Source organism: Euleptes europaea, chromosome 5 (genome assembly GCF_029931775.1).
Source record: "Euleptes europaea isolate rEulEur1 chromosome 5, rEulEur1.hap1, whole genome shotgun sequence".
Taxonomy (NCBI): domain Eukaryota; kingdom Metazoa; phylum Chordata; class Lepidosauria; order Squamata; family Sphaerodactylidae; genus Euleptes; species Euleptes europaea.
Window position 1 is genome coordinate 97252512 of NC_079316.1, and position 72089 is coordinate 97324600.

The 72089-nt window shown below is 44.7% G+C and overlaps 2 pseudogenes; both read left to right on the top strand.

The window, feature by feature from the left end:
- The first annotated feature begins 25176 nt into the window (after positions 1 to 25176).
- LOC130478378 (uncharacterized protein K02A2.6-like) lies at positions 25177 to 49498 on the top strand (annotated as a pseudogene).
- Positions 49499 to 67728: 18230 nt separating this feature from the next.
- The window catches only part of LOC130477624 (ubiquitin-like protein ISG15), a 6649-nt pseudogene continuing 2288 nt past the window's right edge, over positions 67729 to 72089 (top strand).

Sequence of the window (72089 nt, forward strand, 5' to 3'; positions counted from 1 at the left end):
CCATGTGGGAGAAAGTTCTGAGAGGACTGGGACTGGCCCAAGGTCACCCAGCAGGCTTCATGTGGAGGAGTGGGGAATCGAACCTGGTTCTCCAGATTAGAGTCCGCCACTCTTAACTATTACACCACGCTGGCTCTCGATAATTGGTGGGAATCAAATATATGGAAGGAAAATTTAGACTCCAGCTGATAGTTTTACAGTTCTAAGAACTGCTTCAAACATGAATAAATTCCTTCACCAAACAAACATTTCCAAGGTAGTGCATGCAGAAATAGTACATTTTGCAGTATATATACATAGTGTGTACATTAAAGGAATATCTATACAATCACTGCTTCCCAAAGCGTGAACACATAGCAAAGGAATTTCTCTACCACAAGGCATATATTTATTTGAAGTGTTTATACGCCCACCTTTCTCCCAAACGTTGGAATCCATTAGGATCCACCTGATCTCTCTAGAAGGGATCAGCCTTGAAGGTAGGTGTTTTATGACAGTCTCAAAGGCCTTGCTTCCATTCCTCTTTGTAGTGGTGCAAATCAACAGACATTCTTTGTAAACTGGAGAAATTAAAGTGGGACCGTGTGTAAAGTGGAGTCATGCTTCTATTCTTGTAGAGGGCTTTTATGAATTTTAGGAAGTCAGCCGTTCACCACAATAATGGAGGTATCAGACTTAATTGCCGTTGTTTATCATTATCTATGATCCATTAAAAAAGCAGCCCCATTCTCAGACACAAGGGACTCAGCAAAGGAGGATTCTTGTTTTTCTAGAACCTATTCCGAGAGTTTACACTGAGTGCTTTTGCTTATTGCATTACTCTTTCGTGTCCACAGCCAAGTAGTGATTGAGAACAAATTAGTCCTCGGAAGACCGTTTATGGAGAAGCCACAAATGGCCCTTATTTCCCTGGGGGTGGAAATATTTTGTGTCAAAATGAAATGAAAAATCAATGTAAATATTGGTCTAAATTCCCTAGGGAAAGAGAACAATTGCGATGTATTCCTCCCCCTGTTTCTGAATTTTTGTTCGCTGAAGATAATAGCCATTTTTTCCTACCATTAAAATGATGTCCTGGATGAATTATGCCTTATCCCTGGGGATTACTAAGGATGACAGCATTTACACTATACTGAGGTATGCATTGCCAGAGCTCACAAGTCTGCCATTCTTCGCTAGAAAAAGCATGCACCACTTTGGAGTATGCAGCAGTTGGCTCCAGGTGAGCCCCCAGGGGCTGGGTTCCTCAGCTAGCTGCCACCAGACTACTAGAACCCTTCGAAGAAGCCATTATAGGGGAAGACAACAGGCATGGGAAATAATTTAGCACACTCCCTCTCCTACCATTTCTATGGGGACCTGCGTTGTGTGGCCACTGCCATTTTATACATTTGGCAGAATCAACAGAGGAAGCTTTACCAGGCTCACACCACTTCTTATTGCAGGGGAAGGGTTTGCACATTTGAATCCTCCCTTACAAAGAAATACATGATACTCAGAAAATGAACATTTCCGAAAGAAAGCAACAATCTGAGTGCTGGTTTGTGACATGATACTAGTATGAGTGCGGGAAATAAGATAGCGGAAAATTCAAACATGCAATCTACCCATAGTCCAAAGTACTACAGTCCAGGAAAAAGTATATGAGTTACCACTTGATTCCCCTGAATGTATATAAACTAACTCTTGTTTCTTTTTTTTTAGTGTCAGGGCTACTGAGTTTCCTAGATCTGGGAGCTATGATAGCATTGCCACCTACTTCCTGGCTGGGATGCTGTTAAACAATTACAAAAGGGAGGAACTCAACAGGTACAGTTTATCCATCTATCTGGTATATCTTTATCCAGTCCTTTCCCCAAGAAGCTCAGGGCAGTATGCATGGCTCTCCCTTCCCTGTTTTATCCTTACAAATTCTCATACTCCAAAGCAGCTGTATTCGCCAAGGGAACTGATCTCTGCAGTCTGGAGATCAGTTGTAATTCCAAGAAACCTCCCGTCCCCACTTGGAGGTTGGAAACCCTACTCAGTCTGGCCATAGGCCAGGCTGAGTAGGGTTTCCAACCTCTAGCTGGGGGCGGGAGGTTTCTTGGAATTACAACTGATCCCCAGACTACAGAGATCATCAGTTCCCTTGGCGAATACAGCTGCTTGGAAGTATGGACTGTATAGCGTTATACCCAGCTGAGGTCCCTCTTGTTCCCCAACCAACTGAGGTTCCACCCCCAAATCTCCAGGAATTACCTATCCTGGAGCTGGCAACCCTAAGGCTGATTAAGAGTGACTGGTAGGGCTGCCGACTTTGGGTTTGGAAATTTGTGGAGATTTGGAAATGGAACCTGGGGAGGATGGGGTTTGGGGATGGGAGGGACCTCAGTGTCATATAATGTCATAGAGTCTACCCTCAAAAGCAGCCATTTTCTCCAGGGGAACTGATCTCTGTAGTCTGGTGATCAGTTGTAATTAGGGTTGCCAGTTCTGGGCTGGGAAATACCTGGAGATTTTGCAGGTGGGTTTGGGGAAAAGGGACCTCTGCAGGGTATAATGCCATCGAGGCCACCCTCCAAAGCAGCCATTTTCCCCAGGGGAACTGATCTTGGTCATCTATTATAATAGTGGGAGATCTCCAGGAGCCACCTGGAAGTTGGCAAACCTAGTTGTAATTCCAAGAGATCTCCAGACCCCACCAAGAGTTTGGCAACCCTAGACTACAGTCACCCCAATCAGCTTCATGGCAGAGGAGGGAGGATTTGAACTTGGATGACCCAGATCCTAGCCCAGCAGTCTAACCACTACATCACACTGATTCTCAAATCTTCCTGGTAAGGAGAGGCTTCACATGTTGAATCTCTGCCTTCGTTACAAGCACAGGAGCCTAAAAAGAATGGGCGGTGGCAGGATGGTTCTGTTTGGCATGGTACTGAATCAAACAGCCTTTACCACTTAAAGTACGGTGTGCCTTTCTTATTCTTTCTCCCTTGTACTGGGTGATATTTGTTTTGTGAGTTTGGGAATGGAGAATTATTGTTATTTAATTTTCTGTGTATCATTTTAAGTGTATCACATAATCATAAAATAAAAGTAATACAGGTACTTCTATGTAAGTCCAACCTATAAGAAGGTGAGAATGAAAGAAGTGTTGTTTCAGAAAGACGAGTCGAGGCCTCGTGAACTGGTTAGAAGTATTTTCAAACTGTGCAGGAAACTGGTGCTTAAAGGCATCTTTACACATTCTGCTTTTAAGGAGCAGACCAGAAGAGTTATTCAAACTGTAAATGCAACAAGCAGGTGTTAGAAAGCCTTTACAACTGTCAGCAAAAGTGACTCTTGGTGGTCCATTGTTGCTTATACACTCCTTAGCAAACCATACAGTTTCTATAATCTGCGAACTGGCATTTTTTTGTTGGCTGCCTCTGTGCCGGAGGCCAGCTAAAAAGGTTCAGGACTGGTGTGCGTATGGACAGGTGTCTATGACAGGCGACCTTGTTCCCAAAGACATCAATTGGTCCAAACAAGGGCAGCACATCTGAATGCTCCGTTTCTAAACTACCTCCCCAGTCCCCTTCCCCCTGCACATCTCCAGGGTGGAAGTGGTCGACAGTTCTCATCTTACTCTTCTGGAGTTTTGTCAGTTCTGATGCTGTTTATCAGATCATCTCATTCCCGACAACCCGGGGATGTAAAGCAGAGAAATAAAGATTTTCTTCTTTGCCCCCTTCTCATGCTTTTCTCAACTGTTTTTTTTTTTTTAATGTTCTGTCTATTTTTAATCTGGCCTTTCTTTTTATCTTGAAAGGGGCTTTAAGTCCCCTTTTGAACATTTCTCCCAATGAGAGATATCTCACCAGGTATTTCTTCCTTTGGTGTATATAGTCCTGAAATGTCTGCTTTATGTCAAAAGCAGAGAGCAAGTGTGTGTACTTTTGCTTCTATGAATGGCAGGAGAACCTAAATGCCAGTTATTGAGGAGAGATTGATGTCTATCAGATTCAGCACATTACTGGTCAGAGAAAAAGAGTCTGGCATATTCCTGTGCTTTTAACAGAATCTGATCTACAGAAATCAGCAGGTGAAGCTGTGTGTGGGACACAGCCAAACATCATTACTGGCTAATTGTTGCCCATCAAAGTATCATTAAAGGGACAGCTTTAAGGGCTGGTTCAAAAACTGGCAAGTCTCTCAGTGAGCTTGTGGCTAGTGAGAAGGACCAATGTCAGGGCTCAGCAGCCTCAGGTTGTGGCTGAGGTCCCTGTATCCTGGAAATGCTAACCCCCCAAAACTGGTATGTTTCCTTCAAAAAAACGTCCTTGAGCATTTTGTGGGGAGGGGCTGTGGCTGAGTGGCAGAGCATCTGCTTGGCATGCAGAAGGTCCCACGTTCAATCCCCAGCATCTCCAGTTAAATGGACCAGGCAAGTAGGTGATGTGAAAGACTTCTGCCTGAGACCCTGGAGAGCCTCTGCCAGTCTGAGTAGACAATGCTGACTTTGATGGACCAAGGGTCTGATTCAGTATAAGGCAGCTTCATGTGTTCATGAGAATTGACTTACAACATTTCTAAATACTGAAAGAAACATCCCAGCTTATAATATTGTCGAAGGCTTTCACGGTCAGAGTTCATTGGTTCTTGTAGGTTATCTGGGCTGTGTAACCGTGGTCCTTCAGTGTTACTCCTCTGAAGATGCCTGCCACAGCTGCTGGCAAAACGTCAGGAAAGAAAATACCAAGACCACGGTTACACAGCCCGGATAACCTACAAGAACCAACCCAAATTATAGTTGCTGCTCCCCACCATATTTACACTTATCTGCCTACTCAGATGGGAAGGCAGTGATGAAGACCACCATTTGCATGCCTACTTGCTCTCTTTGGGTGGCAGTAAGTGTTGGACTTGATTCCTCCTCCCATCCAGAGGGAGAGGATAGGAGCATGAGGATGCAGCATCTGCCAATACACCTTGCCAATATCTCCAAAGTGGTACTCATTGATGAGCTTCCTGACACTTATTTGGTTATTTGACAAAGTATCTCTTCTTTAAGGTAAAGAGCCAGACTTGGCTTTCCTCTGCCTCCCTGAGTATAAGATGCTTTAGAAGAATCCAGGAGGCGTCATATTTGTATCTGCAGAGAAAACCCTTCAGAAACAGCCGCTTCCATTCTAGGAGGATGCAACTCAAGATTTCGTGATTGGCCCAGTACTAGGGTTGCCACTGGGTTGCCCCCTGGGTTGCCCCCCGGCCACTGGACGGGTGTATGTGTGGGGGTAGAGATGCCAGCTCCTGATTGGAGAATTCCTTGGAGATTTCGGAGTGAAACCTAAGGAGGACAGGGTCCTGAGTGTGGTACAATGCCATAGAGTCCACCCTCCAAAGCTTCCATTTTCTCAAGGGGAATTGATCTCTGTAGTCTGAAGATGAGCTGTAATTTCGGGGGATCCCCAGGTCCCACCTGGAGGCTGGCATTTTTCATGGCAGCCATTTTGTAATGATAGAATGCCCACTCCTTGGCTTCAAAATTATACAGGCTCAACAAGATTGGGGATAACAGGACCAGGGACTATGGTAGCAGGGAGAATTGGGGGGGGGGTATGATCACTGGAGTGGGGGGAACCGAGGGCATTTTGCCCAAAACCTGGTGTGTTACGCTGAACCTTTCCTTGTATGATGATGGAGCCATGGGCAAAGCTTCACCAGCAGACCTCTGCTGTCATAAGACCATTGAAGAGTCTGTGGGCTTTTCTGCACTCTGTTTTTGCTGCAGCTCTGCTTCTTTAACTGCATTGGTTTTCCACTGCCCTTACAAACATTATTGTTTGCTGGTCATGGTTCTCCTTGTTTTTCTGGCAAATACCGTAATATTGTGTGTGAGGGAGGTGGGAATCTAATGCAGTTAAGAAGTTGAGCTGCAGCAAAAAAAAAAAAAAAAAAAGGCTAATCTCCATAAAATCAGTAGCAACGCGATTGTATAAACTCATATTTCACCTTGTGCTCTGTTCCTTTTGACGGCATGCATTCTTTCTCCCTGAATAAAAATGCTGGAGATCAATTTCTCACTGTTTAGAATGCTAATGCTCAGAGTTTGCACCGGATGCAAAAATGTCTTATTTACATTTAGAACCTTGAACAAATATATGTACAAAACTGCTAATCTTTTCAAATTAAAACAGCCTTGACCAAACATGGATAAATAATTCATTAGGCCACTTGAGCTAAAGATAGTTTCAAAGAGATAAACTAATGCAAGTGTAATAATTTCCTTGTTCTCCCCGCCCCCCAAGAATATTTGCTGGACTTGACAGCACTTAACATACACACATACTTCACTTTTAACATGATGGTAGCAGATGATGCAGATCCCGTGCCTAAAGTCATGGATCTGCTGCTGACACATCTATTTTGGCCTTTTCTGGAAAGACAAGAAGTGATGCATTGTTAACTCTTTAGGGATGGATTCTCATCCAGGCCCATTCAACACAAGTGATGCTCAGCAACTGTGCATCTTGTAGTTTAACATGAGAAGCACCCCTTGCTACAAAACATGGTGGTTCTTAAACTCTGGTCCAAAAACCACAAGTGGTCCTCTGAGCATGGACAGAGTATCTTATTTTCTGCCAGGAAGCAGCTTTTTTAAAAACACCAAAGGGCTCTCAGACCCAAAAAAATCTGCAAGCACAGCTACATGCATGGAACATTGCTTTCTCAGCTCACCCTTTCTGCTGCACACCTCTAAGCCCTCTCCAAGTTGTTCCTGAGGGTTGATAATCCGTTGCAAATAGCATGGAAGAAGTAGTCTATGGAAATCATCCCCTTAATAGTGAAACTGCCCTTTCCTTGCATTAGAGCATGTTTTGATGGGCATGTTGCCTTTGAACTTGTACAGAGTGCCTTTCTTGATAAGATGACTTTAAAACATCTTTTTATACCAAACATACTTGGTATAATTATACCAAACTTGCTTGGGGGGGGGGGGGCACTCTGTATCCTTGTGTAAAAGCACCTGTCCAGGATGATGATCCTACCCTGGCCAGTAAAATTGTGGCCAGTGCCTGCCTTTCTGATTAATAATAGGTTGCAGAGGATGGACAAAAGAATGTTATGGGCCTGGTGCTACCCACTAACAGTGCCTAGAAATGCAAATCAAATTCAAATAAAAATCTGACCCAAATTCCAAGTGCTTCCCGTGAAAGCCCTACATGGCATGGAACCAGAGTCCTGTGTTCTCTCATATGTATTTGCCTGCCTTCTGAGTTTATCTTAGAAGCCCTTTTCTGTGTGCTCTCACATACTGAAGCTAGGTGAGTGAGCACCAGACATGGGTCTGGCCTTCTAGCCCCAGTCCACTCCTATTTTCAAAGCATTAGCATATCTTTCCTGCTCACGTGGCTTTATGGCTATTTGGCAATTGAAGGCAAACTGTATGTGTGGCCAGAATCAGTGGTGGAAAGTTCCATCAAGTTGTGGTCAACCTATGACAACCCTATAGGGTTTTCAAGGCAAGAGACATTCAGAGGTGGTTTTGCCACTGCCTGCCTCTGCATAGTGACCCTGGACTTCCTTGGTGGTCTTCCATCCAAATTCTAACTAGGGCTGACCCTACTTAGCTTCTGAGATCTGGGCAGGGACATAAAACAACCCCGGAGTAATTGGGCCACCCTACACCCATTGCCATGATCCCCATAGCCCTGGTTAAAGTTGAGAGGACATTGTGGCACTACTAGAACCACAGGGGCTGCTTGACTCAGCTTGTTCCTGGAAGCCAGTAGCCTGTAGGGAAGTGTTGTGAGTCCAGCACATGTTGTGAGACCAGCAACTGAAAATGTACTAAGCCCTAAGCCCTAATGAATCTTGGCTCAGGTTAAACCTAGCTGATATAGCGGGGGGACTGGCCTTCAGCTCTTCAAGGAATCAACAGGACAGAAATAGCAGCAGGCATAAATGTTCATCTGTTATGACTGTTTGCTGGTGAGACTGGCTCCTTCGTCAGCACCTTGTAAAAATTATTTTCCTGATCTAAAGACTTCTTTGTGACTTGTACTGCAGTATCTGAAACTGCAGCGTTTTGCTGGCTCTATTTGCTATTCAAGTCACCGGAGGGAGCTAAGTAAACACATACATCAATTATAGCAGAAAACTGACCTTAGTAGCAAAAGACAACAGGCAAGAAACTCTGAACTAAGCTGTAAGCAAGAAGTGGAGCACAGCTTGGGGAAGCCATGGCGCTGCGGCCTTAAAGACATTCATCTTTGCAAAGATAAAATGATTACAAGAGCTGATGCTCGGGACTTTTTAAAAACTGGAACCGGAAAACCCTTTTACTGCAGAGGACTTATGAGATAATTGATCATATTTTTATGTGGGTACTTCATTCATACTCCTCGGGATTTAATGGTCTGAGGATTACAGCCTTGGGATCCCTGTCCAGGTATAATTGTATGCACCAACACATGCAAAACATTACACAAGGGTAATCCATATTGCCATGGAAATGAGTACATGCTGCCCCATATCAGGTCACATGAATTAGGGAGGTCATATCACAAGACTCACATTGAAGGCATGGGGTACGTAGGGAACCACAAGCCAGCCATTTTTGGGTCTTTAGCATTCAAAGAGCTATCCTGTATTCCTCCATCAGTTGTTTCCACACACAAAAACAAACAAAAAACCCCGCATTTCCCTGTATGACAAAATAAGGGCTTTAGTTACACACACACAAAATAGTATTTTTTTAAAGGATAGAAAAATTCAATTCAGAGAGGGAGTTTAAATGGAGGAGGAGGCTGGAACTGAAAGGGGGTTGGTTGCTGGGTGCCTGACTGGTGGAAGTTTGAAAACTCTAAAGCTAGGGATGTAAAGCAGGGCAAAGAAAGAGCTGAAGAGAAGAGAGTAAGTGGAAACTGTTAAGAAAATAGTTCCTGGAAAGGCCTGGCTATCAAAGCACCCAAGGAAAGCATACATGGTGCATACAGTGGTAATGAAAATAGAAAAGTTACTGTATTTGAGCATGGTATATACGGGTAGGAGGAGTTAGAATCAATGTTTCTTTTTTTCTTATTTTTCTTGGCTTAGTATACTTTTGAAATTTGTTCTGTTATTTAAATCTGAAATCTGTCCTAGGTCTAGCGCTCAGCTATATTAGATGCCACACTATAATAATGTCTTCCAAAGTATACTTGAGGGTACCTTTAGGGCAAGGAACAGAAACCTCAAGTGGTGGCAGTAACCCAAACAGACTGTCACAGACAGTTCCGCAAATGTTCTCGGCTTCTTTTATGCCGTCATTCTAAACATTAACAGCCCATTCCTGAAAATGTGGCATGCAGAGTTGGCAGGGAAGAGGATTTGGCAGCGCCTCTTCCTAAGCTGAATCACGCGCGCCACAAAAAAAAAGCCGTTTTACGCCCCCAGAACGCCCCCCTGCGCCGGAGGGGGGAGGCGCGGTCCCACGGTGCTCTGCCGTCGGCGGGACTGGCCTCGCCGCCAGCATAAGTGCGTTTAAACACGTGATTAGACGCACTTACGCTGGCGGAGAGGTCATGCCTCCTCCTAAGACGTTTCGGCCCAATTTTCAGGAATGGGCTGTAAGTGTTCTTCCAATTGTTTGTAATGTCCCTTGATGTATAAATTGAGCCAAGCTATTAAACAATTAATGGTTAAATACATAGAAACTAAAAGGAAGTAAGAGAATCTGACACTGACCAAAAAGTCCTTTCCTTTAAATATAATATTTCCAAACTACCTGAAGTTTTCATGTATCTCCTAATTTACAACCACTGGTTAAACATTGGCTCTTCATTCTGAATCCTCAGCAAAACAAAATTATTAACAGAAATGCCATCGGGCGCCAGGCGTACAGCCAGGCATCAGGTTGCTTTTCCTGTCAAAGTTCACATGTGGTAATATAAGTAAAAAAAATGTGATCTTGTCCCTCAGCTTAAAAGAAACCAGTCAAACCATCATAGTTGGAGTAGAACCAATTCACATAAGGTATTCTAAGTGTATGGCTTTCACATGCAATCTGCATTCATGGTTCTTGCTGTAGGAAAGGAATCTGTGTGTAAAAGGAGCTTCTGTCTTGTTGGATCAGGGTGTACGAGCCTAAAGGAGCAATCCTAAGCAGAGCTACACAGAAGAAAGTCCCATTTTATTCAGTGAGGCTTACTGTCAGGAAATTGTTCTTAGGATTGTAACCTTATACGTTTAGGGATCCTGTTTATAAACAAGACCTTAGTAGTGGGGACGTAGGCCCTAGATTGGGGGTAAGCATGGTATAAATGTGTCTCTGTGGAATGCAGAGATGACAACCGGTGGATACAATTTCTCCGATTTTTCCATCATGGTGTAGTGGTTAATAAGGGTGATTTGGAGCAGTGGACTCTGATCTGGAGAACCGAGTTTGATTCCCCACGCCTCCACATGAGCAGTGGACACTAATCTGGTGAACTGGATTTGCTTCTCCACTCCTACCCATGAAGCCAGCTGGGTGACCTTGCGCTAGTCACACTCTCTCAGCCCCACCCACCTCACAGGGTGTCTGTTGTGGGGAGGGGAAGGGAAGGTGATTGTAAGCCGGTTTGAGTCTCCCTTAAATGGTAGAGAAACTCAGCATATATACAATACAATTACCTTTATTGGCATATGATGTAAAACAACAGATCGTCTGTCAGCATACATACCAATTCTTCTTCTTCTCTGTGCCCTCTTCTCTCCTGCAGTGTGTGGAATATCCCTTGGTTTACGTAGGTGATGAAATCGGGATGATGAAATTGTTGGGTAGTCTGTTAGAACATAAATGGAGGAGAACTCATAGTAAATGCAACCAAACATGGGTGAGAGTGCGTTATTGTGGTTATCCTGTGGCAGCGATGGTGGTAAAGCAAGCTCTGCTACTATTTGCATCCATGCAATGCCATCTGGTGGAGCTTTATTGGGCTGTGAGTGGATAAGGAGGGTCAGCCTCCTCCCCTGAAAACCTAGACGTTGCGCAGGCCTGCTGTGACCCTTTCATTGTGCATTTTGCAGATAAAACGTCTTGCATCTGCTGTAACTTAGGTCCCTTTCAGATGGGTTCTTTAACCCACTTGGCTTCTGAAGGCAAACAGATTTTGAAGGTCCTATACACTTTAAGGGGGGAAATGTTATCCTTCCACATTTCATGAATCTTTAATCCAGATTCTCCCAAACCTGTTTGCTCTGCTGTTTTGTTGTTGTTGTGTTTTATCCTTAAGGGTGTGAAACCTTCCTTTCAGAAGCCAAAGCAAGTTAAAGAGCCCATATGAAAGGGACCTTAGATGCCATGGTTGATTCAGCTAATAACAGTGCCGACTGGTCCTAGCTGCATGGATGAATTTCAGTTGGTGAGTCCTGAGTCAGGAAGGGCTGGTGTGGCTGAAGTTAATTGCTCTACTGTTGGCTGCTGAGGGGTAGGGCTGAGAGTATTTAAGAAGGCTCCTCTTGCCAGAGGCACGAGCCGAAGACTGATTGCCTGGGGGCCATGTAAGCAGCTGACAAGTTTCTACATTTTATATCTGTTGAGTGTTTTTTGCTTCTCAAGCAGGGAGTATTGAGAGACCGTTTGGAAGAGCAGGAAAGTCACTGAACAACTTCAGCAATGGATCACAGTAGTGAGGCTAGTGAGGGAGCTGAGGCAGTAACATGCAATGTCTGTGGCATGTTTGTATTCTTACCTAAGGGTAACAATAATTACACTTGCAGCAAGTGTAAATTGGTAGCCCTGCTGGAGGAGACTTGAGGCACGCTTGTCCTCACTCCATTTTATAAAGGAGTGTGAAGAGTTCATGGACAGAACACACGAAGCCCTCTTTAGGGGGAAACAGGAGGAAGAGGGTAAGGAATCTTAACAAATGGAGGCACAAGCAACACACGAGGAGGGTGTATGGAAGAATGTGACCCACAGGAGCAGGAAAATCAGGATTCATTCTGATCCTCTGTTGCTCAGCAATAGGTTCCAGGATCTCCCCATAGATACTGATTCTGGACCACAGGAACAAGGGCTACCCTTCCCCAAAGCTTGAAATAAATTTCTCAGGCTTCTGCGCATGAGAGGACTCGATCTTCCGCTCCCCAATTTAGGAAGAGACGTGTTATGGTAATTGGGGATTCCCTACTGAGAGGGGTAGAGACTAAAGTGTGCCGACCGGACTTGTCGTCTCGAGAGATCTGCTGCCTACCAGGTGCACACATTCAGGATCTGACAGAAAGGGTAGGAAGACTCATCAAGCCCACAGAATATTACCCTTTCTTGCTCATTCATGTGGGAACAAATGATATTGCCCGACACAGCCCAGAACGTATTAAAAGAGACTATACAGTTCTGGGTAAGAAGGTGAAGGACCTTGGGGCGCAGATTGTTTTCTCATCAGTTCTTCCTGTCGAAGGCCGTGGCTTAGTAAGGGAAAGAAAAATACTACCAATTAATGACTGGCTGAGCAGATGATGTTGTAAAGAAAGGTTTGGATTTTGGGGCAATGGCTTATGCTTTTGAGTTGAAGCTCTTCTATTGGGAGATGGTTTGCACCCCCTGAGGGTAGGAAAAAATGTTTTTGGTGAGAGCCTCGCAAACCTGATGAGGGCTTTAAACTAAATCCTATGGGGTAGTGTCATGGGTCAGCCTGCTGAAGCATCTGCCAGAGATCAGTCTGCTGAGGCTTCCTTGGGAGTAGAAGTTCTGGAAACTGCTGCCAGTGATGGGGAGGAACCACAGCAGGCAGAGCAGGCACAGGCAGTTGAGGGTGCTCCATGCCTACAACCACCCAGGGAAGAAGATTCACCTGGCCCCAGCAGTAGTCCCCCACCACAGCTGCAGCAGCAACGCCAAAGGGGCAGAACTCTCCTCCAGCATAGGAGAAGTGCTAGATTAAAGGCACTTCAGAGAGCCCTGCCAGCTGATGACAATGAAGATGATGAGCACCCTCCAGCAAGGGCTGCTGAGTCAGAGGAATCAGCGACAGCTGGGTCCTCTTCACCTTATTTAAGCAAGCATTAGCAGCAAGGCTGATGTGGGAACAACTTGTGTTTTAACTCCATATTACCTGTGAGTTACCTGCTTGGACCTCTGTGTGTATCTTGGGCTTTGGACTGGACTTTGACTATTCTTTGGCACTGTTTACCTGCTTCTTACCCTTGGCTTATTTAGGAACTTGGACTGTACTGGGACCCTGCTCTTGGATTACGTGTTGGCTATTTGTACCTGGACTCTCTTGATACCTCGGTTGTGAACTCAGACTGCTATTGACTACGCTCCTCTGCCTCTGGCCCTGGGACCTGACAGGGAGCAAGACAAGAACTTAAAACCTAGCATGATGACAATAACTGGAGATGAGAACAATAAAGATTTGCGAGGAGTGCCATGTATGCGAGGAAACATAAACTTGCGGGTAAGTTCAGAAACAAAAATATTGGGGCACATAAACCATGTATTCCAGTGTCTGTACACTAATGTGCAGAGTATGGGGGAAAAAGAGGGAGAACTTGAAGCCCTAATACAGGAAGGGGATTTTGACCTAATAGGCATTACTGAAACTTGGTGGGATATCACTCACGATTGGAATGTTAAAATTGAGGGGTACAACTTGTTCAGAAGGGATAGACAGATAAGGAAGGGGAGAGGAATAGCATTGTATGTCAAAGATGTGTACACTTGTGAAGAAGTACATGAATCTGAGCATGGAAGTTAAGCTGAGAGTCTATGGGTAAAAATAAAAGGAGTAAGAAATAATTGTGATATTATGATGGGGGTCTGCTATCGACCACCAAACCAAGCAAAGGACTTGGATGAGACACTCCTAGAACATATTACAAAGTTCTCAAAGAGATGGGACATGGTGGTCATGGGAGATTTTAATTACCCGGATATCTGTTGGAAGTCCAATCTTAATATTCCAGTCGTGAATGATATCCCACCAAGTTTCAGTAATGCCTATTAGGTCAAAATCCCCTTCCTGTATTAGGGCTTCAAGTTCTTCCTGCTTGTTTCCCATACTCTGCACATTAGTGTACAGATATTGGAATACATGGTTTATGTGCCCTGAGGTTTTCATCTCTGAACTTATCCTCAAGTTTATTCTTCCTCGCAAACATGACACTCCCCGCAAATCTTTATTGATTTATATGATTCAGTGCATTTTTGCTTAAAAACAATTTGCTGCTAATGTGATACAATAGTCCTGAAGATAGTTCTATTCTTTTAAAAAAGTTTTTTAAAATCTTTTTTAAAAGTTTTTTAAAAATCTTTTTTAGATCTGTACAGAGAAATATGCCAGCCTTTGGTGACCGTCTTTAAAAATATCAAGGTTAAGGTTGCTACCTCTTCTCCTGGTCCTGTTCTTTGGCTTTTAACAACAGTGAAGGTTTCCCTATCCATTTATTTCTATGCCAGGAAACATTTCACCTGTTCAATTTTAATCTGCTGGGTTGCTGTCAGCCACAGGAGCACAAACAGTAAGAGAGATGCCAGACACTACTTCATTCAGTTTTTGTGGTGTAGCTCTTAGAGCTTTAGCACTGGAAATACCATTTTGAAAGGAAACAAGTTAGTGGGTCAGTAGATGGCACTCTTCCATCTGGCTTGCTGCTGACCTAAGGTCTCCAAAAAGTCTCATTGAAGAGAATGGCTCTTTAAAATATTATCCCTTATACAAGATAGAGCAGATTGGCCTTATTTCAGAATATCACAGTTTAACAGAGCACAATACTGTCCAGTGTTCCGTATGACTTTTTTTGACATGGTCTTCCCAAAAATACTCAATAATTTGTTTTCAATGTCATAAACGCTGCAAGATTAGTGTTTGCTAGATATTGGAAAAGACACATAACTGGAGCGGTTGAAGAAAGGAAAGGAAAGTTTAAAGCTGAGTAAACTAACTTGTATGTTGCATGGTAAAAAGTTAATTTGATAAACAGAAAGTTATTCTGGCTGGTATGGTGAACTGAACTTAATAACATCTACATGATTTGTTTATAGAATTGAAGATTTGTTGGCTGACCAATTCTTTTTACTGAATAACATTTCTTTTTTTAAAGAAAAATTTGACACAGTGAACCCATAAGAATGCTGAAGAGAAATTTCGTTGCGGTTTTTGGAGTATCCACACAACATCATCCTCTATCTGTGTTCCTCCCAACACCTTCTGAAGTTACCAAGACATCTACCTTGGATTGAATGTTACTGTATATGTACCTATACACTTGTGTGTTATATGTATGATTTTCATACTTATTACATTTTTCTTACATTGTTACAGCAGTACCCGGAGGTTGGCAGCCCTATCTATGAAGCAGTAATGATAGAAGCAAAAAAAAAAAAAAAAAACCCACCACACATTATTTCTCTATAGCCATTGCATCAGTCAGTTCACAACCATTCCAATTTCTTAAGGTATCTCGACGTCTGCTGATTCCTTAATCTGAATTTTTACTGCCTCCGGAACAGGCAATTAGCTGTGATGCCTTTGCAAAGTTTTGCGGATAAAATAACACAAATATGCTCTGATCCGGATGCTGGCTATAATATAGGCCAGGCAGAATAAATGCCTAATGTATCATCTAGTCTGCATATGGATTACTTTGATCCAGTTATTAAAAGGATCCTGGGATCTGTGAAGGCCGCCACTTTTGCACTGGACTTTTGCTCATCTTGGCTGCTAAAATCATGTAAGGACCACAATAATGGCCCCTTGATAACTATCATAACTCAGTCACTAACTCAGGGTGCCTACCCTTGGCCGCTCAGAGGTGGTTATCTGTCCACTGTTTTAAAAAAGAGTGGTGGTTTGGAGCAGTGAACTCTGATCTGGAGAACCGGGTTTGATTCCCCACTCCTCCACATGAGTGGTGGAGGCTAATCTGGTGGACTGGATTTGTTTCCCCACTCCTACACATGAAGCCAGCTGGGTGACCTTGGGCAAGTCACGCACTCTCAGCCCCATCTACCTCACAGGGTGTCTGTTGTGGGGAGGGGAAGGGAAGGTGATTGTAAGCCAGCTTGATTCTCCCTTAAGTGGTAGACAGTCAGCATATAAAAACCAACTCTTCTCCTCCTCCTTCTTCTCCTCCTTCTCCTCCTTCTCTTCCTCCTCCTCCTCCTATGCTTTACCCCGACAGCATCACTCATCTGATCAGGGCCTGCTGCAGGTGCCACCCTGCAAATGGGCAAAATCAACAACTGTCCGTACATGTGCATTCTCTGTTGTGTGACCCTCCCCTTGTGGAATGCCCTGCCTGAGGAGGCTAGGAAGGCGCGCACTCCCCTGGCTTTCCACAAACTATGCAAAACTGAATTAGGAGGGCTTTTTTACACAGGCAACAGGGCAGTACTGTAATGAAATGGTTCAAAAATATGCTTTGGGAAAAGGATAGGGACTGTGGACCATATTACTGTGTATGGTAAGTATGTACACTCCTACTGTGTAATTTCTGCATTTTTAACATGTCATGTATAAATGGTTATGCTTTGTTTCAGATCTCTGCAATCAAACCCTATTACACTGTATACTGGATGTCTCATACTGTTGGTCATATTGACTTACACTATGTAATCTGCCCTCAGTCACAGATAGAAACGCAGACTGTAAATGATGTAAATAAAATTAATAAATGAGAGGAAAGAATGGATAATTGCCTGGAGTGGACATTCTGCTGCCACTACGAATGCCTGGAGTGAATTCAGAGTGGCAGTGAGTCTACGACAGGAAATTGCCCCCATGTGGAGATGACTTTGAAAGAACTACCTGATTTTTTTTTAAAAAAAAAATCTTCTCCAAAAATGAATAATTCCCCTCTCCTGGCCTATTTATACACAATCAATTCCTTTCACCGGTTGGTTTCTCTGCCCAAAGCTAGCAATTTTGAGCACATGTGCTCCAAAGATTCACACCCATGAATCGAAAAAGAAAACCAACGTTGTGGCTTGATAATCTTTAAAATCTTGGTGTGATCCTAAAATGGAAGGGGGAAGGATCAGAACATTTGCAGTGAAATGCAAACAATGATGGGATTTTCTCTCGTGGCATTAGCACAAGATAAGAAGCATCTCATCTGGAGGCCAAAGCATTCGCTTGGGGCGAGCTACGTGTCCAGAAACATGTTCCCTTCCACACTGGCAAGTATCAAAGCCACAGCAAATGCTTCCCGGTATCCTTTAAGTTGGAAAGCTGCTTTGCCATTTATAACGCTGCCCGGCACTCCCCTGCAGCTTCTGATTGGGTGGTATTTTAGACTCTGAAGGAAAGATTTCTAGGTTAATAACTGCAGGGCTGCTGTATTATACTACCTGGCCGAACACCATGGACAAGGTAAGCCACATGGCAACTCTGCGAGTTAGCATCCTTTCTCGGGGAGCCATTAACCAACTGAGATATAGTTCGTTAACACAATCCCCCTCAATGGCAGGGCTAAAGCATAAATTCCCTGGGCCCAGTAGAAGCTCACATGCTCCTCCACGCACACAAGGACTGACACAATCATAAGCTGCTCTATTTTGTGCCTGGAATTATGCAAACAGAAGACGTCTGAGAAACAGGCATGCAGCTGGGATGGACCCGAATAAAGTCTACCATCCTCCCATGCTTGCACCCTGCACAACAAATAGAGATTTATCAGCCCCTGCCCCAAGTCTTTTCTTCCTCCAAAGAACTCAGAGCAATGCCCGTGATCCCTCCGTTTTATCCTCACAACAACCCTCTGAGGTAGGTTAACCCGAGACAGCATGCTTCGTCTGAGTAAGGTTGCCAATTCTGGCTTGGGAAATTCCTGGAGATTTGGGGACCGTGCCTGGAGAAGGCAGAGTTTGTAGAGGGCAAGGAGCTCAGTTGGAGAAGGAAGGAAGGACTTTCTCTACCACTTAAGGGAGGCTCCAACCAGCTTACAATCAACTTCCCTTCCCCTCCCCACAACAGACCCCCTGTGAGGTAGGTGGGGCTGAGAGAACTATGACTGGCCCAAGGTAACCCAGCAGGCTGCATGTGGAGGAGCGGGGAAACAAACCTGGTTCACCAGATTACAGTTTGCCGGTCTTAACCACTACACCATGCTTTGATGCCATATGGCTCACCCTCTGAAGCTGCCGTTTCTTGCAGGGAAACTGAAAGATTAAAGAGTGATAGTACATTTTATTGTTACGGCCACTGGCCAGCACAAAAGAGTGATAGTTAACAGGGCAAAGATTTCCAGGAATTTCTCTGAACTCTGAACTCCAGGCATATAGAATTTAGGGACGGTATTCTTGATAGTCCAGTGGTACTACTATCTTGTCTGTTCCAAGCCTAGAATTGTAAACAGGTTCTGTGGATAAGTACAAATGAAGCTCAAGCTCATTTCTGCTGCTTATCTGCCTCTTATACTATTTAATTCCTGCCTGGATCCTGGCCTTCCTCTTCCCTTCTTTCCTGCTATGATACAATGCCATATCCCTTTCAGCTCTGAATGAAGGCTGGTTCATGCACAGAGAGCTGATGACCGGAATATCAAGTGACGACTTGGCTAGATGAATGAGCCCTGCCCCGTTCACAGAACATGGTGATCATGCATGCTTTCGGTATGTACAGCTGGTATATTCCCAGCATGTGTGATTGTAATGCCTGAAACGGACTGCTCATATACTCTTCTGTGTGGATCAGGCCTACTCTGCATAACAAATGACGCAAATGTAAGTAGATGCGCGTATATTTTTCTCAATAGCATGCATGTAGAAAAAAGGCTTGTATTGGGAGGAGGGTAGAGAAAGCAGATTATGAGGCATGATGCTTTCTCAATCATGTACAAACTGTTATGGGGAACGAAATCACCATCAGAATGCACATTTGTAAGATCAGCAGCTACAAATCCAGACATAACTGCTCTCTGGTGTCACCAAGAATATTCTACCATATATCCGTGGTTAGGGGCACTTGGATCACTGTAGCAATGCCCATGGATTATTACAATACAAAAAGATATTGTTAAAAGCAAGCCAAAATAGCAACAGATGTATAAAGGAAAGAATTATAAAACAGCTTGGTTTAATGGGAGCATTTGACCAGATAAATTCCTTTTTGGATAGAAAGGAATCCCTGCTATTTTACCTTCCCATTCCTTTTATCATACAGATCATTTCAAGGAAATTATGCTATTTTCCAGATTTTCTTTGTAGTTTCTCCTTTGCCATCCTCATCCTATACACAGAAGTAAATCCAGTTGTGTTCAGCAGGGCATAGGCCTTTTACATACGGGTTGTTTCCACTGGATAAGCTGCTCTCTTGATCCACAGTATTTGCTGTCGCATTCTCAAATCACTCTGCAAAGGGGCTTCCCCGCCCCCGAATAAATTCCCGTGGTACTTGGGATTACTTGGGAGTAAATTTCTGCATCACCAAGGAAAATGTGGAGAATCTGAACTAATGGGGGAGTGGGGACCAATATTGTCGTCTTTACATGGCTTACAACCCCCTTTTTTTAATTAGGCATGCGCTCTAGCAGTAAATCGCATGCATGCACTTTAGCGATAGATTGTTAGCAAAAAAGGCTCGTACATTGGCGTATGCATGATTCCCTCCCCCCTGCAAATACTGCTTTGCAATTGGCTGTAATAATAATTTATTAATACAGTCAAATCAGACCAGTAAATCAGACCCTTGACTGTATTAATGCAGTCAAACCAGACCCCTGTTGAGGACCACTGCACTTTTAGAGAGTGAACCAATACTTTTCTCCACGCATTGATGTTGGGTGGTGTGACTTTCATTCCTCCCAATTTTCGTTTTCTTCATTTTTGGTAAGTTTTTTTATTATCTTTGCTAGTGTTTAGTGTTAAAGATGTATAGGTCAAGGTGTGCTTATAAGCTTGGTCCATAGTTAGCATGGATTATATTTTTATGTGTATATTTCTACTGGGTTCGTCAATCAGCAATTAGTGCTTCAGTTCCCATATTCACAGAGATATTACTGTTTTCTAGCGTAATTGTTTTTATATTTTGCTTATTCAGTTGAGTTTTTTGAAAGTGGCAGACCTGGGCACTTTACGCACACACACTGTTCAATAGTAAGCAGAGTTACACCCTTCTGAGCTCATTGTCTTGGATGGACTCAAAAGGGTGTAATTTTGCTTTGGATTGCTCTGTAATTAATTTGTGGAATGCGCTGCTGCAGGATGCAGTGATGACTGCTAGTTTAATTGGCATTAAAGAGGGACCAGACAAATTATATGTTCAATAGTCCTATGTCTATGTACTCACTCATATGCTTAGTCCTTTTATCCCTTAGAAGCTCCTTGATCAATTGATCTTGAGCAGCATATATCTAGTGTTGGAGGGATATAAGGATTGAAACAAATCTTGCCACTGACAATGTAGCCTTGGGGTCCCTATCGGTTAGTAAATAAGGCATTATGTCAGTCACAGAGGCATTGGATTTGTATATTAAAAGGGGGGAAATATAGTGCGATCGAAGTTCCTCGTAAAAGCGGCATTCCAAAAGGGCATGGGCTAATGAGTCAATAGAGCCAGAAGAGCAAGGGCAGATCCTGTCTGAGTATGGTATATTCAGAATTCTGCCCTGCATTACCATAGAAGGGTTAGCATTCAATCTAGCCAAGCAAAAAGCTCTACAGAGATGAGGAGTTGTCAGATAATATGTATAGGCAGGCAGACCACGTGGAGGGGGTATTCCGAAGAACTGGGATGAACAGACGCGACGAGCACGAAAAGTAGTGCTGTTATAATCGAGCTCTTTAATGCGCTTTTTAATTTTGGTAAAAGCTTCAGTTTTCCCAAGACCTAATAACATATCCTCCAAGAAGCCCAACAACGACAGTGAAATCCATGGAATTGCTCCACAAGACCCTTCTTTGAGGCCTCATGCTCAACTGCCTTTAGGTCTGCAGTGCTAGATGCTTGAAACTTCTGCCAATAGTTTTAGAACACAGTGATTGAAATAATGCATGCTAAAGGATCAAGGATACTTTTTTGTTTTGTATATTAAGTACAAGTTAAATTAAGTGCATAAGCCTCTCCCATAAAACCATAAAACTTAGCAGCAAAGGCCCCTTCAAGTCTCTGCCCTGGGCCTGTTTCTTTTCTCACTAGCATCGGATCCCTATGGGGGGAGATCTGGGTTTGCGGACCCATGGGGGGGAACGGGGGGGCAGGAGACTGGGGTCCCGGCTTACAGGCTGCCTCGGCTGTTCTGGGGAGGCGGGGGCAATGGCGGGCAAGAGGTGGCTCCTCCCCTTCTGCCTCTGGGGGATCTGACTCCAGCAGGTCCAGGGAAGGACGAGGACGGCAACCCAGGAAGAGGTGTCGGATGTCCGGATCCACAAGGAGGGGAGGGCGGTGGAGCAGTGTTGAGCCGGACAGGGGGGTGTCCTCCGGTGAGTCATCTGATGGGGGATCTCATTGACAGTCACCTTTCGGGGGAGTGGCCCTCCGCCCGCAGGGATGGGGGGGGCGGCGGCACCTCGGGTGGGGGCAAATGAAGCCTCCATCGTGGGGGGACTTGCCAGCACACCAGTGAAGTTGGACACGCTGCGGCGGTGGCTGGCAGAGTACCCGAATAAGGGCGCGGCACAGTTCCTGGGGGAAGGTTTTGCTGAGGGTTTCCACATCCCATTTCAAGGCCACAGGGTAGCCATGCACTCGGGCAATCTGAAAGCCAAAGAATTGCCGGAAGTGGTTGCGGACAAAATACGTAAGGAGGTTCTGGCAGGTCGGGTGGTGGGCCCCTTTGACAGTCCTCCTTTGAACAACCTCCGGGTTTCTCCTCTGGGCGTGGTCCCGAAGAAGGCCCCCGGGGAATACCGACTCATACATCATTTGTCAATGAGGCCATCCCGCGGGAGTTTTGTTTGGTTCATTATGCCTCCTTTGACCAGGCAGTCAGGCTGGCCCAAGCGGGGAGCCAAGGGGCACTCATGGCCAAATGTGATATCAAGTCCGCCGGGCAGGGCTTTCTGTGCTCGCCTGGCCAGGGCCATCACCACCGGGTCTCGTCCTCATCACTGGGTGTGGATTACCAAGGGCATGAGAGCAGATTTAAAGGTGTGGGAGGCGTTTCTGAGCACGTTCAATGGCACGTTCCCTTTGGCAGGAGCGATGGGAACTCGGGGGTGCTTTGCAGGTGCAGTCGGACGCAGCCGGTGGGCTGGGGCTTGGTGTTTATTTCGACGAGCAGTGGTGTGCACAGCGGTGGCCCCCACAATGGGCGGCACTGGGCATCTCCTGGGACCTCACGTTCCTTGAGTTTTTCCCCATACTGGTAGCTGTTACCCTGTGGTCAGGGCAGTTTCAGGACAAGCGGGTGGGGTTCTGGTGCGACAACGAAGCCATGGTGAAGATCATTAATAAGCATTCATCTCGTTCTGAACAGTCCACAGGTTCGTTTTGACCTGCCCAGTTTCAAACATTTCCTTTTCAGCTAGACCTGTGTCCAGCGTGGATAACAAATTGGTGGATGCGCTGTCTTGCTTCCAGGTGGAAAGGTTCCGCACCCTGGCCCCAAGGGCGAAGCTGGGCCTGGGCAGGTTTCCAGAGGAGCTGTGGTCCCTTGGTGCAGAACCATAATGGAAGGGGTGTGTAACTCCGTCGCGCCATCTACCTTTCAGTCCTACACGGCGGCGGCCAACTCCTTCCTTGCCTTCTCGGCCAGGGAAGGGGATCCTGGAGGCCTCAGAAGAAATGGTCCTGCGATACTTAGCAGACCTGAGGGAGCACGGGTTGGCACCCAGGACCATGTTGGGTCACATGCCGGCCATTTCCTTTTTTAGTAAAGCGCATGGCTTCGCTGACCCTTGTGATTCCTTCATTGCACATAGAGCAGTGGAGGGTTGGAGACAGGTGAACCCGTGGCCGGCGGATAAGAGGAGACCTATTACCCTAGACATATTGTTGGGTCTGATTGCGATATTGCAGCAGGTCTGCTGGTCCCCTTTCGAGGCCATCCTGTTTGAGGCAGCATTTACCCTGGCCTTCTATGGAGCCCTTCGGGTGGGGGAACTGGTGGTGGGGTCCGCCAGGGATGGATCCGGCCGTGCACTGCAGTCTCAAGGTGTGACAGTCCGGAAACGGGAGGTGCTCATCAGGGTTGCGTGTTCCAAGACCGATCAGGCGGGTAAGGGGTGCATTCTGAGGCTTGGCAGCGCTCCTCGCAGGGTGCCTTGCCCGGTCAGGGCCACAAAAGCCTTTGTGGTGGTCAGACCAGCTGGGGACGCGATCTTTTTGAGGCATGTCGACGGTGTTCCGCTTACAAGGTACCAATTCACGGGTGTTATGCCCATGGGGTTGGCCAGGTTGGGGCTTACCCCAGGGGACTTTGCATGCCATTCATTCAGGATAGGGGCAGCCTCCACGGTGGCAGCAAGCGACCGATCGGAAGACAGGATTAAGGCAATTGGTCGTTGGTGATCCGCTGCATATAAAGCGTATGTCCGCCCGTTGGGGGACGCCCTCTAGCGCTGTGTTGGCGAACCTATGGCACGGGTGCCACTTCCGGCACGCGTAGCCCTCTCTGCTGGCACACGTGGTTCCTCCAAGCCGCTGGCCTTTCCGGCTCTGCCCTGCCCCGGATGGGGGAGGCTGTAGCCCAGGGGTGGGGAATCTCCGACATCATTGGCGGTGGCCCCCGGACCCTCCCACAGAAGCCGCCGCCATTGCAGCCGCTGGCGGGCCGGACTGGGTGGGGGCAGCTGTCAGCGGGGCAGGATTTTTTTTCTTTTTTCTTTTCCCCTTCTTGTCCCCCTTCCCTTCTTCCGCCTTCGCAGCTGGTGCCTGATTGGGGAAGGCTTCTGGGCCCTTGTCCATTCCCCCCTCTCCCCCCTTCTCCCCTTGCATGCCTTCCTGCGCGCCGCCCAGCTGGCTGGTGGGCCTGAGCCACACCACCGCATTGTTGGCCTTCCTTGGGCTGCTCTGCCTCTCCTGCCCCTTCACCCTTCCTCTCCCAGCTCCTTCTCCCTCACCCAGGACCTGCCCCAGCCCTCCATGGGTGTGTAGGTGCGGGGTAGGACACCGAGCCTTCGCGGGAAGGGTCTCCCGGCGCCCCGTGCGCTGCGGACTGTTCTGCGTGCACGCCCCCCACTTCTCTGCTGAGGGAGGAGGTGGGGGCCGTGTGTGTGTGTGTGTGTGTGTGAGAGAGAGAGAGAGAGAGAGAGAGAGAGAAAGCAGGAAGGCTTTTCTGTCTCTGGCCACTCAAGCATGGGAGGTTTTGCCTTGGATTTGCCGCTCTGTAGATGCACATTTCCCCCATCCAAATTCTCAAAACTCATCAGTAAGTCCCCATGCAGAGTTTTGAGAATCCAGATGGGGGAAATGTGCATCTGGAGAGTGACAAATCCAAGGCAAAACCTCCCATGCATAAATGGCCTCTTTCTTTCTCTGTTTCCCTCCGTCCTTTTCTTTCCCTACTTTTCTTTCTCTCCCTCGCTCCATTTCTTTCTCCCTTTCTCTCGATTTCTCTCTTTCTTTCTCTCTTTCTTTCTTTCTCTCTTTCTTTCTTTCTTCCTTTCTCTCTCTCCCTCCCCTTTCCCCCTCCCTTCCCTTTCTCCCTCCCTTTCCTTCCTTCCTTCCTTCCTTCTTTCCTTCCTTCTTTCCCTCCAGCGGCTTCTTCGGCGCCCTCTGGGTCTGTGCGGGCGGAGGGGCGTGCAGTCTATTCCACCTTTGAAGTGCCCACAAGCTATCCTCCAAACACCTTTCCATTTGTCTTGATATGTAGAGAGAAAACACTAAGGAACTAGTTTCCAATCTCCAGGTACTAGCTGGAGATCTCCTATTACAAGTGATCTCCAACCAATAGAGATCAGTTCCCCTGGAAAAAATTGCCACTTTGGCAATTGGACTCTATGGCACTGAAGTCCTTCCCCAAACCCCACCCTCCTCAGGCGCCACCCCAAAAACCTCCCACTCATGGCAAGGAGGAACTTGGCAACCCTAGCCTCTCCCTCTGGGCCCCCTCTGGGGGTGGTATTCAGGTTAAATTGCCGCATTGGCACTCGGCGATAAATAAGTGGGTTTGGGGTTGCAGTTTGGGCACTCGGTCTCTAAAAGGTTCGCCATCACTGCTCTAGCGCATCACCGGAAGCAAGTATGGATTTGTGGGCACAGCATTGTGCATTGGGCGGGGATCTATGCTACGGGTGCCGGTTGGGGAAGACACCTGGGGCTGGAAGAGCGGTTGGAGATCTCCTGGTTCGGCATTTGTGGCATGCGCTGGAAGTCATTGGTGCCGCAGGTGTGGCACCTCGTGTGGCAACATGGGACACCGGACATCTTGGTAATCCAGCTGGGTGAGAACGACCTGGTCAGACGGAGGGGCCGTGATCTGTGTGAGGCGGAGGCTGCAGACCTGCGGACCCTGGCCGTGCGTCTGCCCAGGACGACCTTGGTGTGGTCGGACATGCTGGAGCAGAGGTGCTGGTGGGGTGCGCAGTCCCCTAAAAAGGTGGACCGGGCCAGGGGGAAGGTCACAGTGGTTGTGGGTAAGGCGGTGACGGCTTTGGGAGGAGCCATGATCCACCACCAGGACCTGTCTCATTGGATGGGAGCCTTATTCCGCCCGGACGGGGTGCACCTGTCATCATAGGACATGGACATATGGCTACAGGACATACGACATTGGCTCTGCGGGTGGTTACAGCATTAGGCATTGGCGGGAGATGCACAGAGAGGTGGGGTAGGCATCTCCGGTCGCCTCTTGTGGCGGTTTGGACATGGCGCCGGATCCAGTTTGGGGGAGGACGGCCTGCGTGCCCCGCTTCCCACTCTGGGGACCCTAATAAGGGGTTTTGGGGGTAGGCCAGGATTGGGTAAGCCTGGCTTGGGGGCTGCGGTTTGGCCTCCTCCCAAGTGGCAGTGGACCACACAGTTGGCTTCCATCCACATGGGGACCCGGCATACTGCCATCTCAGGCTGTGCCCAGCAGACGGGTTGGGCGCATGGTGCTATCAGCTGATGGATGGGTCAGCTGATCCCTGGATCCTGCCCTTCATGCTTGCCAATGCCTAATGCTGTAATCAATAAAGTTGTGGCCTTTTCACTCCAGCTACGGTGTACTAGTCATTCTTGGATAGGACCATGCGGGTCAGTCACCGGGTATGGGTGTTACCTGGGGTGGTGGGTGCCCCCCCTTTCCCCCCATAGGGCTGGGGCCGCAATAGGGTTTCTCCTATCTCCCCTCTGCGTTAGACAGTGTTTCAGAGAGAAATGGCCTTCTGAAGTTTTATTTGCGCTTGACAAAGCTAATTTGGGACTTGTTCCCAGTTTAGTGGTTTCAGGTGAAAAATAAAACTTGAAAGCAGCCCTTCTGCTTCTGAGGTAAGTGTGGCAGGCAGTTAACTGGGCCAGAGCAACATCACAGCTCTTTTCTTTGAAGTTTATTCTTCAACTAAATGATGTTCTTTGTGGGTGGCCAAGCCTAAAATGCCACCATGTGCTTCTCTCGTACCTGACTGTTACAAGGGATTAAACGGTTGTCGATGTTCAAAGCACTCTGACGTTTTCAGTTCTGTCCTTGAGTCCTGGGACTCCTGAGAGCTTAAAGTATTGATTTATCCATCACATTTTGAATCCTTCCTTCTCTCAAAGGAAGCAGCACACATGGGGTTTTCCCCATCCCACGAGGGATGGATTATTTCTGTTGAAGCAGGGCCATAGCTGGGGCAGAGGGGAGCAAAGGGGGCAAGCAGCGGCACGCAGACAGGGGTGGCAGGCACTTCTCATAGTGTAAGGCAGGTCAACCGTTTACTTGAGAACAAGTGGTGCACATTTATGTCTGTGGCTGAGGTGAGCTCCGGGGTACTGCAGGGGGCAATCACAGACCACTGGCAGCAATGGGAGGGAGATGCAGACGGCTTCTTTGGGCAACAGCTAGGGTTGCCAGGTCCCTCTTTGCCACCGGCGGGAGGTTTTTGGGGCGGGGCCTGAGGAGGGTGGGGTTTGGGGAGGGGAGGGATTTCGATGCCATAGAGTCCAATTGCCAAAGCGGCCATTTTCTCCAGGTGAACTGATCTCTATCGGCTGGAAATCAGTTGTAATAGCAGGAGATCTCCAGCTAATACCTGGAGGTTGGCAACCCTACTACTAGGAGAGGATGATGGCTCCAAGGGGGCCGGTTTTGCGCGGTTTATGACTGTTATTTATGCTGCTCTGGGGCAACCTAGTGAGACTGAGCCATTATTCCCTGCTTGGGCAGCTGCAGTTCTCTTTCGGGTCTGGGTGGGAAGTGTATGGTTCCTTTTCCCCTCCCCCAGGCAGAGAGGGCGGCAGGTGGCAAGTCTGGCAAGAGCTATGTGGGGCTCCCAGTTTCACAAACAGTCTACTCCATGATGAAAGCAGGTCTGGCTGTTGCTAGTAGGATGAGGCTGGGTTTGACTGGGCCCACTTTGGTCTGATCCTGCATGGCAAATTGATCGCAGAAAAGGTATATTGATAGATATTAGCCATGAAAAGTCAATTGACGTTTCTTGTTCAGAGGTACTGGGTCTCTGCTGAGTATCAAGCACCAGGGGAGAGATGTTTGAATACTTTGCCTGTACGTTTGACACTTGGTGCCTGCTCACTGTTGGAAAAGCCTCCAAGCAAACCATGAATGCAACACTTTTGTCTCCTTGGTATTCAGGGGTAGATTACCTCTAAACCTGAAGGTTCTGTTTAGCTCTCCTGGCTAGTAACCACTGGTGTAATGTGGTTAGAAGACTGTTGCTGCTTTGATTGCTGTTGAGTACAGGACAAGAAGGACCTTTGGTCTGATCTGGCAGAGCCGATTACATGATTATGTTGGAAGAGGAGATTTCTGGCAGTAACTGTTGCTAAATAGGACCTCAGTGTTCAGAGGCAGCCCATCTCTGGACACCCATTGCAGGGGTGGGGAGAAGCCACTGGGGAAAGAAAGCACCCTGGATCTATGTCCCTCCCTCTCCGGAGGGAGGGAGCTGTTCCTGTTGGCAGCAGAGGATAGGACTTGCAATAATGGGTCTAAATTATGGGCAGAAAGGTACTGGCTGGATGTTAGGATTTTTTTTTTTTTACAGTAATAGTTGTTCAGCAGTGGAATCAGCTACCTAGGGAGGTGTTGAGCTTCCCCTCACTGAACACTTGTCAGGGATGCTGTAGGCTGATCCTGCTTTGAGACTCGATGGCCAGTATGGCCCCTTCCAATTCTATTATTCTAGGTCCATTTTATTAATCATGTCTTTCTGCCTCTCATTTGCCCCCTTCCTCTTTCCCTGCTGACGACGACTCCCATACCCAGCATCAGGCTTCCTGCTTTGCAAAACATTCACATGGTGGGTGTATTTTTTGAATTTTTTTTGTTTTGTCTTTTTGGCTCTCTTCCTTTCTGCAATGATGAAATAGCAGATGTGGAGCACTAACATAAGATTTAACAGTGGTAAGGGATTCCCATCAGAAAATATAAACTGGGTGTAGCGGTGCTAGCATAAATAGCCTAAAAATATATCAAATTCTTGCAATGTATGCTAATTAAACTTAGTCTCCTGCCCGGAGTATGGCAAGTGTCTCACTGAGAATTGAAAGTACAGCAGATACTGTGAGCTCTAAGCTGATCCAGGCAGCCGGCCAAGGCCAGCCGACCCTTAAGGTAAACACAGATAGCAAACGGAAAAGTTCGGTCCCTTTAAAACTTGGCTTCAGTGGGGGTAACAGAACTCCATTATAAGCATCTTTATGTGATTTTCTCACCATATTATAATTAATGGGCTTGACATTGAAGATCTGTGCACATCTATATCAGAAATCCTTGCCCATGGCCATGTACAGAAACCTTGTGAGGTATGAAAGGTTAAAATGATGTTATGAGAAAGTTTTAAAGGTTTAAAGTTGTTTTGGGAAAGTTTGGAGACCCTTGAGAAGATGTCATAAAAAGATTGTGATGTATAACCACAAATTAAGGTTTCCCATGATAAAAGGTATATAAGGGGTTAGAAATTATTCCATAGTTGGGAGTTCTTTAGCAGACTATGCTGTCCGTCTGTCTAAACAATCTTTCCCATCAGCATGGCACATCCAGAGGTTATGTGAACTTGCTATTTCTACTGTAACTTTTACTGAACAGATCTGCTTAAACATTGTGATATTCTTTTAGGTTTTTTCCTACAATGTAACTGTCATATATTTGTAACTGATGTGTTTTTTATGTTCTACTGAAGTTTCTAAATTAAAAAAGAATTTCTTAATTCAAAGCTTGTATCACTACTTATGGGGTAACTGGTTAAGCAAGATATCGTATTTTCTAGTAAAATACAACATCTAGAAACCTAGTTACTTTTCACAGTACTGACCGCTTCATGTGGAAGTTATGGGGGGGGGGGCCTTTTGGACTGTATTTTCAGAATGCTATCAAGAGAGGTGGGCCAAAAAGTGAGGCACTGGGGTTTCGGTGGGTGGATCCCCATGTATGTATTTACTTACTTCATTTATACCCCATGTTTCTATCCAACAAATCCCAAAGCAGCTTGCAATATCTCCATTTTCTCCTCACAACAGCCCTGTGAGAATGTGTGAGACTGGCCCAAGGTCACCTAGCAAGCTTCCATTGCGAAGTGGACATTAAACCTGGGTCTCCCAGATCCGAATCCAACACTCTAACCAGTAAAGGATGCTAGCTCTCTATTTCCCTAGTGTGGAATCTTGCTGCTTATGCTTAATTCTAAATGTTTGGTGGCAGGCGGCATCTATGTATATGGATAATAATATTGCTGCTAATACATAATGGAAAAATATATTTCTAAGCATGGATAGAATGCTTTCAGAATATCCCTTTATATGTTTCATTAATGAGGGACACGGCTGCAGACTGGAGGTGTTCCTGCTAGTTTGACATAACTGAAGAAGGAGCAAAGGGCCTGTAAGGATGAGACCAAATAGTAGCTACCAAAGATTATTGGTTTACTTCTGTCAATACAAGCTAGCCAGGTATCAATTAGAACAGAAATCAATTCTCTGTCACATATGCTAAATGAATTTGTCCTCACATACGCTATGCAAAATCCTCCTCTGTGAATTTCGGTGTCAAAGAACCTAATATTTGCAGAATATTTGCTACATTGGTAATTGACATCCTGTGATTTCATTGACTGATGTTTGACAATATTTGATAGTTGACATTCAACGTTTTGCACTATTTGACAGCTGAGATCTTGTATTTGGTGCTTGCCAAAATAAATGACAGATGCAAACAGGTCCAGGGGCCCTCACTTTTGGCAGTTAAGTTTCATGCTTTAAAACTGTAAGTTTGACTTCTGACTTTTAAAATTGTATATTCAGCATTTGAGTGACAAAACTGGGAATGGTGATGAATTGTGTATATTTGCAAATGTTATATATATTGATTATATATGTATATATAAAGAAAAATATGTACATAATATATGAGGGGCATCATTTTGTATTTTTGCCTCCCTTTAAAAAAACTATAGAGCCAGCCTTGTTTGAGTGCATTCAAATGGAGATCTACTAAAGCCGCCAACACTGTTTCTGTCCCATAACCTGGTCTGATGCTAGATTGAAAAGGGTCTAGGGCAGATTAATAAATAATAATAACCAACAACAATAATAATTTATTACATTTCTACCCCTCCCCAGCCAAAGGCCGGGAAGGCCCGTAGTTGTTCTACTACTGTTCTCTTGATCATCTTGCCCAGGAAGGGTAGGTTGGAAACCAGGCAATAATTGGCAATATCATTATTCTCTTCTGATGGTTTTTACAGAAGGGGATGAATGTTTTAATGACCTGGGAAATGATCCCTGGGTTAGTGATTGATTTATGATGTATTTCAGGGCTTCACTGATGTGGTCCTTACTAGGGCTGTGCATCATTTTTTCAGTATTTTTCAGGTTCAGGTTTAATAAACCTGGAAATTTTTGAAAGCTGAAAAAAAGCCAAATCCTTATATCGGCTTTTTTCAGATAATTAAAATTTTTCAGGTTTATTAAAACCAAGCCTGAAAAATACACCACGCAGAGCTGAACGTTGGGCTCAGTTGAGCCCAGCGTTCAGTTCTGTGCCACGCTTGCTTACCTCCAAAGTCCACATGGACTTCAGAGGTGACAGCGGTGAGGACTCAGCCAGCAGGTAAATGAAGGGAAGGAAGGGGGAAAATGGTGGTGGGGCCGAAGCATTTGGCATTACTCGGGATCTGCTTTTTCGGCTCCCTTTAATTGAAGCCATTTTTCCCCCCAGTTAAATAACACCCAAAATACCAATTGGGGGTGGGGGGTGTTGGTTCAGCTTTAGCTGAATGCACATCCCTAGTCCTTACATGCTTTCAAAAAACCAAGAAGGGAATGGATCCAGTGTACAAGTGGTACTCTTCAAAGATCCTGAGATCCATCTCGGTTAATGGATTAAAATAATCCATAAATTGACCTGATGATGTATTGGGTGTTTTTTCAAGTGTCACCACTGTATTGCAACCAGCATCCAAATCAGAATGTGTTTGAGAGATTTTGCTAACGTCACAAGTGATCATTTGTTCCTGTGGATTCAGAGGTCGTGACTTCAGGGTCAGCAAGCGCCGAGCTATTTAGAACAGCTGAGCTGGGTGCGAAATTGCTGATGTAGTGATATAATTGAAGGAGGATTTCTTTGCCGCTTTCATGGTTGCCTCATAGGTCTTCCAATAAACTCTATAGACCTCTCTGTGAGATTCAGTAAATGTTTTCCACCATCGTCATTGTAGGCATCTTCCAGCCTTCTTCAAGTCACTCAACTCAGTAGCAAACTAAGAGGCTGTATTCTGCCGAGAGGGTGGCGGGTGGTCAATGAGCAAGTTACTATCTCTTAGTCTCACAGGGTTGGTTTGAGGATATAACTGAGAAGGGAGAATGATGTATGACACCCTGAGCTCCTAGGAAAAAGGAAGGGTATAAATATAGACAGATTTCAAAATTTGTATATATATATATTTATTTGTTTGTTTATTTATATATATATTGTCTGCCTAGTTTGAAGGATAAGTGGAATACACATGAAGCTGCCTTATACTGAATCAGACCCTTGGTCCATCAAAGTCAGTACTGTCTACTCAGATGCAGCAGCTCTCCAGGATCTCAGGCAGAGGTCTTTCACATAACCTACTTGCCTAGGAGATACCGGGGATTGAACCTGGGACCTTCTGCATGCCAAGCAGATGCTCTACCACTGAGCCACAACCCCTCCCCTAATATCTAATATATTAGATATTAAATATTTTGGCCATTGTGTTTTATTGTGGACCTGCTTAAGACCTATTGGTCATTTGAGTAGAATGATTAAAGAAAAAATATATAGACATCACAGGAGCAAACAACCTCTGAACGTCTCTTGCCTTGAAAACTTGCCATAAGTCAGCTGTGACTTGATAGCACTTTACCCACACATATACAAGCATTGTATTCAATAGTCTGAACTAGGGCTGTTGAATTTTAAAAAATTCGGTATAGTTCGGATTCGGCTGAATTCGGCCCGTTTAGATTCGGGATATGCCGAAGTCCGAACTCCCCCACTTCGGGTCTGTGTAATTCGGCGGGAATTCAAAGTTCGGGAAAAAAATTCGGCCGAATAAAGCCATTAAAAACACAACCTCGCCTTTCTGCGGCTCTGGGGGGGCATTTTTGGGGGTAGAGGTCCCAAACTTTCAGAGGAGCTTCAAAGGACCCTTCTTGCCAGACCCCCCAAGTTTTGTAAAGATTGGTTCGGGGGGGCTGAGATATGGGCCCCGAAAGGGGTCCCCCCCACCCTTAATGTGCATCTCTGAGCAGAGCTTGCCGCCCACGCACAAAGCTCCCAGCCCCGACAAACAGCTGATGAGAGCAAGGGCGGGGCAGGTGCTAAGAACTTTGCAAAGCAACACAACTGCAAAGCAACACCTTTGCAAACATGCAAAGGGCGGGGCAGGTGTGAAGAATTTTGCAAAACAATACAACTGCAAAGCAACACAAGCACGCAATGCAACACCTTTGCAACAGTGCAAAGCAACACCTGACACCTGGGAGTTTGCAAACCATGGAAAGGGACAGAAGCAGCTAGCTATGCATAATGAGCAGGAGGGGGTGGAATTTCTCCTTTTGCATTGGACTTGGGACCAGGCAGATGCATTCTTTAAGTCACCATTTGAAAACCAGTTTTGAGCAAGCATCAAAATAACCTAACTGATCTTATGAATGAGGGAAAACCTGAAGACATAAAAATGAAGCCCCCCCCCCCTCAAACCAGGGAGAGAGAGACTGGAGGGGGAACACACACCCCAGGCAGAACCGGCAAAAGCCCCCTTTGGCTTCCCCCCCCCACAGAAACTGCTCCCTCCCCACACACACACAGACTCTGCTTTCCCCCCCCACACACACACACAGAAAAGAAAAATTACAGATTAAAGCCCCCAAAGGGGTCTTACTGTGGCTGTCTTCTGTTCCATCAGGAGGGGCTGGGAGGCTGGGTAATCCAATATGATTCCATTTGTATCCAATATGAGATCCATATTTATGCATCTCTCGAGGGTGATCCATTCATCCCAATAGGGAAAAGGGGAAAGCCCATATCTCGGGGGGCCCTGACACAATGTTTACAAAACTTGGGTTTTAAGAAGCCTTGTCTGAAGCTCCGCTGAAAGTTTGGGGTCGGCACACCCAAAAATGCACCCCCTGCAGCCACGGAAATAGAAAAGGGGGGAGCCGATATTTCTGCCCCCACTGAACCCATCTTTACAAAACTTGGGTGGTCTCTTAAGAAGGATTGTCTGAATATCCCCTGAAAGTTTGGGGTCTGTACCCCAAAAAATGCACCCCCTGCAGCCACGGAAAGGAGCGAATGTGCACAAGCACCCCCGCACACACACAAGGATTTCCCTCTCTCTCTTTTTCCCCGGCGGGGCCGCACATCAGCTGATTCCTCCAGTACTCAATCCTGACTGATTGGCTAGAAGAAGACCCAGCTTGGCCACCGATTGGCCGGGGGAGGAGAATGCTGCTTACTGAAGGTTATGCTGCTTACTGACGGCCCCGAATTGGCCGGATTTATTCGTGAACTCCCGAACTCGCTGAATTCGGCTCCCCAGTTGCCCGCCACTTTTGAGTTCGGTTCGTCCCGAACTAAAAACCACCGAATCAAGGGAAATTCGGCTGATTTTCAGTTCGGGCCGAACCGAATAAACAGCCCTAGTCTGAACAAAGAAAAGGCAGAATACTAGACAGCTTTCCAAGGAAGGGCCATCTCTACTGATACTAACATAGAAAAAAAAACACCTTAATTTAAGGTGTTTGCTGAAACTTGACAGATCCTTGTGTCTTGGAGCATGCTGGACTTGTTACCCTCAAAAATCACATGAGCGTGCAAACTTTCACGTACCTTAGCAGCAAATCCCTTTACAAGGTTGCATTTTTCTTGCATCACCTCCCCCATGAGTGCATTCTGTCCAAACAGAACTGTTTGTCTTCTGTATCATCCCCTTTATCTCACCTCCTTATCACCTAACAAAGGGCAATTTCTGCAAGAGGCAGTAGCGTGAGGTTTGTGCTCAGGGTGTGCCTTGATGCGGAGGTACATAAAAAAGATTCATTCTTATACTAGGTTTCAGGGCAAAATCAGATATTACCCTGAACTTTAGGTTGCTATAAAAAAAAGCTATAGAATGTTTTCCTTCCTCTCTCCCATGATGTAATGCATGATGTAGTTTCCTGCTCCCTTCCTTCAACAGTGGGAAGCAGAGAAACACCCAATGTGACAACATCCTGTAACATATATCATTACCTTACAAATACAACATGAACCCGATGGCACTTTAAGAGTAATAAATATTATTCCAGCATAAGCTTTGGTGAGTCAAGTCCCATTTCTTCAGGCATACAGGAGTGTCCAGTCATTTTACAAACACTTTTATAACCAAAGTTACAAAAGGGCCTATAAAATGATTATGCACTCCTATGTATCTGATGAAGTAAACTCTGACTAAAAAAGTAGATGCTGGAATAAATTTTGTTAGTCTTTAAACTGGGTCAAGCCAAGCTTGAACTCTCCCTAGAACCTAAAATGACCAAACTGAGGTCAAGTTATAAGAAGACAAGAGTCACTGGAAAAGACAAGACTACTAGGAAAAGTTGAAGGCAATAGGAAAAGAGGAAACCCCAACATGAGAGGGATGGATTCAGTAGAGGAAGCCACAGCCCTCAGTCTGCAAGACCTGAGCAAGGCTGTTAACAATGGAATATTTTGGAGGATATTCATTCACAGGGTTGCCATAAGTCAGAAGTGACTTGATGGCACTTAACACACACATACAAGGTGCCACCAGATTTATGTTTTATTTTTTTGTAAGACAGAGGACCACTATTTTAGTAGGAAATGCTATTTAGTAGGTAAAGTCTAGTTCAGGTGGGACCTGGAGACCCCCCAGAATTATACCTCATCTCCAGACTACAGAGATCAGTACTCTTGGAGAAAACAGATGCTTTGGAGGGTGGACTCTATGACATTGTACCACACTGAAGTCCCTGTTCTTCCCAGGCTCCATCCCCAAATCTCCAGGGGTTTCATAACCTGGATCTGGCAACCGTACCCTCCATCCGCTGCCAGCAACCAGGGTGGGGGGGGGGAGAGAGACCTGGCAACCCTATGACAAGCATTTTGAACTAATAATTTACATGTTGTTAGGAGAGCCACCATTTCTCTTTCTTTTACCCACCCATGCATACTTGTTGTCCTGAATGGCAGCAGCTAGCATAGCCAAATGGCAGTTTGAGGACCAATACCAAGCTGTTCCAGGTTCAGTGCCAGTAGCAAATTCCAAAACCCACATCAAAGTCCATTCCAAGGTCAAGACCACAAAAGTATCAGGCAAGACCAGCCTCTACCAAGAACCCATGATGGTCCTAACACATTCTCCCCATACTGGCCTGGATGCCAGTGCCTGTTAAATAGGCCTATGGTGAACCAGCTGTTGCTTGTTCCTCTGACTCAGCATTTCCTGCTGGGTGAAGCTCATTAGCCTCATCACTGTCAGCAGGGAGTGCTCTTTGTGGCCTGCAATCTAGCACTCCTTCTACCCTCATGTAGGAGTGCTCTGAACCTTTAAGCACCTCTGCTGCAGCAGTTTTGGGAGGCTCTCTGGTGGCACTGCCTGCAGCTGGCCCTTTGAAACAGGTGAGTCCCCTGCTCAGGGCAGTTGTAGGCATGGGGGGAACTCATCTGTCTGTGACTGCTCAGCCTGCTGCTGTTCCTCCCTTCCACTGCCTGCTGCTTCAAGGTCCTCCTCATCTGAGGAAGCCTTAGCAGGCTGCCCCATGACACTTGTTCCCTCCTTATTTTGGGAATGACTCAAACTAAGTTGGACAAAATAACAGAAAATGGGAAAGAAAGCACAATAGCCACAGAAGAGGTAAAAGGCAGCTCATTACAGACACACTAGCAAAAGGTCCCATCATTTTTATGGGTGGGGCACGAGTGGAGAAAGGTTGCCAGTATCCGTTCAATGTATTTTGTCACCCCAAGCAAGGTACACTCACTGCCCTGGCAGCACCGCTAACCAGGTCCAAGATGAACCCTTGCAGCAATGTCACAGGGGCTCCTCCTGGACCTGGCTGATGGTGGAACAGATCCAGGAGGTGATGCCTGTTGTCTCCTTCCTACACTGCCAAAGGTGAGGTATGAACTGAACCCCAATGAGACATCAAAGCTGCCTTCCCTGAAGTGTCCCTTGCAGTTACTTGGGTGGCTTAACCAGAGAACCAGCTTTGTGCAGCTGTGCCACCCATGGCAAATTAGCAATGTGTGAAAATCACTTTTATTACAGGGTGAAAACAGAATCATCATGGTAGCTAGTGGTTATACTGTTGCAGTGGCAGAATTGGGGTGGGGTCTGTTTAAATGGGCAATAATGGGTTTAAATGGGTTTAAATTATGGCTGGAATGTTATGGATATTAGGAAACATATTTTTACCATAAGAGTTGTTCAGTAGTGGAATTGGCTGCCTAGGGCGCTGGTGAGCTCCCCCTCTTTGGCAGTCTTCAAGCAGCGGCTGGACAAACACTTGTCAGGGATGCTCTGGGCTGATCCTGCACTGAGCAGGAGGTTGGACTTGATGGCCTGTCTGACCCTTTCCAGGTCTATGATTCTATGATCCTGTCATAAGCTATAATGTTGCCTATATTTATTTTGGGAGGAATTTAACTTTTTTTAAAAAATTGGATATATATGTGGTATAATGTATATAGTATAACGGGGTGGGGGGAGTTAGTGCAATTTTTCTTTTTGTTGCCACTTCAGCTGTTGAATCAATGGGTATTTTAGTAGAAGATCAGCACCTAGGAAATTGGGTACCTGCCTTAACATGACATTCTTAGATGAGCTACGTTCATTTGGACCAACATTTCACAATGTTCTTGACTCCGTCCACTTGCCCATTTCACTCCTACCACTTTAGTATGACTTTTAAAAAATGTGGATGCCATTGTGAGCCGGTCCATGTATTCATCCCTTGCTAACAAGCTCATTTTTTCCTGCTGTACATAACTTCCAGGTGTTTCACAATCCCAACAAGATGTCCAAGTCCTTTTGCCTTCTGGTTGGAGAAAAAAGCCTGATGGTTTCTTATGAGGAAAGACTTAGGCATCAATATTTCTTTTCAAAGCGACAAAAACGATATGCCAGAGGGCTTTGCTTTCTTCTTCAGAAAAAAAAGTCTTGTATCACTCACTCATCACTTCATCGATAAAAGCTTCATGAATGAGCAGGACTAGCCAAGCTAAGGTCAAGAAGTGATTCCAGCGGCAACTGTCATTGTGACAGATTAACGTACTGAAATCTTCTCTTGGATCTGAGTGAAACTACGTGCTGCCAAAACTGGCGTGACAAAAACCATTCCCAAGGCTGTCAAATAGCCTAAGCACAACTCTGTGCTATGAGATAATTCGCTGCTTGCTTGTGTCTATTCTATACCACAGGTGACTGTAGAATTCTATTGACGATGAATTGAGGATTAGTTTTCCCTTGCCAGGGAGAGGCTGAGGCTCAGTAGAAGCACACATGCGTTACGATCTCTAATACCTTCAGGGTTTTGTTTTTAAAAGGAAATTTGGGAGAGCCACTGCCAGTCAGAGTAACCAATACGGAAATAGAAGGATCAATGACTCATCTAGAGCCAGTATAATAAAGTAGTTAGAGAGAATCAGATTCAGATCTCTCCCCACCCATCAAGCTTGCCATGGGCTGGTCTCTCTCTCTCTCTCTCTCTCTCTCTCTCACACACACACACACACACAGAGCTTAACCTATCTCACAAGATAGTTGTAAAGAAAAAATGAAAGGCAGAAGAATTACTATATTTACCTGAAAGAAAGATGACTCTGAAAGTTTGACGATCCACCTAAAAAAACTGGTATGCACAAGCTTCTTATTATTGTACAAATTTGCAACTTGTACACAAATGTAAAATGACTCCCCCCTCTTTCTTTCTTTTTTTTTTTTTTTGACAGCACACCTGGGGGAGAAATCTAGTCTAGTCTTCCGTTTGGGTAAATGCAGTATGTGTATGACCTCAAGCTCCTTGGAGGAAGAGTGGGATACAAAAACAACAGAGTCAGGCAGTAAGGCAGGTTCGTACACTACCTCTGGTCAAAAATTCAACAGCAAACTGCTTGTGCAATACTAAGATGTTGTTTGGGCTGCAGCAGCATGCTTCATTGCCCTGATCTGGACGGCCCAGGCTAGCTCTATCTTGGCAGATCTCAGAAGTTAGACAGGGTCAGTCCTGGTTAGTATTTGGATTGGAGATCACCATGGAATTCAGGTCCCTATAGCCGAAAGGCTTTGCCCTTGTGGGCCAGGGGATATAGAAACTTCAGAATATGTCTTGATCCGCTGTTCATTCTACCAAGAAGTCAGCACAAGGGTTCTTTCCCCTTTGCTTAACACTTTCCCTGACCAACCAGATGAGTTTCTGGCTAAGAAGCTCCTAACTGAAGAAAAATCACAGTTTACACTCTTGACTGTTAAATTCTGTGCTGCAGCTATTAAAATACGTTGTACCCTGACAGGATAAGAGTAACAGAAATACTTTATTACTCAAAATATTAAGGGGGTCACACCAAGTTATACAATGTTTACATAAATTTTATTCATACATGTAATATGTAATTTTTAGGTTTCGTTTATTTGTAGTAACAGTAGTAGCTGTTGTGGTTTTCTTATTATCAGTTGTGGCTGTTTTTTCTGCTGGTCAGTGGCCGTATTAATAAATTATTATTATTATTATTATTCACCAATGAATTCCAGGGTTGCTATGCAGAGGAAGGCAATGGCAAAACACCTCTGTTAGTCTCTTGCCTTGAAAACCCTACTGGGCTGCCATAAGTCAGTTGTGACTTGACGGCACTTTACACACACATCATGCTTCATGTGGGGGTATCCTTGAAGACAATTCGAGAAACTTCAGCTAGCGCAGGATACACTCACCGACCCGCTGGCATATCTGGGCAGAACAGAGTGCATCACTCCCGTTTTAGCCAACTTGACCTTGCTTTTATGGGCATTTATAGTGGACCATCACATTAATTTCTCATGCAAGTAAAGTGATGCTCAAAATCTTACAGCAAAGGCTGTTACCATATATGGAACGAGAAATGCCTGATGTTCAAGCTGGTTTCAGAAAAGGAAGAGACACTAGAGATCATATTGCAAATATACGCTGGTTACTGGAGCGTAGAAGAGAATTTCAGAAGAAAATCAGCTTGTGTTTCATAGATTACAGCAAAGCTTTTAACTGTGTAGATCATGAAAAGCTATGGCTGGTTTTAAAGGAAATGGGTGTGCCACTACATCTGATCGTTTTGTTGCGCAACCTGTACTCTGGACAAGAGGCCACAGTTAGAAGAGAATATGGAGAAACGGAATGGTTTCCAATTGGCAAAGGGGTCAGACAAGGATGTATTTTATCTCCCTATCTCTTCAATCTATATGCAGAACATATAATTAGGAAAGCTGGATTAGATTTAGATGAAGGTGGAGTGAAAATTGGGGGGAGGAACATTAATAATTTGAGATATGCTGATGACACTACATTATTGGCAGAAGATAGTGAAGATTTGAAACAACTACTGCTGAAAGTAAAAAGAGAAAGTGCCAAAGCAGGACTACAGCTGAACATCAAGAAAACAAAAGTAATGACTACAGGAGAATTACACAACTTTAAGGTTGACAATGAGGAAATTGAAATTGTTGCAGACTTTCTATTCCTTGGCTCCACCATCAACCAAAAGGGAGACTGCAGCCAAGAAATCAGAAGGAGATTGTGACTGGGAAGGGCCGCCATGAAGGAGCTAGAAAATATTTTGAAGTGTAAGGATGTGTCACTGGCCACCAAGACTAGATTAATTCATGCCATCGTGTTCCCTATTTCTATGTATGGGTGTGAAAGCTGGACAGTGAAGAAAGCGGATAGGAAGAAAATAGATTCCTTGGAAATGTGGTGTTGGAGGAGAGGGTTACGGATTCTGTGGACTGCCAAAAAAACAAATCAGTGGGTTCTAGATCAAATCAAGCCTGAACTGACCCTAGAAGCTAAAATGACTAAACTGAGGCTGTCGTATTTTGGTCACGTCATGAGACGACAAGAGTCACTGGAAAAGACAGTCATGCTAGGAAGAGTTGAGGGCAGCAGGAAAAGAGGAAGACCCAACAAGAGATGGATTGACTCAATAAAGCCTTCAATTTGCAAGATCTGAGCAAGGCTGTCAAAGATAGGACATTTTGGAGGACTTTCATTCATAGGGTCGCCATGAGTCGGAAGCGACTTGACGGCGCTTAACACACACACAGTGGTGAAATCTGCAAAGGAACCAGGCAGGGCTTTTTGCAGCTACCATCCCCTCCTTCGAGATTTCTTCCCCTCCAGTTGTCCCCTTCTCTCTCTAGCTTTTATCAGAAGCTTACAGCGTTTTTCATTCTCCAAACACTTTGCCAGATTTGCCTCTGCTTTAGAAGTGGCACTTGTCATGTTTTCTTAAGGTTAACTTTTCTGGCATGTTGCTTTGAGCATGTAACATTAGCTGGGGAAAGCAACTCATCAATTTTATACATAAACAAATAATTCTGCCCATCTCATCTGATGAATCCTATCAAATCTTAATTAAATAAATGGAAGACCAAAGGCTAGCACAGTTTTTGAGTTTGTTTCCCCACAGTGCACTGCTGGCTACAATATCTTGCATATTTCAATTTGTGCTAACGTACAGGTGCGGCAGCTTTTCCCATCACTATCTGGTGCTGTTTCTGCAGCAAGCAGGCAGAAGTTAATCAATGCTTTTCACATCCATAAGATAAGACTAAGCAAGTTGCTCTTTATTTATGGTACACAAAATGTCTGAAATGTTTACAGTCACTTAAAGTTTCTTTTTAGCATTTCCAGTACTGCCGTGGGTTGTTTTGTTACGCTTAGTTTATCCCTACGACATACAACGAGGACTTTGAGATGATTAACAAAGAACATATACTTAAAGATATTGCTGCTGCCATGAAGTCCAAGCTTTAAGGAATTCACTAAGAATTTACGGCTACCATAGGGCCAAATACCATAGTAAGCAACAGTGGGTGGAATATATTAAAAAACAGACATTGATTCTTTGCTGATGTTGTGGAAAGACATTCATGAAGGCACTAAAGGGGGAAAAGGCAGTATTTCTAGCCATTCACTCTAAAAGTAATGAAGCGGGGCAAAATTAATGTTCCGATTCCTGGGAGTCAATTTCAAACTGTGGGTTAATATAAGGCTGAGTCCCACGGAGGAAGTAACTCTCTCAAGCGTGCTTGACAACACTCTTAACAAAGACTGTGCATTTCCATAAACCAATAAAATGAAGCTACCTTGCTCACCATTCAGAGCGGGAACTCAAGGAAATATTATTAATGCAGAAGGGGATTTGCCTCAAGGGCTACAAGATGAATGCTCCCTCTTGACAGGCTGGCACAAGATTTGTTTAGCCATAAACTCAGTCACTTTACACTTTACTCAGCTGTAATTTGAGGGAAAGGAGGCTTTTCTTCTTTTTTGTTCTCCATTTACCATGTTAGTAATTAAAGAAACCATTCCCTAAATGTGCGCTTGAAGCACACTAGTGTGCTGCAAGAGAACTGCTAATGTGTCATGAGAAAAAAAAACTGCTTAAATAATTACAGGTTCCGGAGAGCCCATTCCCACAAGATGCTGCCTACTGCATGGTGTCCTGGTCTAGCACTGCTTCCTTTCAACTAAAACACAAGTCCACTGGCCCTAGATAGACTAACAGTATTTATTCCTGCATGAGCTGTTATGAGTCAAAGAAAGAAAGAAAGAAATTCATTTTCCTCATTTTTAATGCAGAAAATTACAGAAAGGAGGGGAGGCTGAGCAAAAAGAGGCCTGGCTTCATGTATCTGGTGTGGTTCTCTATGTTAGAAACTTGAATGGTTCACGCATAATGGATGATGATGGAAGCTCTAGCCCAGGGGTCCCCAACCTTTTTGAGCCTGTGGGCACATATGGAATTCTGACATGGCACAGTGGGTGCAGCAACAAAATGGCGGCTGCAGGAGGCGGCGCCAGCTACAAAATGATTGCCACAGCTTAACTTCAGTAAGACAGCGCAGATCTTTGTGCTGCGGTGGCAGCTGCTGCCAAAGCAGCATTTTTTAAAAAAAAATCTGCACAGTCAATCAGAAGCCCTACCTGGCCCCACCCACTTCCTAAAAACCCATGGTGGGCACCAGAAAAGGTGTAGGTGGGCGCCATGGGGTCCACAGGCACCATCTGGAGACCCCTGCTCTAGCCTCTTTCACCCAGTCTTTGCTGGGAGGAAGCAGTTCCATATCATCCCTGCACTGGATGTAATTGGAGCATGCACTTGTGAAGCTCATAACAAGTAGGTGATGCATCAGTCAAGAACCATCCCCAACAAATTTTCCAGCGTCTCAAAATTATTATTGAGCTATTGTGCATGCACAATCTGTATTCAACAGGTTAGGTGCCAAAAGGCAACAACCTAGGTAGGTGCACGAACACAGTGTAGGGACATAATCCCTCTAAGTCTCAACAATGGGTGCATCAATTGGATGTATAATGTACAAAACAATGCCTTTTATCTTCATATGATTAAAAAAATTGTATTTCTCTTGGTTTTGACAATCATACATCTAAAAATGTATGTGATTTACAAAACCTATAATTTGTCACACACAGGGGGGTTTCAAGATCCATAACTTATCGATCTTGTTTCACTTGCACTATATTGTTTAACAGACAGTCAGAATAAGGAGTAATGGGCATGCATCCAAGGATCTTTCCTGGACCTTCTCAGCAATCATTTCTGACAAGGTTTTGGTTTTCATGTGGTTTCAACTGTCTTCAGTCCAGAAATCCTTGTGCTGTATATGTGGAGACTCTTCTGGGAGACAGCCCACCACAGTACTGGCATGTGTTCTTACATCCCTTCAGCTAGGGCCAGGTCACTCAACTGGCAACCTGTAGGGATGCTGCAAATTTCACCACCAACATGGTCTGATGGTGGAAAGTGCCATCAAGTTGCAGCTGACTTATGTTGACTCAAGGCAAGAGATAAACACAGGTGGTTTGCCATTGCCTGCCTTCATTTAGCAATCCTGGACTGCCCTTGGTGGTCTCCCATCCAAGTACTAACCAGAGCTGACCCTGCTTAGCTTCCGAGATAATCAGGCTAGCCTGGGCCATCCAGGTCAAGGCAACTTGATCTACAGTCTAACTTACCATGTTCAAAGGTGTTGATCAGATGTAAGCCTATCATCCAGTCTGTTCAATTCATGCCGAACAGCCACAAACACCTTCTAAACAGTTTCAATCAGGTTTTTGTAAAACTGCATGTGTAGCGATGCTGCCAATTCAAACCAACTGGCAGCCATTACCATCATTAGAGACTACTTAGACAAACACCAAAGGGTAGGATTTTATTAAAACAGTTTTTCTTTATGACTAATTTATATGATTTGTGACTGATTTGTCACAAATTTAAACCACATTTAAACCAGGGGTCCCCAGGGTGGTGCCTGTAGGCCCCGTGGTGCCTGCCAACAGCTTTCAGGGTGCCTGCTGAGTCTTTTAAGAAAGTGAGGCTGGGCCAGGTATGGCTTTCCCCAGCAAGACTTCTCATTGGCCACTGGGGATTTGATTGGCCGTACAGATTTTTTTAAATGGTCTTTTAGCAGCAGCTTCTGCCACCCCAGCACAGGGATCTTCATTGTGTGACTGAATATAAGCTGCACCAGCCATTTGGTGACTGGCTCCACTTCCCATTTTGTGGCAGCGATTTTGTGCCCGTGCCCATCACGCTGTGTCAGAATTCCAAAGGTGTCAGCAGGCTTGAAAAGGTTTGGGACCATGACTGAAACAACTGCTTGTTGAGGAGCAGGCATGTAACAAAGATAGGGGAAGCAGAACTCCCATCGGGCCGTGTGACAAAACCTACGTACAAAAAGCCGATTGTACTGTACTGCATCATTATGAAGGAACATATCCAAGCAACCTGCAGAACGACCACTACTAAAGCAATGAACAATTGAACAGATCATTTAAAAAACAACAACAGCTCTCTGTTATGACCAGCAAACAGGATGTGACCAAAACCAGTGAGTGAATTGAATGGAATTGAATTGAAACCAGTGAGTGTTCGGGCATCCCTATTGGCCTGTCATGGGACTGCCATACTTCTCCTGGCTTTCTCATTTTATTTATTTTTAATGAATGGGTTAATTAACCCATTTTGGTGTATTTATGTAATTTATAGCCCATCTTTCTCACTGACACTCAAGGCTGATTACTCAGTGTAAGTCATATATGATCAAACAGGATGGGACATCTGATAAAGAGTACGATACGTTTTGGATGGCAGAAGTCTGAAAATAAGCAAAATAACAGAGCTGAAACGAAGTATAAGCATTTCAACAGGACACATTAAATGATGCACAAATTGCATAGCAGGGGCATGCTCACAGCAACAGACAATGCGTACTATACACAGTAGTATAATCCATGACCCTGTACCTTTAACAAAGCATCTTTCTGAACCATTTTGTTACAGTACAGCCCTATTACTTGTGTAAAATAAAAAACCCCTCCTGAATAATTCAGTTTTGCATAGTTTTGAGAAAATCCAGGGGAGTAGGAGCTTTCCTGACCTCCTCAGGCAGCCCATTCCATAAAGTGGGGGCCACAACAGAACCTTTTTGTGTCTGCTGAGGAAATACATGAACAGAGGTACACACCCTGCTGAAGACTGCAGTCCTATGCTCACTTACATGGAAGTACACCTCATTAAAATCAATGGGATTTAGTTCCAAGTAGGCATGCGTAGGATCCAGCCAAAAGAATACAGCCCTATGCAAACTTATGCAGGAGTAAACCCCAGTCACACTGGTGGGGCTTACTTCTGAGCAAATCAACACATTCCTTTCATTTACCTGTCGTGGGTCCTGAGATGCTCAGGAGAAAGGCAGGCATATAAATATTTTAAATTAAAATATATTCAAAGGGATAGAGCCTTTTCTCTTTTACATTTTGGACAAGAGAATGCAAAATAAATAATGCAGGAAAAATGGCACCCTTGTACTTTTAGAAAACGATAAATATTTAAAAACAATGTTTGCCAAAAAACAAAAAATCTAGGTCTCAGAATTCTGATTGCTGCTGCCAGTATTCATTTATTCATCCAAAGATAGGTTCAATGTATGTGTGTCAGAGCCTGAACTACAAATTCCATGAGGCATTGTAATAATGTGACCCGGCAAGGCAGTATCACCACACAAAAACCAGAGAAGAGCTTTCATTAATAGAACACTCTTTCAAACCACAAATATCAAGAGACGTTGGAATCATGAGCATGTAGAATGCCCCGTCAGTATTCAGGTGCCAGATCCTCTTTGTGCAAATGTTCCAACAATGCTAGTCAAACTTTCCTGAACAGAACAATCTTTGAGTCAGCTTGGAAATGACTCCCAGCCCTTGGGATCCAGCTCGTGGGCGTCCACCGCATCAGCCAGCCCCTCCTCGACTCCGTCTGGTCCGAGTTCGAGGACATCTGGCGGGGGGCGCTGGACTACTACAAGGGGCCACCTGTTCGCCTGCACATTGACCCCGCAGCCACCCCCATCTGCCTCAAGCCACGCCGGGTTCCCTTCGCTCTCAAGGACCGGATCGACGCTGAGCTGGACCATCTCATCGTTCAAGGCGTCCTAGAGTCCATCCCCAATGCATCGTGGGAAACGCCAATTGTGACCCCGCTGAAGGCCAACGGGGACGTCCGGATCTGCGCTGACTACAAGTGCACGATAAACAAGGCGCTCTAGAGCCACGCCTACCCGGTGCCAGTCGTCAGCCACCTCCTGGCCTCCCTCACCGGGGGCCGGGTGTTCACCAAGCTGGACCTTGCCCAGGCTTACCAGCAGCTGCCTGTGGACTCTGCATCGGCTGAGGCGCAGGTGATCGTCACCCACCGGGGCGCCTTCTGGGTGACGCGACCACAGTTTGGGGTCAGCACGGCCCCGGGCATCTTCCAGAACCTTATGGAAGACCTCCTCAAGGACTTGCCAGGCGTCGTTCCCTACTATGACAATGTCCTGGTCGCTGCCGGCTCCGAGGGGGAGCTCCTAGACCATGTCCGCCGGGTGCTCAGCCAATTCCGAGGTGCTGGCCTCACGGTGAAGCAGGAAAAATGCCAGTTGGGCCTGCCGCAAGTGGAGTTCCTGGGCTACTTGATCGACGCTGACGGCATCCACCCCACGCCCGACAAGATCAAGGCCATCCACAGCGCCCCTCCGCCCAGTGCAAACAGGAACTCCAGTAGTTCCTGGGACTCTTAAATTTTTACCATGCCTTCTTGCCCAACAAGGCATCGGGGTTGCAGAGCTGCTTCACTGCCTCCTCGACAAGGCCACACTGTGGTCCTGGGGCAAGCCACAGCAGCGGGCATTCGAGGCCGCCAAGGGCCTCCTGTCTTCTTCGAGCCTGCTCGTCCATTTTGACAAGCGCGTGCTGGTGGTGTTGACCTGCGATGCCTCGTCCTACGGCATCGGCTCTGTCCTCAACCACCTGTTGCCAGACGGTCGGGAGGCCCCGATCGCCTTCTACTCCCTGACTCTCTCTTCGGCGGAGCGCAACTATGCCCAGATTGACCGGGAGGCACTCGCCGTCGTGGCTGGCATCAAGAAATTCCACAATTACATGTACAGCCGTCCCTTCACCGCCGTGACGGACCACAAGCCGCTCCTGGGCCTGTTTGTGCCGGATCGCCAGACGCCGCGATCCTGTCCCCCATGCTCCGCTGGTCGATCTTCCTCAACGCCTACGACTTCAGGCTCCTGCATCGACCCAGGAAGAGCATCGCCAACGCTGATGCCCTCAGCTGACTGCCGCTCGATGGACCCGACCCCGACCTTTCCCCGGCCCACGACGTACTCCTGCTGGAGACCCTGCCGAAGCCACCCTGCATGCGGCGGACATCGCCACCCACATGGCGAAGGACCGAACCCTTGCCCGGGTTCTCAACTGGGTGGGGAAGGGGTGGCCGGCAACCCAGCCGGACGGGGAGTTCAAGCCGTTCGCCATCCACCAGCACGAGCTGTCCCTACACAAGGGCTGCTTGCTCTGGGGGAGCCGGGTCATCCGCACGAGGGTCCTGGAGGCACTACACACCTGCCACCCAGGCATCATGCGCATGAAAGCGCTGGCAAGGAGCTACGTGTGGTGGCCAGGCATCGACGCCACCATAGAGGAATGGGTCAAGCATTGCCAACCCTGCCAGGAGTTGCGACCAGAGATGCCACGCGCATCAACCCAGTGTTGGGAGTCACCGTGCACGCCCTGGTCCCACATCCACATCAACTTCGCAGGGCCATTCCAGGGCAAGACATTCCTCATCATTGTGGACTCATTCTCGAAATGGCTGGAGGTAGTGGCCGTCTCCTCCATGACCGCCCAAGTAGTCGTTTGGGTGCTGCGGCAGCTCTTCTCAATGCACGGATTGCCAGACACGGTGGACTTGGACAACGGGGCCCAATTCACATTGGTGGAATTTCAAGAATTCATGGCGAACAACTTGATTCGTCATGTGACCTCCGCTCCGTTCCACCCCGCCACCAACAGCCAGGCCGAGTGCATGGTGCACACAACCAAAGACACATTGGGCCGCATCATCCACGGAGACTGGGACGCAAGGCTGGCAGACTTCCTCCTGACCCAGCACATCACCCCAAACTCCTTGACTGGCAGGAGCCCAGCCGAACTACTCATGGGCCGCTGGCCAAAGACCCTGCTCGACCGGCTACACCCCGACCTCACGCCAGAGTGTCCGGCCCACAAGGACTTGACTGCCACCCCAAGAGTCGTAGAGCAGGATGACCCGATCTACGCCCGCAACTACAGGGCGGGCCCAGCCTGGATCCCGGCCACGGTCCAGGAAGCCACTGGTCCGGTCTCCTACCGGGTCGCCACCCCAGAAGGTCGTGTCTTGCGGCGGCACAGTGACCAGCTGCGCTGCTGCCCGGCAGACATGCCCGACCTCACCACCGCCTTGGAAGCCCCAGCGCTACCCAGAGACATGGAGCCGGAGCACAGCGAGGCAGTGAAGACCAAGTGTGCCGTGGGGCGATCGCCAGCATGTGCGCCCGAGGACCGGCTAGAAGGACTTTCCGCCGCAAGCACACCCAAACCGTTCCGGCAACACCCGTTCCAGTGCCGCACCGTTCTCAGAGAGTACGAGCACGACCGAGCCACCTCAAGGACTTTGTGTGTTCCTGCATTGTCCGGACTTAGGGGGGAGGGGTGTTATGTATGTACATAGTTAGGCCGATATGCAGGGGGAAACTTAGGAGCTTGAGTCCCCGACGAAGGATCCTAATCCTGCACGTGCCATTGGCCCTAAGCCGGCACATGCCCTTGGCAACCTGGGGTTGTTCCCCCGATCACAGATCGGGGGGGGAGTGGCCACAGGCGGCCAGGGGGGCATATAAGCGGGGCCGGTTTACACAGTTCTCCTGTTCTGTTCTGTTCTTCAATAAACGCATTGTTGTTGGAACTCCGTCTCGACCTCATGTGTCCTCCCCACGCAGACTTAACACTGTCCATCACTCCTTGAGGAATCCATCACTCCACCAGACCCAGAGGCAGACCTGAAGAACCCACACACTCAGGGCAGATAGCATGGTATAGTGGTTAAGAGTGGTGGACTCTAATCTGGAGAACCGGGTTTGATCCCCCACTCCTCCACATGAAGCCTGCTGGGTGACCTTGGGCCAGTCACAGTCCTCTCCAAACTCTCTCAGCCCCACCTACCTCACAAGGTGTCTGTTGTGGGGTGGGGAAGGGAAGGCAATTGTAAGTTGCTTTGAGACTCCTTAAAGGTAGGGGAAAGCGGGGTATAAAAACCAAGTCTTCTTCTTCACTTGACTTTCCTCTTTCTAAGGAGGAAGCATGCTCAGAACAATGACTCAGTGGTGAAGATGGGTGAAGATGGACCGGGCAGGGCCAAGCGAGAAAAGGTGTAAGTCAAAGCAGGAAGCAGAGGCAAGGCGAGAGCAGGAAGCGGAGGCAGAGTCTGGTAATTTCCTTGAATGTGTTTTTAAGATATTTTTTAAAGAAGGCAGTTCCATCCTCCCTTTTAAACGAAGTGGGGAGAAGGGGGCAGAGTTTGGCTGCTAACTGGTGGGAAGGGAGAGCCAGCCAAGACAGACCTGTGATCCTGGCGCAGGACATTGGGCCTGTCCAAGTAAAGGACATATGTGGCCGAGCATCAGACTGGCCCACCCTCCTTGGCCATGGCTAGCGGATAGAAGCGGAGGCAGAGTTGTTAGTAGATTTTCTAGTATTTTCTAGTAGATTTTCTAGTAAGTTACAGCTTACAGAAAGAATGATTGCAGATGCCTTCTATTCAGGTCATGAGTACATTGAACTGTTTGGATGCATGTAGCCTGCAAAATAAAAGAATGATTTGGGACCACGTAGCTTCCTGTTGATCGCTTATCTTGCGAAGGGTCTAACCAACAGCTCCCTGGCCGGGAATACAGAGGAAGCACCCATCCAGGCTGAAAAGAAAAATGAATGTAAAGTAAAGATCACAACAACTAAGCGATTCTCACATGGGACACTCCAGTAGTGCTGTATTCTTAAAGGGTAATTCCAGACAGCATGCTATCACCCCTGAAACAAGTTGTGTGTATACTAATCATCTCCCAAATGTACTTGGACTCGGTGGCCTATAAGACATTTTTCAACTCACAAATAAGAAATGCATCACAACGTAGCCATTCTCTACAACAACCAACAGTACATTTTACCATCTAGCAATGAGCACCTTTGGTATACCCATATAAACTAACCCAAGACTTGAGATTAGCCTAGAGGGCCTACTTCTGAGAACCAGCCAGTTCTCGGGAGGTGAGAACCCATGGGATGGCTTTTTTTGGCTGTTACACACACACACACCACTTTGGAACATGCTTCCTCAGGAGTTGACAATGACTGCTTCCGTAAAGGCTTAGGTATGAAAACCTGCAATTTCCATTGAGTCCTAGAACTAGATCAATGAGAAATTGTGTGGCAGGTGAAAAGCCCTATTGGTAAACTGACTTTTATTGTATTTTGCCTGAATTTTAATTGCATTCTACTGGTTCTCTGCTGATTTTTACTGTGTTGTAAACCATCTTAAAGACCATTTAGTTGACAGGCTGTCTATAATCAAACTACACTCCTTTAATTTTTCTCAGTTCTATGTGGCTGTGGCACTGAAGCCCTTAAATGTCACACTTTGTGCTCATTTATTGACTGTTTTCTAAGAGCACACATATCCATGGCTTATCTAAAAAATGATAACAGATGGGTGGGTATGATGATGACTCATGGGTTCTGCTAGCCATTTTTGCTATTTTGTTTGTCTGACTGGAAGAGGACAATTCTCTGCTGTGATGATGGTTCTTTGTTATGCTTCCTCATCACATTTCTATTGTGTGCAGTAGCATCTGGTGACAACAGAATGGAACACCCACAACTCTGGTGAATGAGGACAGCATGCTCTTTCAGTAACAGGCAGGGTTCCAACAATGTCTGCTTTTCTATTCTGGGTGTTTCTCAAAAAGAAACTCCCCAGCATCTGTTGAGATATTTTGCCTTCTTCCTCCTGCTCCTCCCTGGAAGAGGCCTATAACATGACCATAGAGCTGATGCTTCTGTGAACCACAATATGGGTAGTATTTGGTGCCCTAATATCAGCATTGGACATTTTCTGATATGATGTCATGCACCATGAATGAAATGAGATCGACTGAGACAGCGCTGATGGAAATTAACATGTTGCTACTCAATGACAATGGAAGAAATGGGAAATGGAGACAGAAGACACAGCCTTGGAAGTCATCAACCAAAGGACTCCTTTAGTGCAGGAGTGGGGAACCTTTTTTCTGCTATGGGCCGTTTGGATATTTATAACATCATTCGCGGGCCATACAAAATTATCAACTTAAAAATTAGCCGACCAAGCCCCAAGCAGGCAGCTGCCCCAGATGACCCCCCCCCCGGCACGGGCAAGCAAGCAGGCATCCAACCGGTGCTGCCCTTGCCCATCTGGTGGCACAGGATGGTCTGTTGCACCAGCCAGGCATAGCTGTCCAGTCGCACGCCGGAGTTGCTCTTGCTCTGTATGGTCGGGGCCAGATTCTGCAGCTGGCTCCTGCTACCTCTGCCTGCAGGGATGAAATGAGGACACGCTGGCTAAGAACTCACCCCCACCCCGCATTCTGGCCCTGCCCCCTTTAACCCCTCTATTGTCGCCACTTCCGCCCCCAGCCCTCTTGTAGTACAGAGGGAATACATTTCTCCATGGCCCGGGTGGGACAGGGTTAACGCAGTTTCTTGGGCGGTCCTAGCAGTTCCACAGCTAACAACTCTTCTGCAAGAGGGAAAAACGTTCCTTTTCTCAGCAAAACAAACTCACATCCGCCTTGAATAGAGGCTATTCCTGTCTGCAGAAGGGAGCGGATCACCAGTCTTAGACCCTTCTAAGCTAGAGATCTGACCCACAAAGGGCCAGACCAAATGATCTCGTGGGCCTTAAACGGCCCCTGGGCCTGACGTTCCCCACCCCTGCTTTCGAGAGTAATTCCTGCTGCAGGCTGTGAGGGTAGGATTATACACATGATTGCTGCCCAAAAGTGTCAACATTTCTCCCATTCTCCCCATAACATACAGGATCACTGACTGTACATTGCTTCCTGTACATTGTGATATATCATGCCATGAGTTTCCTATTCCTTCCCTTCTTTAATGGTTGTGGCTGGCGAGGGGAAGGAAATGCTTATTGCAAAGACCTAAGTGACCATTTACATTTTAGGGAGGTGATGGAGAAGCCAATTATGGGAGTACTAGTTTGAGGGACAGCCCTGTTCCCTGCATAAAATATAATTCTACCCTATCTAGAAATAGGAAGCGGGAATACAGCAACTTTTACAACTGACAGAATTTTAGAAAATTGTTTGGACAACACAATATTTTTTTTATTTAAGTCAGATTAAATCAGCCCTCCAAATGGATGAAATACCTAATATTTATGGCTAAAAGATGCTGGGTCATTGAAAGTGGTTTAGGTTGTGAGCAGTGTTATATTTCAGCAGCCCAAGTAGGCCATTAAACAATATTGGTTAACCCTGAAAGCCATTAAAGTGTAGAAGTGTGGTGTGTGTGTGTGGGGGGGGGATTTTCAGTTTTCTTTCATTCCTTTTTAAATACAATCCAAGTACAGGTCAAACTCTATATATGTTTGCTTAAAAACAAAACTATGGCATTTGGGGTTCACATCACCTTCGGAACTGACCCGGACATAACGTGTATCAATGCAACAGGTAGAAAATCAATGCTTGATTGATTTTACTCCGCTCTTCCTCCAAAGAGCTCAAGCAGTATATCGATCCTTTACCATCCCTATTAGGTAGGTTAGGAGATAGTGACTGGCCCAAGGTTATTAAATGTTGAGAAATCAAGTGCTATGCATACATGTCTCAAATGCCCTTTAAAATCCCATAACTGCATGCTGGTGTTGGTGCCTGGGACAGTTAGATTGAACACACACATGAACATATGAAGCTGCCTTATACTGAATCAGACAATTGTTACCTCAAGGTCAGTATTGTCTATGCAGACTGGCAGCTGCTCTCCAGGGTCTCAGGCAGAGGTCTTTCACATCATCTACTACCTGGTCCTTTCAACTGGAGATGTCAGGGATTGAACCTGGGACCTTCTGCATACAAAGCAGATGCTGAACCACTGAGCCACCATTCCTCCCCTAAGATTCTCTTCACTGTGACCAATAGAAGATATCCCCTTTCCCTTCTGACTTACTGTGTACCGGGCTTACCAGATTGCAGCCCCTGGGTCTGTTTCCAGCATCAGGGTTAATTCAGAAGCCTATGAAGTACGTTTGGAGTTGAAAGGGCACTTGATTAAGTACATCTGTATATTTACCCTCACTACTTACTAGCTTGCAGATCAAAGAGTTTCCAAGCAGAATTTGGCCCCAGCAAAAAAAAAACAAAAAACCCCCCAATTAATTACTGGCTTCCTTCCCTGGGCTGAGAGAATCCCAGTCCATAATTCCATTTCCCTCTGGATTACTGAGGAACTGGGGTAATGCCCTTTTTACTCACCCAAACTGTTATTATCCCTAATCTTTGTCCCTCATGTGGTGTTGGGTTTTTTTGCAAAACAAGACACTTTATTACAGTTTAAATATAATATCGCATTAACATTATAAGTTATACATTATAACATTTTTACAAGAAACTTTTGCTAAATTTTCTGTAGTTGTGACACATCATATCCACTTTTTAAATTAGTCAGAATGATTAAGAGAAAGGTTTCCCTACTTTTCAAGATCCACTCATCAACTGCGGGGCTTAAATCAGATTTCCAATAATGCGCAAATACTAATCTAGCAGCTGTCGACATATGGGAAATTAAATTACACTTATCTTTCAGAATCATAGCAGTGTAGCTTCAGCTGAAAAGGGGAAGTCTATACCAAAACCCCTCCCATGGTTAATAAGAGACCTGGAATGGAATGTGACAAAGGCTTAACTTGACCTCCAATGATACAGACCTGATCCCCCAACACACACATACACCCACAGCTTTAAAAAAAAATTTTTAATGATTTATGCAGATCTGATTTCATCTTCTTGTACCTTATAAGGGTCTTCAGACCAATTTTGCTCCCACATTAATTTACTGCTGCTTGCTTCCTTTCTGCTCACTGAAACTGTACACCCGCCCCAGGGGACCCTACACATTCCTCCCATCAAAGTCTTCACCAGAACAATGTCCCAGTTCATGGAGGTTTGCATGATTCCTTTGCCGGCCTTTGAAAAATGCAGGCAAACTGCTGAAATCCTTGGGGAGTCAGCTATAGTTGCTGTCTGATTCCAATAACAAATGCCTAGGCAGTTTTTGACCAGTAACCCTTGAACAAGCTGGCTAATGGCAGTTAAAAAAAGCCGGCACCCACTGTGCTGCCAAGCAGTTACTGGTGAAGTATAGCATAGAATGACTCCAAAATGCAGTGTAACTTATCTAAGGTAAGCAAAAGTAACATACAATTTTACCATACGATTTTACAAATAAGCAAATGCTAACACCTCCAAAAACTCTGGAGTGAATCCTGAACTTATAAAAGTCCTAGTTATCCCTAAAATTGGGAATAGGAGTGCAAGAGCCACGATGACTTCCCAGAAAAGTACGACAATGTCTGTTCCCGAGAACTCCTCTTGAACACAAGGTTCCTTCTTCAGTTCTTTTGTCGAGAACCCTCCATTGTAGTAATTCTTAAGGTTAATAATAGATTAAGTCTCAGACCACTTTGCCACGTTCCTCAGTGGGATACCCTTGCAATATTGTATCCCACTGAGGAACGTGGCAAAGTGGTCTGAGACTTAATCTCAGAGGAATTCAAGAGGAATTCTCGGGAACAGACATCGTCGGACGTTTCTGGGACGTCATCGTGGCTCTCGCACTCCTATTCCCAATTTAACTGGGGCTTTTATAAGTTCAGGATTCACTCCAGAGTTTTTGAAGGCTAATGGCAGTTGGCACGCTGGTTTGCTAGAAGGGCAATGGTGTATGTACAGGTGTGTGTGTGTGTGTTGGGGGGGGGGTATTTGCAGGTTCTTACCAGCAATCTTTAGAAAGCCATGGTGGAGACCAGGGATGCTCAGTCAGCACTGAACAAGCACTCTAGTGCATAGAAGGAATACTTGGAATTTTAATTTTATGCACTCAGTGTACGTCGGTGGAAAGCAAAAGGATTATTTTATTTACGAGCTGTGCTTATTACAGAGCATGCACTGACAGTATAATGGATTTGGACGACAGTGAGATCATATTGTGTTGCATTCAACAAGCAACACAAACCATCACTTCCACGCAGCAAGAGAAAATGGTAGTGTCCGTTTTTTAAATTTATTACAGAACAGACTTAGGAATGAGATGCCTGTGACCAGGCTTTTGTTCAGTTTCCATGTAAGAAATCCAGAATTTTGGCCATGAAAAATCACTGAGATATATGGTCCCTCTCCCAATTACTGGCACTATGGCACAACAGCCACACGTGCTTTCTAGGGCCTGGTGTCCTACTCTTTTTGAGCACGAAGTGGAAAAGCAAACCTGAGTTAATTGGCCACTCCACAGTTCTTGGTTGGGTGATAAAGGCCTCTCATCAGCCTTCATGTTTGGTCTCTGGCTTGGCCAGACCTCCTAATATGGAACAGTTCATTTCAGCCAGTGCAAATCCCTATTGCCTGGAGGAATGCCAGTAGTCTGTCTGGCCAGATGGGCAGGGGATGGGGGCTCTGACTTGGCAGCAAACTGCCCGCTTCCCTTGGGTCTCAGCAGAGCCCTACAGGATTCCAGGGAAGCCAGAGCCATGATGTTCCTGATCCCAGGGATTTGGTAGTCACACATTATATTACACTTTTGAGTAAGTAAATAACAGTGCCAACCTAAGCAAAGCTATACTCTTCTAAGCCCATTGACTTAATGTACGTAGAAGGGTATATCTCTGCTGAAGACAGCACTGTAAAACAATCCCAACCAAACTGGCACTTCTGTTTCTATTAAAGTTTTAAAATTTGTAATGTGGATTGATGAGAAGACAAGAAACACATACTTAACCCCCCCCCCCCAATGCAATTAAACCTTGTTGCTTCTCTATAGTGCCAACATTCGCCATTTTCACAGTTGGCTAAATAATGTCCCTGTGCTCTAGCCAGGAACTTTGGGTATGTATGTGACACATAAAACTGAAGCGTGGAGGCAGAAAAATGTCCTCCCCCCCTCCAAAGCTATGTGGGGCAACTTTTTCACATGTTTAAGCTACCCTAGCTTTTCCACTATATTAAACAGGGGCAATAAACCGAGAACCAAAAATATGTAAGTCTTGTAGACTTGAGTATTGACCTGTATCTTACACCTTCAGGCTTCTCTTTACTTTCCCCTTGCCCAGCTTCTGTTGATGGCAAAAGGAGCCCTGTTTGTTCCTCAGATGAACTTCAAGTGTCCCAGGATTCTCTGTGTCCCTTTAACTGAGGAAAATAGCACAATGTGTTATGTTATCCCACAACTGCATTGACGTGGCTGGCAAAAATAGCCGTGCCAAAGTATTTATACACATCCCACTATTTTTAAACGCATGATTTCCGACATTTCAGAGGTTTCAACTGGAATGTCAAAGGGGCAGCTCAGCTGCAGCCCACAGAGATCATTTGTGGGTTTTCGGCCATTTTCTAACCAGCAAGAAACTTCAGGTGTTTACCTGTACCACAATTCTCTTCCCATAATGGAGGAGAGAGTATGTGTTCCCTCCTTCACATAGCATAGCAAATGACCTGGGTGCTTCATGTCAAGACCTGTACATATGGAGGTGAGAGATTTGCATTCATTCCAAGCAAGGGGGGGATTAAAAACCTTTATTTGGTACATTCATTAGAGCAGGAGTTCCCAATGTGGTGCCCATGGGTACCATGGCACCTGTCTAAATCTTTTCTGGTGCCTGCCAATTGGTGCTTTTGCCCAGCATGGCTTCTGACTTGCCCTTGGGGGTGTGACTTGCTGTGCAGATTTTTTAAAATGTTGCTTTGGCAGCAGCTGCCACCACAGTGCAAGGATCTTCACTGTGTGGCTAAAGGTAAGCTGTGTATCCGCAAGAAAATGTTTTAAACAATATGTTCATTTTAAAAGGCATCCTATTAAACAGAGCTTCTGCTTGAAATGTTGAAGAGTTACTATTAGAGCTATGCATAACTTCACTCCCTGACATTTTGTGATAGTCTGTCTCCTACAGCAGTTATTTTGTGGTTGGCTCCACTTCCTGCTGCAGCCAGAATTCCAAAGGTGCTCATGAAGCTTGGGGACCCCTGCATTAGAGCAATGAAGATGAATGAGAACATCAACTAATGAATGAATGCAGTCATTTCATTCCTTTCTCTGGGGCCTGGTGGTCTAGTTTAGAGAGTTATTCTGCTTTGCTAGGATGGGGAGCCCTTTGGCTTTGGCTACCCAACCCAAGTCTTTAGGGTGAGAACGGGCTATAAAGCTACATTTTTAAAAAATGCCAACAGAAGTCAAAGCTAGGTGGATCCAAGGACCTTGATAACAAGAAGACAACAAAGCCAAGAAAAAAACCGACCTTATAAAATGTTCGATGTTAAATTTGCTTTGGAGTAACATCATAACAAAACCTACTGAGAGTTGGGGTCCTATAGTGATTAGAGGGTTAGAATACAGGCCTACGTACAGGATATGTTTATCCTCTGTGGGTCCTGGCAATCATATATGTGCTGCAGAGTATTCAGCATTCATACTCCTATGGTGATGCCCCTTTTATAAACTCATTCCATGTCTTAAATGCAGTAGGACAAGAAATCCACATAAGTTAAACAAAGTAGATAAAGAATGGTACCCTGAAGGGAATGGAAAGGGAATGAGCAAACTTGTTCAGTGGTTTTAAATCATTAAGAAGGGAAATAAAAGTAACACAGTGGTGCATAGGCACGTATGCGCTATGGACCAGCAGGCTAACTTAATGGTTTTAAAATTCACTGATTCCATACAGATGGGGGTCAGGGGCCCCACTTTTGGGGAAATAGATGGTCAGTGGCTGACTGATATGGTAGGGCTGGGCGGAGGGCCAGTGTCAGGAGAGAGAGAGATTAAACAAACAAAAATCCAAAGAGGAAGAAGGGTTGGAACACATATGCTCTAACAACCCAAGCCCAACGTTTTGCAACAAGTATTTTAGTGAATACATTTCCTTTGCTTTCTACACTACTCCAGTCTAAACCCTTTGATTTCAATGGACTTAGATTGCAGTAACACTGCACAGGATTGCACTGTAAACCAACTAAGGCGGCAACCCATTGACTGCTTACATAGGTGTAAGCCACTGACACCATTGGGACTTATGTCTGAGTAAAGTGTGTTGCATGTAAACAAAATTAAAATCCATTTGCCATATTACAAAAACCTCAGTGTACAGACCCTCTGAGATATTGCTGAGAAATTGGAGTTATTTAATGAAGTCTACCACTTTTTACCCTCACCTGGACGGCCCAGGCTCGCTTGATCTCATTAGATTATGGAATCTCAGCAGGGTTGGTCCTGACTAGTATTTTGATGGGAGACCTCCACAGAAGTCCAGGGTTCCTGTGAAGAGGCAGGCAATGGCCAACCACCTCTGTTTGTCTCTTGCCTTGGAAACCCCACTGGGTTTCCATAAGTTGCTTGTGACTTCATAGCACTTTCAACCACCACCACTCATGGGGAAGAATGGCCATCTTTAATATTTCCTTTTCCATTTACAGTAACACCCCAGAACCAAAACAGCGTGATGTTAATTTCAGGCTGATTGACTGATCAGTTGAAACTTCTGGGTGCAATCCTGCCCTCTGTCTGCTACGGACAGGGTACAGAGGCTCAGATGTACAAGACAGATGAGAAGTCGGCATTTTTCTGCTCCTCTCTGGTCCCTTCATCATTTGCTGCTTGTGACTCTGCCTCAAATTGTGAATAAAATGTGTGGATTCAGTTTCATAGGTTGGATATGAAAATTTACCTCCACTTTTAGCAGTCACTTCACGCTTGCTGGCATCTATCATTTTAGAGGTATCAAATAAGAAATCTCATGAGCTGTCAAATTCTAAATATCCATTACATACCAAGCATCAAAAAAGACCAATGTTATTTATGCCAGCTAATACAGAAGCCATGCCATGTCAGCTACAAAAAAACCCCTGTCAAATGTCAACTGTCAAGACATCAAATATTGAAATCAAATATCACGGATGTCATAAATATCAGATTATTGAGTAAACCTTTGGCAAATTCCTGAGAACTGAGATAATATTTGGAAAGCATCCAACAAAAATTTGTAGATAAGACTTTCAGAGAGCAAACGCATTTCCACTGCAATTTGCACAGGCTTTCATCTTTAAATCCTCAGTTTCAATGGTGCAATTTTCTTCTTTTGACAGACTCTTGCAAACCTCTGTGCGTGGTTTCATTTTAATACTTCTCACTTAGCTCAGTATTCAATTACATGCCATATTCGTCATTAACAATAAAATGAAACCGTACCATGGGTTAGGTGCATTGTGAAATCTTCAAGAAGGGGAAAAAGGAGGATCCGGGTAACTACCGACCCATCAGCTTGACTTACAGATCATCAAACAGTCAGTCCTTGAGCATTTAGAAAGGATGGATCTGATCACTAAGAGCCAGCATGGGGAACGCTGTATTCATGGTTTATCTTGGTTTCAGTAAAGATTTTGATAAGATTCCCCATAATATTCTTGTTGACAAATTGGGAAAATGTGCTTTAGTTCCTATTTCTGTTAGGTGGGTCTGTAACTGGTTGACAGATTGCGCCCAGAGTGCTTGTTAATGGTTCTTCATCCACTTGGAGAGCAGTGACTAGTGGAGTGCCTCAGGACTCAAGGACGATGCAAGGAAAATGTAATGTCTAGTAGAATTCCTGTCCTCACTTTACATGAGGCTCCCTGAGGTATCATTTACTCAGTTGCTTTTTCTCAGCCTAACAGTTAGAGCGGTTCCTCAGTGGAACAGGCTTCCTCGGGAGGTGGTAAGCTCTCCTTCCCTGGAGGTTTTTAAGAAGAGGTTAGATGGCCATCTGTCAGCAATGCTGATTCTGTAACCTTAGGCAGATGATGAGAGGGAAGGCATCTTGGCCATCTTCTGGGCATGTAGTAAGGGTCACTGGGGGTTTGGAGGGGAAGTAGTTTGGAAGTTCCTGCATTGTACAGGGGGTTGGACTAGATGGCCCTGGTGGTCCCTTCCAACTCTATGATTCTGATTAACTACACATGGCTTTGTCATTGTGCCTCTGAGTCACCAGTTACTCATGAATGGGAAAGGCCACAAATTGGTCAAACCACAAGTAGCAGAATAAGAGGCACAGCTCGGACCAAAAGGACCAGTTTGCAAATGCCAAAATATGAATCTTTAACTCTGGAATTTCCACTTGCCAAGTTCATCATGTGTGGAAGGAAAGATGTGAATTTTCCTGCTGCCAGGGTTCTGCCCACACTGGTGCCATTTTCTTACCATCAGGCCCTTGAAGGGGCCATTTTCCCTAAAATAAAAATAAATTCCTGTTGTGCCACCACAGGTTTGTGTGTATGTGCGTGGAGGGGCATTTAAGACCAATGGCCTAACAGTATATTAGGAAGCATCATGTATACATGATCATGTGTACATGATCAGTTGTGGGTGGTTTTACAAAAAACAACTCATAGACAGATCTGGAGAGACAGAGTGCCTAAAATTATGGATGGGCAGGAAGAGGAACAGGGAGCCAATACAGAAAATAACAGCCATAGGGCAAAAACGCATGGTCTCTTTAGCCTCCTTTATTCCCTGTTTCAGCCAGGATTCAGCCAGGATTGAACGCACGTTCAGCAAAATGCATGCGTTCGATCCTGGCTGAATCCTGGCTGAAACAGGGAATAAAGGAGGCTAAATACCATTGATGCCCAGTAAGTCTGCTTAGGTTGCAACCTTAAAAAGAAGGAAGACAAGGATGAGATTACCTAAAACAAGTAAACTGATTTCATGGTTGCTTTGTAAGTGGCAAAAACTGCTTCCCATTTTGGGTGATTTCTGCACCAATGGAGAACACGTTAGTGCTGTCTCCATGCTGTTCTTTCTCAGTGCCATTTTTCTCTGTGCCTACTGTTCTCACTTAACCTCAACCTCTTCCACCCACATTGACTTTTACTGGCTATGGTGGCCCATGTGATCTAGTTACTGCTTTCAGAGATTATCATAAATGAAATTATATGGATTGTCAACAATCAATAAGAGAAAATTGGCATTCTTGGTTACAAAATTATATATGACCCTAAACTATACCTACTGAATAAAACTCCAGACAGCATCGACAAGGACCAACAAGACATGTTAAAATACTTAGTTACAGCTGCAAGGATAGTTCTAGCATCGCTATGGAAAACTAATAGAATTCCACAAATCGAGACTTGGATTGATAAAGCATACGAATATATCACAATGGCACAATTAACTGAAACACTACAGAAAGAAACTCAAAAACAAAATAGAGATAAATGGAAATCCTTCTACGAATATATTAAAACCAAAAAATGATAACAAAACTTTATAAGACACAGCAGATTCATAATGGAGATCGAATATAACCTATCAACAAGTTAATGTATTATTACAACCTATCAGGGGGCGGTATTAGATATGCCAACGTTGTATAACATTAATACACGTATTTATCTTTCTTTCTATATATATTTCTTTTCTTTTCTTTTTTAATTTTATTCCCCTGCCCCTTTTTCCTTCTGTATCCCATTTTCTATTAAAAACCAATAAAAATATTTATTAAAAAAAAGAGAGAGAGAAAATTGCAGTTTGGGGAAACAAGGCCTAGGACAATAAAAGGGCTAAGAAGAACAAGAACAGCAGTGAGAGAAAGCAACAGAAAAGCATGAAATAATGCATGTGCTCACTTCAGTAGCACATATACTAAAATTGGAACGATGAAATAATGCACATTTTCCCAATAATTGATGGCCCAGGCTAGCCTGATCTCGTCTGATTTCGGAAGCTTAAGCAGGGTTGTCCCTGGTTAGCCCTTGGATGGGAGACTAACAAGGAAGCCCAGGGTTGCTACACAGAGGCAGGCAATGCCAACCCATCTCTGAATGCCTCTTGCCTTGAAAACCCTACCAAGTCACCATAAGTTGGCTGCAACGTGATGGCACTTCCCACCACCACCATTGAATGCAGTACTTTTGAAACAAATATCAAAATAAGAAAATTTTCAGCACACCACATGTGATGTCACAGGGTCATAGAGATGTCACAGAGAGATGACAGGAGTCTCTGCCACCGGCATGTCTTCTCTGTTATCTCACCTTGGAGTCAGGTGCACCCACGTTATCCTCTGCTCTACTACTTGCAACCTTTTGCATTATTCCCTGTGGATATACTAGCCCAATTCTGAACTGCACCACAATCCGAAATCTCTTTCATGATTTCCAAACTGTTAATATAGTATTGAACGTGTAAAAGTGCCATCAAGTAGCAGCTGACTTATGGCAACCCAGTAGGGTTTTCAAGGCAAGAGACTAGCAGAGGCGGGTTGCCTTCCTCTGCATAACAACCTTGGCATTCCTTGGTGGTCTCCCAAAAGACCATTGCTTAATTTTTACATCAGGGCTGGATTTCTTTGGTTAACTGACAATGAATGAGGATCAGAAACAGGGAGGGTGACCAAAGAGGGTGGGAGGCACTGTTCATGTGTTTTAAAGATAAGTTTTGTTTACATAACTCATGCCTCCTAAATGTTATATCCTTGGTCTGCTCCACTTACGCCTTTGCTGGCTCAGGTTTGCAAATGTCAGGCAGAGGAATTGCTAGGCTTTCAAACAGCAGTGATTCATCAGACTGAACAATAATGCTATGCTCTTTATCAGAGCTGGATTTATACCCCTGTACTTCTAAGATGATGTCATCAGAAGTCTAATCCTGCTTATATGTGTAGCAGGGATAGGGCTGCCATCTTTATTGATTTAACTGCAGAAGCTTTTTTAACTAAGAATATAAAAGGAGAAAGGAAAAGTACCAAAAGCCCAGCTGTGTCATTCACATAAAAAGCCACAAAATGTGGCAAATATGTGTAGAGTCCATCTTGAAAGAGCACTGTTGTCAAATGGAATTCCAATATAAAGAGCTATATTTAGGGTTGCCCACTCAAGGTTGGGAAATTCCTGGAGATAGGGGGGAGGAGGCTGAGGAAGGTGGAGTTTGGGGAGGGGAGAGACCTCAGCAAGGCATAATGCCACAGAGTTCACCCTCTGAAGCTGGCATTTTCTCTAGGATAACTGATCTCTGTAGTCTGAAGAACAGTTGTCATTCCAGAAGATCTCCAGGCTCTTGGAGGTTGGCAACCCTAGCTATATTAGACCAAACATTTTATCTTGCCTAATATGTAAAAAATATGCATGACAATGAGACAAAATTGTTCTGTTTCAAGCTTTGAGAAGTAGGGACAATCGCAATTGCCTCCAGAAAACCATTCATTACTCCAGTGCTGTAATTGTGAATCTAATTGTCCCCCATTGGACTGTGTTGTGCATACTTCAACAGTAGCAATTTCAAGGTAAGTCTGTTTGAAAAGAATATACATCCTAATCTTACACAGCCACTTCTTACCATATATTTTGTACTCAGGTACAGTTTCTGCAGCATAAAATACTGCATCAGTTGCAGCTGGAATATGTGCATTTACAATTTCATATTTCTTATAAAGATTCAAGGAAAGAACAACTGGAAAAGAAGCAGGACCCTAGTTCTGCCTCTCTTTCCAGGAAAAGCAGTTGTCTTCATGCTCATAACTAGCACGATCTTTCTTTTGACCTGACACATCTACTGTGGGTAGATATGGATTGATCATACGCAAAGACCATCAAAACTAAATACAGGATCTCTTTGTTACAGCAGAAGATATTTTCCTCTGCTCATTTCTCAGTAAAATGGCTGTGCCAACTGCTGAAAAGTAAGTTATTGAAAGCCTCTGGTATTTGTTGCCAACTTTTGTTATTTTTGACCAATATTGATTTAAATAAGTTTGGGTTTAAAAAAAATCTAGTCAAACCTTTGGTCCATCAAGATCAGCACTATCTACTCTGATAGGCAGCATCTCTCCATGGTCTCAGGTAGAAGTCTTTCAGATCACCTACTACCTGATCCTTTTAACTGGTGATACCTGGGATTGAAGCTGAGACCTTCTCCATAATAAAAAGCAGATGCTCTGACCCACAGCTCCATACCAACTGCTGTGTTCATGTAGAAATTGCTAAATAGATTGGAATATTATTCTTATCATTGCCAATTATAACTATTATTTGGTACATAAAGGTGCCAATCTTTGCTTCGTTCTCCCCCAAATACCTTAGGGATCTCTTTGGCTAAAAGAGATGATGCCTAAAAATACTAAATGCCTAAAAATACTGCACCCCACCTTTATAGGCACCCCCTTGCAATCAGTGCAGTGTTTATCTTCTTTCCAGCAGTGACCTTGTGATAACAGGTATCCGAGCAACCAAACAAAGGATGCAGAGGTAAATACTGGGCTTGATACGGTATGAGGTGAAGTGGTCAACAAACAGACCTACTACCATCTGCTCAACAGCAAAGTCCTTGTTTATGACACTATCTAGCACACCTTCAAACTCCCCACATGATAAGGTCTTTGGCCACTGACACCTTTGCCATTTCCCCCACTGAGCTTAACTCCTGGAATCTCTCCTTAATTACAAGAATATTGGTGCAAGCTTCAGTTGTTCAGTCACCCTGCTCATGTTCAGAAGCATCTTTATTTGTTCCTTCACATCATCTGGGGCTTGGCCCTGGACCGAACAGATTCTGGTGCTGAACCCCGACAAAAACTCTGTGGCCAACTTTTCATGGACGATTTTGCTGCTCTCTTGACATGGAGCAAAAAAAAACCCGATTAAAAAAAAATTCATGGCCGCGGATCATCCCTGTCAATCTTGAAGTAGTTTTGGTTTTTCATGGGAACAAAGCTGGCAGTATTCTACAACGGTTTGGTCTGCCCCTTTCCTGAAGCCCTCCCTTCTGATAAGCTCATTGTTTATGCCTGCCCCCAACTCCGCCCCAACTCCACCCAGCGGATTACCTTGTGCTGTTCACCTCTGTGGACATGGTCCAAGTGCAGAAAAACAAGCACCAGTCCCTCTTGTTTCCTTATGTAATTTTTCTATTTACCATGCTCCCTGTTTTCCTCCACCCCCATACTTGGCGATGCTCTCTGGATGCACACTCTCCCTTCCCTTTCCTTTGCAGCATGCCGATCCACACACTTTCCCAAGATTTCCATCGTTCCTTTGTTCTGTTCTTTTACCAGGTTGGGGATGCACAGGATGCATGAGGGGTGGGGAGAGGAGGGAGACCCAGAGCAGACTGGCCGGCCCTCCTCAGAAGGGTGACGGGAGGGAGTTTTGCCTTGGATTTGCCACTCTCAGGATGCACATTTTCCTCATTCGAATTCTCAAAACTCAACAATAAGCCCCCAAAGCAGAGTTTTGAGAATTTGAATGGGGAAATGTACATCTAGAGAGTGGCAAACCCAAGGCAAAACCTCCCATGCATAAATGGCCAAACACTCTCCCTTCCCTTCGCAGCATGCCGATCCGTCCTGCCTTGGAGGGAGGCTGTCCCTCAGGTGTGATCCCCTAAACATACCCCCCCCCGCAAGCAAAGCTGCGGCACTCGCTCTCCGAAGAACAAAGAGCACGATCTGCAGCAGCTATGCGCCGCCCGGCACTCCTATGAAGAGGAAATGCACACATCTCCGGCCGGAAGACTTCTGCGGAGGTGGAATGGTGGCCTGCGATACTTGTCGGAGCACAAAACTCCCCTTGTCCAATCACCGTTCGCATGCCGGGGAGGGAGGAGAAATTTGCCTGCATGGGCGGGGAGAATACATCTGACCCCAGGGAGTTTTTCATGGAGATCTGCGCCAAAAACCACGTAGCAAAAGGAAAGAACGGACCAAAACAGGTTTGACTTGATGCAGGGATGAAGCGGGTTTTCCCCTCAAATTTGAAGCAGTCATTTAAAATCAAAAATTAGCAGCATGGCAAAACAAAAGTGAAACCGCTGCAAACCTCCGTGAAAAAATGACCTGTGTCTGTCTGCCTGTCTAGAACGTTTTTAGCCTGTCTCTCCTCCAAGGAGCTCAGGGCAGCCTGTACAGTTCTCCCTTTGCCATTTTGTTTGGGAACCTTTTCCTCTGTGCTTTCAGCAAGGCAGTGCACCATTCGTTTCTGGCTTTTTTCTCGTTTGGAGGTGTAATCATAATATCTACAGATACATTACATTGTGGCTAAATTTGCTATTACTTGAAAAACATCTTGGGCTAAAGACGGGAGCTCGCCGTGCCACAAGGGTGTACTTTAACTCAGAGCTTTGCTTTCAGGGGCGGAGCCTCAAAACCAAGACAAACAATACCTGGCTAAAGGAACTACTGTAGTATACGATTTATAGAGCAACAGCCTTCCTTTCATTTGGCCTCTTGTCACCCAGAATACCAGCTCTAGGTGCATTTGAGCCCTGATTAAACTGGGGGGGGGGGGATGTACCCATATCAGCAGACCATCAGTCCTACCTCCTGGCTGCACATTTTTAGGACTGCATGTCACACCCCTTGGCCTTTTCTCTTTCACTTGCTCATTTTTGAGCTAAAATAAATCAGATTTGAATATGTACTTCTAAAGCCTACATCTTTATATTTAATTCCCAACAGAATCAATTAACAGAGAATAATTACAGCAGAGTGCTTGATAGTACAAGGCACATAACTTCAAAAAGAAAATGTCTGTAATTGGAATTTTTGCAATTTAGTTAGCAATATTATTGTGTTGTCCCACCACAAGCTACTTTTAGGTAATCTCTCTCGCAATGACCTGATTGGGATGTAACTGTGTTGTAAATAATACTTTCAGGTATGTTTTGGGAGGGGAAGTAGGACTGGAAATTGGATATTTGCACCAGTAATTCACCATAACCTTGCTACGAAAATGTTCTAGGAACATATCTTGTGTTGTTTCTAGTTCAGGGATTGCATTGTGGGAAGAACATAGTTCTGAAAAATTTAAGATAACTGTCATGGTCCAGGGACTACACTGCTTGGCTGTCATTTTCAGACATGCTGTAGAATAAATTAGATGAGTAAAACGTGGCCAATCAGATTCCCGCAACCCCATTGTTCAGGCCCTCTCCTCCTTATGTGCTGGAATGCACCTCATCCAACCTTTTAAAAAATGGTGGGAGGTAGAATGGATCACAGCATGGCTATTAACACAACATACAAGGCTATCCCCATCATCGGTTCCATACCGTCTGGATACCAGACTACAGACTATAGCTTTGGAATCTCAATATGGAGCATAAAGCCATGACAGTGGGAGTACCATGAATAGAGCTCCCAGCTTTTTTTTCTTTAAATATAATGTGGGAGAGCCTGATTCTGACCGAGACCATGGCACAAAAGGAGGAGGATTTAAGCCTTCCCCCTCAAGTCCTTTTTCCCAGTCTGAAATGGAGTACCAAAGCCAGCTGGCTATTCCTTGGGAGACTGCAAACTACCAGCCTCACCTCATCAGTCCTGAAGATGGCCTTGTGCTTGAATGTGACATTGCTGATGGAACAGATACATTCCCTGGACAACCATGCTAGCAGAACCATCTGGGATCTCAAAATCCAAATTGCCCAGAAATAAGGGGTGCCACCATATCAGCAGAAACTGGCCTGCCAGAACAACAGTCATGTTGTCCTGTGGGATGGGACCCAGTTGCCTGAGTTTGGGCTGAAATCTGGAGATACCATTGTGCTGGTGGTAAAAAATGATGAGTCCATTACCATCTTCCTGAAGAGTGATAGAGGCAGGGCCAGGACATACCAGGTCATGCTTCAGAGAAGGTGAACAACTTCAGAACCTGGGTTCAGCAACAAGAGAACATCCAGGCAGAACTGTTATGGCTGATTTATGATTGGAAGTCTTTGGAGAATGCCCATAAACTGTCAGATTACAACACTGCCCCACACAGCACCATATTCCTTTTTTATATATATATAAATTTTATTGGGTTTTATGATAGAAATTTTCCATTGCATTAAACAACATCTATAACAATATCGAATTTCAATTCTAACCTAAAGTTGTTATAATTCCATATCATATAATAAAAAAGAGAAAAGAAAAAAGAAAAAAAAAAGAAATGGAAAATTTTTTGACTTCCCCATCACCTCTATCTGCCTCTTAATAAAAAGTTCATCCCGTCATAGGTAATCTAATCTTGATAAAATATCAATACCATATATAAAAGACCATAATCTGTTAGTAAATATAATTATGCTTATTCAATATAAAAAAAAATCAAAAATAATCCTCTGGATCAGATTAGAAAATATTCTTCCATTCTTCCCAATTTTAACTCATATTCACAATATTGCATCCACGCCCCCCATTCCCCCAAAAACCGAACGTCATTTTCTTCATTTAGAATAGCTGTGAGTTTTGCCATTTCTGCCACTTCAAACATTTTAACAATCCAGTCTTTTTTCTCTGGAGTTTCTAGCCCTTTCCATTTCGCTGCATAAAGCAGTCTCGCAGCTGTTGTGGCATAAATCAGAAAGGTTCTTTGTGTTGCTAAGTCGTCTGGAATCATACTCAATAACATCATTTCTGGTGTTTTGGATATATTCTTTTGTAGTATTAATCTCAGTTCGTTATAAATCATGTCCCAGAAGTCTTTGGCTTTGTCACAGGTCCACCACATGTGATAAAAGGAACCAATTTCTTTGTTACATTTCCAACAAGTAGGGGACATCATTTTATAAATCTTTGCAATTTTCTTGGGTGTTAGATACCATCTATACATCATTTTATAGATGTTTTCTCGCACTGACTGTGCTTTTATTCCTTTTAAATCTTTAGACCATAATCTTTCCCATTTATTTAAAACAATATCATGTCCCACATTTTGAGCCCAATCGATCATAGTTGGTTTAATCGTGTCCTGCTCACAGTATATTGTTAAAAGGAGATTATACATTTTAGAAATCAGCTTTGTATTATTGTCTAGTAGAATCCTTTGAAAAGGAGATTTTTCTTTAGAGAAACCTTTTTTTGCATCTTGTACAAAAACTGATTTGATTTGGTAATATTGAAGCCATTGTAAATCATCCTTAAGAAGTTGAAAGTCTTTTAGTGAGCATTTCTTTCCTTCCCAATTAATTAGATCTTGATAAGTAATAAATTTGTCTGGTCTAAGTGGGCGCAAAGTTAGCATTTCTTGGGGCGATATCCACATCGGTGTTTCTGGTTCCAAAATGTGTTTATATCTCATCCAAATACGAAGTAGAGAGGACCTGATTATATGATTACGGAATGTTGCTTGTAATTTAATTTTATCATACCACAAATAACCATGCCATCCACTTAAGTTATTATAACCTTCCAAGTCTAGCAAACGTACATTTGACAAATTCATCCAGTCTTTTAGCCATACTAAAGCTACCGCTTCAGCATAGAGTTGAAAATTAGGCAGTGCTAAACCTCCTCTAGTTTTTAGATCCACCAAATATTTATAAGCAGTCCTTGGTTTTTTTCCTTGCCAGATGAAGTTTGAAATGTCTTTCCTCCAAGTTTCAAAATATTTTGTTTGTGATATTATTGGTAAATTTTGGAATAAGAAGAGCATCCTCGGTAAGACATTCATTTGGATCGTTGAGATACGTCCCATTAATGACAATTTTTTGTTTGACCATATAATCATATCAGTTTTAATCTTACCCCATAACTTGAGGTAATTGTTGGTTAACAGATCTTTATTCTTTGCAGTGATCCAAATTCCCAGGTATTTAACTTTATTAGCTTTCTCCCAGCCAGTATATGATATAAATTCCTGTTGTTGTATTTCCGATAAATTTTTAAATATTATCTTTGTTTTTTCTTGATTCACTTTAAAGCCTGATACTTTTCCAAAGTCATCCAAAGTCTCCTGAAGTATATTCATTGACTGTGTTGGGTTTTCCAAAATTAGCAGTAGGTCATCCGCGAATGCTCTCAACTTAAATTCATGTTTTTTAATTCTTAGCCCGCGGATGTCCTCCATACTTCTTAGTTTCGCACATAGCGGTTCCAACACCAACAAAAATAAAAGTGGAGACAAGGGACATCCCTGTCTAGTCCCTTTCGTGATTTGGCAGTTATCTGACATTGATTCATTAACCAAAATTTTAGCTTGTTGGGAGGTATAAATAGCCGATATACCTTTCTGAAAACGATCTCCAAAATTCAATTTATCCAAAATCCGTTTCAAAAAGTTCCAAGAGACCATATCAAAGGCTTTTTCTGCATCCAAAAATACAAAAGCCGCAGTTTGTTGAATATTATGGTCATAATATTCCACTGAATCTAGTAAAATTCTTACATTGTCTTTTATTTGCCTTCCTGGTATAAAACCTGCTTGGTCCTCATGTATAAGATCCTTAATAAATTGCTTTATCCTACATGCCAAAACCGAAGCAAAAATTTTGTAATCCACATTTAAGAGCGATATAGGTCTGTAATTAGATGTTTTTTCTGGATCTCTTCCTTCTTTGGGTATCAGTGATATAAATGCGTGTGACCAAGTCTCCGGGGATGTTCCCTCGTCCAAAATTGCATTGTAAAGTGAACCAAAAAATCCAACTAAATTGTCACTAAATGTTCTATAAAATAGTGCAGTAATTCCATCTGGTCCAGGTGTTTTATCCGTTTTTTGTCTCAGTATTGCTTCTTGTATTTCTTCCCTTGTTACTGGAGCTTCAATACATTCTCTCTGGGTCATTGACAAAGCTTTCATCTGTATTGAGTTTAGAAATTTATCTATTTTCTGTTTTGGAGTATTTTCTTTCTGATATAACTTAGAGTAAAATGAAACAAATTCTTTCTGAATTTCTGAAGTTGAATAAACTGGTCCTTTAGCAGTTTGGATTTTTGTTATAATCTTCTTTTGAAATGAGTCCTTCAGTTGTATTGCTAAAAATTTTCCTGGTTTATTTGCATATTCAAAATACTTTTGTTTAGCAAGTTTCAGATTTTTATTCATTTCCTCCATTATTACCAAATTTAATTGGTGTTTAGATGCAGAAATCTGTATTTGAATTTCTCTTCTCTCCTCTTCCTGTGTTACCATTACCAATTTCTGCTCCAAATTTTGTAAATTCCAAAGTATGTTGTTTGTAAATTGCAATTGAGTCTTCTTCCAGGCCGAGTGTTTCTGTATCATAAAACCTCTCAGAACAGCTTTGAATGCGTCCCAAACTGTATTTAAAGAAGTTTCCCCATTAAGGTTAATTTCAAAAAAGTCTTTCATTAAAACCTGTAATTCCTTTTGTATCTTGTTGTCTTTTAAAAGTTTATCGTTCATTCGCCATCTAAATGCTTGTTTATTGTTCCAATCAAAGGTAACAGGATTGTGATCAGAAAAAGTTCTAGGTAAAATATGAATTTTACGTAGTTGCGTGAAAATTGATTTACTGGCCCATATCATATCGATTCTGGAGTGTGAATCATGTCTTGCTGAATAAAAGGTGTATTCTTTAGCTGTTGTATTCATTGTTCTCCAAATGTCTTGTAATTCTAATTCTGAAGCCATGGCAAAGAAAGTTTTAGGCAAGCATCCATCATTGATATCTTTTGCTTTTGATTTTTTGTCCAGAGATGGGAGAATAATTCCATTGAAGTCGCCCATCAATAAAATTTGGTCTTGTGCGTACTGGGTTATCAGATCATGTAATTTTTCATAGAAGGATTTTTTCCCTTCATTGGGTGCATAGATTCCAACCACTATTGTCCTTTGTCCCAATATTTTAGTTCTGATAATTACAATTCTTCCTTCATTGTCTTTATATACTAGTTCTGGACAGAGACTGGGGTGGGCATAGATTACCACTCCCTTTGTTTTAGTTTTAGCAGAAGCAATA